Below are 72,089 nucleotides of genomic sequence, written 5' to 3' on the forward strand. Positions count from 1 at the left end.
TAATCTGAAATAAATAATGTAATATTAAAATAGTTTTTTTATTAAAATTTGATAATTTGCTAATGTTAACATTTGCACACACACACACACACACACACAACTTTATAAATTATTTAGTGTTGATTATATAATAATATCAACATATTTAAATTAGGAATATTATTGATTTACTTTTTTATCTAAATTAAAAATAATAAAACCATGCATAGCCTATATTAATACCTAGCCTTTTCACTCAAATAATTTCCATAATTATTATTATAACTGTTTTAATTATTTCAGTTACGTTTTCTTATTGGAGCGAATAGTGGGTGATACAACTTTAAACTGGTATTAGTGTTGAGTCTCTGGAGCTTCTCGGCGCCTGCGGAGAGAAAAATGGTGTTAAGGAGCAATAATGGACTCGTGAGTCGTGACCTCTGCATGGAAGCAATTTGGGGAAAGAGTTGAAAGTGCCGTAAAAGACAAATTAATGCTCGACAGAAACGAGATACATCCTTTAAAAACAACCATTTGGAGGGCTTTGGCCAATCGGTCACTCTTTAATCCGACCAGAGGGATATTAGAGCTGCAGAATCACACACTTCTCTGAGAAGAACTCCCATTCATCTGTGTATTAGCGGGTACAGGTATAATACAGAGATGAGTCCATCAGCGTCTAAACTTTACATCGTAAACCTCCTCGATTCTCTTCAATGAGGCGAAACCAACAGAAATATGAAAATAGGTGTTCTGCAAAGAAAATTACGTTGTTTATTTTCGCCCAGGTTTTTGTTTAATAGTCTGCTTTGTGTCACGCGTCTGTTGTTCGTTATGAGTTCGTTACTTTCGTTTTCAATTAGAGGTGATTGTAACCAGCACGAGCGTTTAATTTAGCGGAACACTGGGAACCATATAGAAATTACAAAAAAAGGAGAAGAAAAGGTATTATTATTTTATTATTATTATTATTAATAATGTTACTATTTTTTTGTTATTACTGGGTAAAATAGACAAATGACTCTTGTTAATCTACTATTTTTTTAATTATTATTTTCACTAACATATAATTATAATATATAATCGTAGTAGTCGTATTGTGTGGGTAAAATAAGCAAATCTCTTGTTAATTTACTATTTTATTTCGTATTATTATTGCTATTGTTATTATTAATAATAGTATTGGTATCGTAGGTCTATAGATTTATAGCTAATTTGGTCGAATTCTAAGGACATTATAATTATTATAACACTGCATTCATTACTTATTATGTTCATTATTTATTTTTACCTGAGTTTCCGTCCTCAGGTCAGTTTCTGATGCCAGACTTTACACCATATTCTTGGCCTTGACGGCTTCTTTTTTAATATATGTTGTCTCACTTATCATCTTCATCATCATCATCATCATCATCATCATCATCATCATACTAGCAGTACAACAGAGAGCTCCTAACACAACCATCATTGTCATGAATAAATTAAAAGCGCTCTGTGGTGTGAAACACCGACGAGAATCCAATCAGGCGGATTGATTTTTGTTCGTTAATTAATCCGATTAAGAAAGGTTCGTTAATTGCCAATGCTTACAAATGACAGCGTAATCGAAATATTTTAGTTTTTAGTTTTATTTCAATGTGTAAGGAGACGGTTTCCTGCAGGTTTCTAGGCAACAACCTCCTGACCTGTTATCTTCACGCGCACCTTCATTTGTCTGATTAACTTCTGTCCCAAATAGATAATTAAAATCATTTGACCAAAAATAATTTGCCTTCAGGAAATTATAACGCCGACAGAGACGCTTGAATTATTCTTATACTTTTCCTCACACATTTAAGGCAATCTAAGGTGCAGACATCTAATTTATTCTGACACTTTCTTTTATAATTTCGTATTTTTTGTGTTTTGTTTTTGTGTTTTTCCTCCAGTGTTTTCTGTCTTCTTTCTGTCTTTTCCTCTTTTTCCACCACACAGCCGCGCTGTTTGCACAAATGACGCCGGGTGCGTTCCTCATTCAAACAGACAGTCTGAACGAAATCGTACAAAAACCGCGTCCCAGCTGCAGGCACGTGACACGCTGAGGAAAAGATGAGCTCGTGCACGATGAATAGAAACGGTTCAAAAGAAGAACATTTCTTTCATTTATTTGGCTTGAATATTTTTATTTTTTTGAAGCGTGTAAATAGAGTTCATGTAAATATCAATCATGCATCTCTTTCTCTTTATACTTTCATGATGTACATTTACTCTTAAAACAACTAAACAATTATTAATGTTTCAGTTTTTTTTTGTTGTTTGATCCAACCCAGATGCATTCTTCTCTAAAATATTCCGCTGACTTGCTTGAATTTTTAAATGAGTGTGGGCCGGAGTTCTGTTTCAAATCACAAAAGCTCACTTTTTATAAATCGGTCAGCTCCCTGGATGTGAAATAAATACGAGTGTGTTATTCTTTTCTTTCTTAAAAAAGGTGGGGGTGATCGGTCACAGCACCGAGCCTACACACACACACACACACACACACACACACACACACACACACACACACACACACACACACACACACACACACACACACACACACTCCCCACTTACCTGTCGCACAAACGTGTTCTCAATAACTGCCCCGCATTTGCTCTGCAATCACAATCATGTTTTGACACAAAGCTTCAGGCACAAATAAAAAAATCCACATCAATTATTCACACCAGTCCTCTCAATTTGTTTCTATTTTAGGGATCAATAATTTAATTGTTCTTCGCGGCATTGTGGTGTGTTTTACTCATTCCTAGACCCCCCCAAGAAATGGGAAAATAGATAAAAAATGTTTATAAGTGATGCAGCGCAGGAGCTCTGCAGGCTTCAATAATTCAGCCTCCGCTGCAGCCGAATGTCGTTGCATGATGATGTGAAACCAAATGCACACCGTGTGTGTGTGTGTGTGTGCGTGTGTGTGTGCGTGCGTGTGTGTGTGTGAACATTTCTTTGAGTAAATATACGGTGCAATGCAATATGACGATGTTCACAACACGCTCTGGTGTTATTGTCCACTTCCTGCAGGACCAAGGTAGCCTTTAAAGTTGACAACATGGGGAAACTTTTCCCTCCTGATCTCAGAGAAAAACGGATTCAATATTTAATCACAGAGGCAAGTGACGAGGCTCCCGTTCACTTCGTGGTGTTTTGGTTGTGACATTTGTTTTGTGTGCACGTAAAGTAATTACATATTAAGCAAACATCAATTTTTCGTTGAGTTCTCACTGCATTTAGGCAGAAATTAATGAAAAATTAAATACATCCATTATGCTCCGAGTTTAATGGGAGCTCGTGGAGCAACAAATAAACGAAATGTTTATGTGAATGCACATCAAGTTTCCAAGCGTCTAATTGATTTAAAGACAATTGCCTAAATAAACTACGGAGGCCGCAGGTCACATGATGTGTCCTTCTCTTTCGACCAAAGTGGCAGCTTGGAGCTGAATGTCCTCTTATTCCAAAAACAACAACCCCGCTGACACTTTGGGTTTAACAGCCCTGCATGGTGAGAAATAAAAACTTTAAAATTGGGTTGCAACGCTCTTATTTTCAACCTCTAATGAGCCCTTGACGATGAAATAAAAATAGCTGCACGAGACTCGTAATGTCACCGAGCTGCCTCGCGACAACCTGCTCATATCACAAGCTTTTGTGTTTTTAGAAGTTGTTTAATACGCTCTTCCTCTGCCGCTATAGGCCTGCCTTTAAAGGAAAAGACAAGCGGAACAGCCTCAACCCCCGCGCGCGCACTGTCATCACCGTCACCATCATTATCATATTTAATAATATTGACGAATGAGCAGCGAGCAGCGGAGTGGCTCTCCGCAGACCGGCTGGTTCCATTTAATTCTCGCGTCGCATCCGCAGTAGAGCTGCCAGGTGTCTGATCCCCGTGCTGCGTTATAGAGGTGAGTCCAAGGTGTTTAAAAAATATATATAGTTTATTACTAATATTTCACTGTAAATGTAAAGTGGTGAAGAGTCAGTCGTTGTCTCTGAAGCAGCTTCTGGTTTAAGTGTAAACTGGTGAGTTGAGTATAAAGGCGTTAGTGATGCTTTGGCGTTGATTATCATAATATGCATTCTATGATATTGATCAAAGAGGAAAACACTCAGAAAAATCATGCAGGCCTCTGAATCGCTCGAGTCTATTTCCTGGAAAGCTCTCCACGCGTACGACTGGCGACGCACGCACGCCCCCCTACACACACCAACTCAAAGCTCCGTGACATCTGCAGCAGGCAGAGGCCACAGTGTTGCAGTTTTGTTGCTCAATTTGGTTGGCAGGCTCTCGTTTAAAAAAAAAAAAAAAAAGAGTGAGCTGCCTGTGTGCGTGCGCGCATGAAAGAAGTCCCTTGTCGCAGTTCGCGTGGCGTGAGGCCGCAGCAGAGACAGTGGCGCATGTAAATCAGAGGAGCCTCGGTGACTCGGCTGAGAGTCGAGGGCGAAATCAGTCAAATATCAAGAGTCGAATATGTTCTGCCGCGTTACAACAATATAAAACTCTCGTACAAGTGTTTCTGTTCACATGTTTGGACCCCCCCCCCCCCCCCCCCCCCCCACACACACACACTTTTTTAATGCAGCAAATCTGCATTTATTAAAACAAAGATTTGTTTTCCCAAAATATTTTCATTAATGAAACTGTTTCATTATAAATATTATGTTTGCACTCAGTAATCACTCCACGTCGTTTGACCCTCGCCGACTTCCTTATGTATTAGACACCGCGTGACATGTCAAGTCACAGGTCAAGGCTATATCGTGTGCGCGTGTTTGTGTGCGCGTGTGTCATACCACCTGTATGAGCACGAAGTATTTCTCTGTATATATTCATGTTCAGTATATACAAACACACGCACACATATGACAGACAATGCTCGTGCGTTTTGTGTGTGGAGGGGGGGGGGGGGGGCGTTGCATTGAGGGCATCTATCAATGTGTGAACGTATTAAAGGGGAGCTGATAAGTTCCTCCATGCTGCGTGAAGCACGAATAGTCTTTCTCCAAGTACCAACACGAGCTCTCTATCTCTGTCAAGGTCTCTCTGGTAGGCAGCTGCGCGCGGCACGCGGCCCAGAGAAGAAGATGTCAGCCAAGATAGGATTTAGAAAAGTATTACGCAACTGTTTGTGTTGAATGGGGAGCTCGTGGAGTCAAGAGTCAATTTACGAAAGCATCCCCGCGTGGGTGCATGCGTCCCCTCCGTGGGTCTGTTCAGACTCGCCTCTAAAAGTAAAATAAATAAAGAAGTTTTGACGGACACTTCTTTATCTCATTATGCGTCCGGACCACAAAATGCTTTCATGGGTCAGATTATTATTATTTTTTTTTTTGACGCCTCCTCTGCTCCCTCCCTCCGTTCCCTTCCCTCGCTCTCTTTGTCTCTCCTCCCTTCTCTCCTCCCTCTATCAGTCAGTGCGCCCGTTGGCACAGGAACGATTGAAAGTGACACACTGATTAGAAACCCGCTCCTTTTGCGCCGATAAATCCCGCTATTGCTGTAAAGTCAGACGCCAGTGTGCTTTTGCGTGTGTGTGTGAGTGTGTGCGTGTGTGTGTGTGTTTTTTTGGGGTTGCTTTCCGGTCAAGTCCGTGTTTTGTCCACCCGCGGCTGCGTTTTTGTTTATTTGTTGTTTTTGTTTGTAGTAGTTACGCTTTTTGTCTTTCTCCGAGGATGAAGCCATGAGTTCAGTGGAGGGCAGACTTGTGACAGAGAGACGCGCTTTGACAAAAGCGTGAAAGGTGAGGACGCGGAGAAAAAAGTCCATCGAAAATATCAAGTTTGTCGCGCGCGCGCTCGGATCCACGGCTCGAGGGCAGACGACAGAAGTCTCTTGTTCGCCTCTCCTTCCCGGCAGACGAGCATCCTCCGCGCACCTCTTTCACTCCGCTGCTTCACGCGCTGTCGTCGTCCCCCGCCTCACCCCTCACCCCCCACCCCCTCATCCTATTCCTTCCCTTCCTCCCCCACCACACCGCCACCAGTGAGTGACTTGTGGATCTCTGGTCCGGTTCTCCCTCCGCCCGAGTCCAGATTGTGCAGCGCGCTCCGCCGTGTGAACCACAGCCCAGCCCTGGATTCAATACTCCTGCTCAATGGACAGAGCCTCCTCAGCGGCCAGCAGCGCTACCGACACGCCGTAAACAGTGAGTAGTTCTGCGGACACTGAAGCTCCATCTGCTCCCCGCCAGGGATTTACAAATATGTGTATGTATATGTGAATTTATGATGACATTTAATATAAATCAGTTATTGAAAAAAATGATTCAGTATTAGTGCCACTGTTCGACTAATATAAAACGTTTGTGTTGCTTGTTAGTGTCCCTTTAGTTAATAATGAATTATTATAATTATTAGGATTTAATATTATTAAGTGCTTTTATTGGATATTATTAGTGTGATATTAACAAAACATCCGCCCAAACCGACTATTTTAATATCACAACAATAATAGTTATTATTAGCCAGTCGTTTCTACAATAACTTTGTTCAAGTGTCATGTTTAAGTATTGAATGTGCACGCGCATGATCAATTTCAGCTTCTTGGTACTGAAGCAAAAACAATTTCCTTTATATTAGTATTATTTTATTTACTAAATATAAGTTGTTTGGTGTTTTTAAATATGCACAAGTTGTGGATACGTCAATAAATTCCGATATAAGTTATTAAAGGACTCAACCAGTTTATGAATATTGAGAGTTAAATATTTATGGAGATGTTTTTCTCCTTTTACTTTTTTAAAAGCTATTTTGGAAGCTTGGCAATGAGTGTTTGGATTGAATACTCATATATGTCTGCGTGCGTGTGTGTGTGTGTGTACGTGTATTGGTTTGATAAGGTGAAAATAAATCGTTCCGGAAAATCAAGAAAAACGTCCCAACATCCCTTTGTGACTTTTTAACTTTTAAGAGAAATAATTAATTAAACGGTTATACTGCGAGAGGTGTTACTGGTTAACACAGAGTTTAAATAACAGCACTAGTTTGGTTTCTAAGTTCTTCTTCTTCTTCTTCTCCTCCTCCTCTTCTTCAAACCGCTTCAAGCTGCCGGTAAACGGGACAGGTGATGAATAAAACATACCGAGGGAGACCGAGAGATGTCGAACACGCTGCGGCTGTTTTTTTTTCTCGGGCCAGCTACACGGGCCTTTTAACCTCTGCAGCACATGGGACATACGGAGCAAAGACACCTTCAGAGGAAAGTGTGTGTGTGTGTGTTTGTATGTGTGTGTGTGTGTGTGTGTGTGTTTGTGTGTGGGTGGGTGGGGGGGTCAGAAACACTGTGAGAAATATGAGCATCACAAAGCTTTAGGGCTGACTCGGAAGTTTGGGCCTCCGGTCTCCTCTGAAACTGAAGCCAAATGAGAAACAGTCCCGCTGCGGAGCGTCACGTCAGAAGCAATCCGTTGTCCGGAGGAACCAAACGCACGGTGTCGTGCGGGCCTGAGCAGGACAGACGAAACTAATTACATTATCTTCTTCTTCTTCTTCTTCTTCTTCTTCTTCTTCTTCTTCTTCTAATTGTTTAAATCTCATTAGCAGCAGCTACTTTTAGCCCCAAAACGATCTCTCTGACCTTTAGAAAAAAGAAAACAGCAGGCTTACTCTTCTCCAAAATACACACACACGCGTGCACACGCACACGCACACAATAACGCACGCCAGGAACCCAAACTGCGTAAATGCTTAGTCTTTTTTTCAATGCGTGTGAAACGTCAACTTCTGAGCAGGTAACGTGCGCGCGGAGAACGTGTGTAATCTAGATTATTAATTTAGAGCAGAAATGCAACGTTTTATTTATTTTTATTTGACGCACATCAGTGATGTGAAATATGAGCGTTTCTCGTCCGTCACGTTCGAGAAATAACACAAAGAAGTGAACCGCGAGGAGAAACGGATTCGTTTCAGCTGCTCTGATGGGAGACTTCGTGCGGCCGCATGCGGGTTCTGGCCTGTCTGGTTAAAGTTCGCTCACATGTTTAAAAAAAGTTGCGCAGACTCTGTCGTGATGCGGAAGAGGAGGAGGGGGGGGGGGGGGGGGAGGGGGGGGGGGGGGGGGGGGGGGGGGATAGTATGGAACCATATTTCCTTTGGCTCTCACTGAGATGCAAAGGCTTCAGTGTGTGAAGCTTTGAGCCTTTTTTGTTTTTATTCTGCTGCAAAGATGTGCACATTGTTTATGGTCTGCAATTTCATGCTTAGGAAGATGCATTTTATTTTTTTATATAGCTGAAATGATTAATTATATTATTTTCTAAATTCGTAAAGGTCAATGCCACTTTATCGTCTGATCATACACAAATAAATAAAAAATAACCCAACGATTAAACAAACCCCAATGAAGATTTCCACCAATAAATAATGAATCTAACTTTAACTCCCTAGTTTTTTTTAGTATTTCCGTCCCCCTCCCTCTCCCTTCTTCCTGTGTGAACTGGACTATCTGTTCACACGTAATATGGGTGTGTCCGCGCTATTAAACTGCAGATTAGATAGTGGAGGAGCTCAGTGGGCGCTAATGATGCTCCTCTCTCCAGCTGTGGGCGTTGCTCGCTGATCTCTGATGTCTCCCCTTCAGCCTGCTGCGGATTTCCTGATGGTCGACGATAAAATAAAGTCTTTTTTTCTTTTTGACTCTGCCAAGTGAACGCGGAGACCTGAGCTCTCTGTTATTCCCACTCTGGTGAGGCTGGTGTGAGCTGTGGTAGATGGGTTTGGCTGTGTGTGTGTGCGCTCACCAGGACCACGTCGTGATGCAACGCAGCTTCAAAGCATCACAAAAGTTGCACTGGACTGAAGCTTATGACGCTATTTTGTCCACACACACACACACACACAAACACACACACACACACACACACACCCCTGTGCTGTATACACGCACATGTGTTTGCTTCACACACTTATTCGTCCCTGCTGTGTGTTTGTATTCTAAGTCAGTGTGTGGTCCCTGTAAGTGTTAAAGCAGAGAGTCTGTGTAGCATGCTGGCTGTGGTTTGTGTGGCTTAGTGTGTGTATGTGTGTGTGTGTGTGTGTGTGTGTGTGTGTGTGTGAATGAGCGTGTTTTAAGCATGCATCCTCTAGCTGGAAGGGCGAGGCTATAAACGCTCCCTGTTAACTCTTCATACCGTATTATCAAATGAGATGTTTACGAGGGAGCCAAACATGTTCGCCAGAAGGCCTTTCGTCTCGCCCCCTTATTTGTGTGTGTGTGTGTGTGTGTGAGAGCCCGAGGACCCCCTCCTCCCCAAGCTACAAAATAGTTGTGACTGCCTGTGTGTTTGTCATAAAGGTCTGTCTTCCCCTCACACCAACTCTCCCCACATCACAGCAACACATCTGATGGCCATAAACGGCAAATTCCACAATAATGTAACCTTCCCAAACAGCAATCATTTCTCATAAACAGCCACATGAAAAAAGAAAAAACCTCTTCCCCATTTTCTTTTTTGAGGCGTTTAAAAAACGTTTTGTTTGTTTGTTTGTGCTTCCTCCAAGTAGCTCTGTCTCCTAACAATGATGTTCCCATCATGCAACAAAGCGGCGTTGTGAATTACGCTTCAAGGGGAAACGTGTTTTGTCTGTGTGAACCAAGTACTTTAGTTGCCTTAACCAAGTATTTAGTTGCATTTATGTTTTGTTGACATTTTAGTCCTTTTAAGCCGAACTATGGTGCTTTTCAACTAAACCTAACTAAGTTTTGTTGCCTAAACAAAATACTTCTGTTCAATTTTTTGGTTTGTTTCAATTAATTTTAAGGTCAAACCATGATTTTTTTATTTAACCAAACCAAGTAGTTTTGTTTCTTAAACCACCTTTTTTTGTTGTGTTTTTGGTTGTTTTAATTCATTTGAAGCCAAATCGCATTTTTTTTTACCGAGCAGGTAGACCTAACTAAGTAGTTTGTTATCATTCTTTTGTTGCCATCTGAGAAAATACGTTCCTCTCCAAACGTAACTGAAAGTGCAGTTGAGCAGTGTGGGAACATCATTTTGCAGGACACCGGTTTGCCACCTCACTGGTCTCCCTGTCTCCTCCCTGTGCATACATACATACATGCGTAGGTTCAGTTTGACAGCAGGGCTTTTAATATCGCTCTCCCCCCTCCCCTCCTCCTCCTCCTCCTGCCTTCTTTTATCTGTGCTGTAGAGCCAAGCATTAACCAATAGCTTGATAACCCTGCTATAAAAGTGTATCATCGTACGGGAAGAAGGTATTTTCCTACAGAGGTGACGCCTCTCCGCCATTCTCCCCCTGCTATCAGAGCTAATAATGCCCTCGTAGGTCTCTCTCTTTCTCTCTCTCGCTCCGTCTGCTTTGCATGTCGAAGGCTCAACCCTTCGTCAGCACACACAGTATCTTAATGGTAAAAGAGACACCAGGACATGCAGCTCTGAGAGGTCAGTTGTGTTTCTTCCTCACACTTTGAGAGACGTTGGTTTCATACGTGCACACGTTGAACATCTTCTCCTGCTGTCTGGGCTGATTGCCTTCGCTAAAAACATCCAAAAATACACATTTAGTTGTTTATTTGACCATATTGTCTATTTGTGTCTGTAGATTTCTCTTAAATTCACCAAAAGTTACCATTAGATAATCATTAAAATATCTCTAATTTAACAAAACATCTCTCTAAAGGCTGTTTTCTCTAACTGAGTTTGTTCTCAGACTCTGATCCAGAAATCTTCACCACAGCATCTCTTTCATTCCTCTCTATATTCTATATATTTTCTACTAAGAACATGTATTTCTTTATGTATGTTGACAGTATTATCTGAATTATGAAGACAGATAAAATAAACTCCCTTTGTAAAAAAACATTGAATCTAATACATCAACAATATGAAACAACAATTTTGAGCCCGGCTTTATCCAACGTTGAGATTCCTGCTCTGAAAGTGTGTTAAAGAATTCGCACATAATGAGAAAATGCCTCATTTGCACATTTAAACATAAACTTGTCATACAAAAAAAAGAACTGCCTCAATGTAACGAATCAATGGGAAAGTTTCATGGTGGTTTCTATGAGTTCCACCTGAGTGTCTCCCTTTTTAAATGACGGATGGGTTGAAGAAAAGCAGCCGTAGTCTCTCCAATGAACACGACTACCAATCAGTCTTGATTTGTGGAGTTTAGACTGGCTTTGAATTACACGTTAGCCTCCGTTTGTGTGTGTTTACATCTTTGAGCCCGACGAGTTGTTTATAGGTGTGTTTGTTGTCGTGTCCCGCTCTTCCATTTTCTCTGGGTGTGTCTGCATTTTTCTTGTCTTTGGCCCCTCGCTGTGTATTTGTTATGTCTGGAACGTGTAATAATGTGGAACTCGATCGCAGAGGTCGTCCCAGTATCGGACTCACAAAGCGGCTCGAACGCAGCGGAGTTGGAGTTTTAGTCTTCTATGAATCTGTCCGCCTCCGAGCGGCAGATACACCAGATAAATTCACTTTATTTGTTATTTTTATTGATTAACAGGGTTTTAAAGGAAGGTGTGGCAGTTGACCGGAGAGGCAATAAATTGGGAAATGTGTCATGAACCCTCTCCTTATCCAAAAGACATTACATTTGTTACCCAGTCTCCATAGCAGATAATCAACAGCTCCCCTTATCGCGGCTTTATTAACAGCCTCAACTATCGCACACCTTATCAAACAATGCGCCTCGGATGGATTTTGGATGAACATGATAACGATCTCGCCGGTTTGAAGGCTGATTCTATTCAACACAACGTGCTACGCGCCGGCGCTGATGCAAGGCTGTTGCTCAACACGCCCGTAATAATTGCATAAAATAGATTAGCGTTTATCAGTCTGTGGGAAAGGCCACGCTATTGTTTACATGATGGGTATGAAAACAGGCAGAAAGAAACAATGAGACAAAGTAATCGGAGGTCAGAGAGTGTGCAGTGGGTTTTCAATCAATGAATCAATCAGAATAAATATAGAATGCTTTATGGACATGATGTTGGTGGATATGACGATATATGTGGTGCAAACGTAGCGCAGTGGGGATATTAACAGTATTTAAACAGGATTTACCTGACACTCTACTTACGATTCATCTGTTTCATATACATTATGTCATTATATACCTTTTACACGGCACAGTATAAACAAATCTGCATACTTAAACTCACAAAACTATACGTCACAGAGGGCTTTACTGCTGAAATGATGAGAAGTAAAAGTACAAATAAATAACAGTCCTGCAGTTAAAATCCAACTTATTATTATCAGCTAAATGTACTTAAAGTATCAAAAGTAAAGTTAGCCAGTGTCTGTTTAGACATTAAATATAACAATATTAGTGGAGCTGCGGTTAATTACTTTCACTATCGATTCATCTGTCAAATATCTATGAAATCTTCAACAATTGTGAAAGAAGGTTTAGAACAAAACAAACCTGAAAGTTATTCAGTTCACTTTGAACAGTTGGAACTGTGAAATATTTGAGTAATGACTTAAATAATAATTATAACTTTTAATTTTACGGACAGTTTTCTGCTCTAATTACGTCGTCGTTCGAGCCGCATGTCGTTGGCGGTTGAGCTAGTTTTCCTTTAAATACAGTTTAGTCCAGTGGTTCCCAACCTGTGGTGTCGGCCCCTTCCAAAAGGTCACCAGATGAATCTGAGGGGTCGTGAGGTGTTTAATGGGAGAGGAAATCTGTATCATGTTTAGAAACCAGTGGTTTCATCTTTAACAATGTGTTGCATTTCATTTGAGTTTCGTCATCTGAAATGTATGTAAATGAAGTAACTAAAGCTCTCAAATATACGTCTTTCTTTCTAAAGTGCAGTGGAGTAGCATTAAATGGAAATACGCAAGTAAAGGTTCAGTATCTCAGAATAACGCATTTTAGGCCTTTTGTCATTTTACGCAGTTGAATGGCCGCAGTTAGGTTTTTGGAAAAACATCATTACTTAAAATAAGTATGTAAATTGTAAACTAAGTCAATTGTAAATTGTAAACTAAGTAACGTAAGTAGAAAAAACACATCACAAACATCTGTAACGTAACTTCTAAATAACTCGACAACAACACTTTGAGACACAAACAACCGTCTCCTGCTTTAAAGTCCTGTGTTTGTACCACATCACGAGCTATGAGTGGAGGATGCAGCCATTGCAGACTACGAGTAAGACGACACACAAAAAGATAGAATGGCCTTGCAACGTTTGCCAGGCAACCACCGAAAGAGTGCCAACGATGAGCGCTAGGAATTCAGCAAAAAACCAAGTCACCACGATGACAAAAAAGCGAGAATAATGTTGGAGTTTAATTTCTTATTTTCACCAGGAGACTTTCAGGGCGCTCGGCAACGCACAACCGCCAAATACAGTAATAACCTAAAAATATGCTTCCTGTTGCCGCACGACGTGGTGGAACTTGTTATTATCTCGAGGGGGTGGCTTCACGTGAGCGAGGGAAGCGCGATTATCATCCTTCCTCTCTTGGGTCAAATACCAAATGAAATGAAATTGAAGCAGGATGTGTTCAGAGATTAAATGCTGCTGGGAAACTGAGCATCTGTTATAAAGTGTGCGTGTGTCCCAGGTTAGATGGTAAGATGTCGGCAAAGGTCTCGATAGGGATCGTCGTGAGTAGCGGGGGAGCTGCAGCAGGTTAGGACCTGCCACTGGTGAAGGCAGATTCTCTCGCAGGATTATTGTTAAATAAGAAATGAATTGTCACTTCCTCTTGAAGTTTCTACAAGGCAGGTAAAGTTCCAAAGCTCGGTTGTCCATTGCTGCCAGAGGACTCCCTTCAGAGTCGTGCGTTACATCCCGTTGTTCTTTATTGTAGCTGCGACATCGTTAGCAGTTAGATTTAATTGCAAAGCCTCCCACTTTCTCAACGAGCCTCACATTGTGAATTATAGCGACCACTGTGCTCGCATTTAAAACCCGTTGCTTTGCAGCTCTTTGAACTTGTTTTCTTTCTTTAAAAAAATAATAAATATATATTATTATGAAACTCTGCCACTTGCATTTCTTTTGGCCTCTTTGCCGCCCGCACTTTTTAATCACGCCAAAGCTAATGTTTTTAATTCATTATTCATTTTGAAAGTTTGCACAAGAGGTTTTTCCCCCTCCGTCTGTGGTGGTGCTGTTGTTGCAGTTGTGGAGAAAGAGTCGGTATAGAAGGTAGAGACGGAGAGACGGCACCACACGAAACATCGTCTTTTGTTCCGAGTTACGACAGCCGCGGCAGTAAAAAGCTGCAGAAAATATTTTAAAAGCGAGAGGGGTGGGAGGGAAATGCAGTTTCTAATCAAGCGCTGTGGAAAATAGCACTCTCAAACAATAACCATGGATTCTCCCTCATTTGTTCTCGTGGATTGCTGGCCAATGTCACTCAGTACAGAACCCTCTGTGTTTTTCCACTCCCAAATCTGCTCGCTAACTTGATTTTCATACTTTCTCTCTTCATCATTTCTGTTTTAATTTTTCCGCGGACAGTTTTCGAATATCTCTCTCTCACTCTCTCTCTCTCTCTCTCCACTGAGGGTCACACATGCTCGCAGATATTGTCCAGGGAACTCGTATGTAAATAAAAGTCGTCCATTTGGCCCGAGCAAGCTGGCCTTCCCCCCCCCCGGCCTGGCAGCGTTTCTAATGGCATTATCCTATAATAGACGTTTTGGCTGGCGCTCATGGATGTGTAGACGTCTTCGTACATATTGAACACAAACGTCTAGTTTACACTCCCAACAAACACTGGAAACGGACTGTCTCTCTCTCTCCATCGTCTTCTTCGGTCTCCATTTGTCTCCGCTTCTATTCTTTAATTAAAGGATGTTATTCTAAACTTCAACAAATTCCATGAAGACCAAAGCCATCGGTGTCTTAGTTCAGTTCTGAATATTTGTTATAACTTTCATGTCTGTGGCTCCAAGTGCGTCACTCGTACAAATTTAAATTAAATAAAAAAGGGTAATTTCTTTCGGAAAACAGCATTATTTTTAGCAAATGATTTCAGCTGTGTTTGAATTAACTTTTACAGTTCATCATTGTTTTGGGGCTTTTCATGGGATTTGTTGACAATAATACAAAATTAAAGAAGAATATCCCCAATTTTGATAGTCTTATCGATTTTAACAATTTCTACCCTTCAATGTTTTGCAGACTCGTTCTCTCTGGCTGGAGCTCCTCTGGGGATCTGGAGGAGGATGGAGCGAGGAGGGGAGAGTCCCATCACCCAGGACAGTCCTGAGCGGAGGGGAGGCAGTCCGGACCTCAGCGGCCTCGCGCCGCCGGGGAAGAAAGGCCGTCTGGAGCTCAATGGGAGCCCCACTGGGCCCCGGATACGCCACAACGGAGCCCCTCTGAGGCCCCTCGGAGGTGAGCAACATGTTCATAAAGAGAGGCTTTGCTTCCATCATGTTTTCTACATGGTTTTCCATCATTTGAGGTTATGGCTGTCACCTCGTTGCACCCTCTTCTTCTGCAACGGTCTCAGGGCTCCCAACTAGGGATGCACAAATCCTACTATTGTAGTCCCGAAAGCGATACCTGGGCTTTGGGCATCGGGCCGATATTGAATACCGATCAGCAGCATTTAATCAATAGGCCGTTTGAGTCACTGTGAAGGAGAGACTGGGATCACTTCTTTTATGAGTCAGGCAACATCGGGCTTGACTTAAACATTGCTTTCATTACTTAATGTACAAAATAAATAAGATGTTAAAGTACGGAATTGTAATTTATTAAAAATAATGGCCTATTGCCAATTAAATTTGATATCCGTATTGGTGCATCTCTACGACAAACTGGAGAACTACCACCAACGATTCCTGATATTCACTTCGCAGCAGTCAAAGAGCTGCATTCACATTTTATTTTGCAGATTCTCTGGAAACTTGGTCAAAATGTGAGCAAATGATAGATTTCAACTTGTTTCATAAAAAGTTAATCGATACCTTCTCCTAAAATGTGGCTTACGACAGAAAAATCTAATATATCAAATGAAAAATCGTGTACCCTTTACAACAAGGATTCACTCTGAGGTTTTTTTCGAGCACCGAACCCAGAGACGTCCTTCGGGCCACGTCTCGCTGCCGCGAGTGGCGTTTGGCTCGGTGCGCTGTGTCGTCGTGTGGCAGAACCCGAGCTGTTTCTGCACCGTTAATCTATAAGCCTGGGGGGACCTGTATAATACCGGCCCACCAAATAAAGCAGATTGCTCCATATAAACAAGATTTATTCAACTCACTCTGGTTTATCGATTCCTGCATTCACTGTGTGTGTGTGTGTGTGTGTGTTTGTGTGTGTGCGTGCGCACACTTAACCCCTCTATCTGGGTGTATAGTTTGAAGACATGTCTTGACATATTCCTTTTAATTTATCTTACATTTCTTTTATAATTTCTACACGGTTTGACAGAATCATAAATATATTTATATAATTGTTCTGACTCGAACATTCAATCATGCACTGATCTGCACCATGACATCAAACGGAAATATTCTAAACATTATATGCAGCGTTTTATATGATTTCGTCCTAAAAAAATCATACTTGAATGCTTCTGCAAAACTCCGGGATCCTTTCTAGACAACGATACATTTCTGTGGGTTGGATGCACATTATGAGTTTGCAAGAGGTTCACAAATCAATGTGGAGCTCAGATTTGACCACAGTACGATGAGGAGGAGGAGAAGCAGCAGCAATGTGTTGACGTGAGAGAATGAATGTTTTAAATGCAAAAAAGAAAACATTTCTGTGTGAGAAAAGTCGAGTAAGGAGGAATGGGGAAGGGGGAAGGAGGAAGGGGGTTCCTGCGCTCAGGGGATGGTTGCTCTGTAATAATGACGGGTTGTCTTTGAAGACAGGAAACTTGACGTGTCTCCTCCAAACCACACTTCTGCCACGAGGAGGGGGCCACACACACACACACGGCTCAGTGTCAAAGACACACACACACACACACACACACCATATGTCCACACTCCCGAACGTCTACGCTGTGACACTCACACCCAGAAAAAGCTGCCAAAACACACACACACACGCACACGCACACACACGCATCTTATTTTAATATCCCCATTCACTCACCCCCATACATATTAGAGGGATTAGAGGTTTTGAGGCAACATCACATCATCCAAACCAGATCACACAGTCAGCGAGCAAATCACAGGACACTGGATTTAAGAGAAGACAGACTGAGTTGGAGAGGGAGGGTCGAGCGAGATAGGGCTGGAGGAGTGGGGGGAGCACTGGTCGGAGGGAGCTGCTCTGTGTTGACAGTTATATTTCCCTGTTGGGGGAAATTCACTTACTTGAATTGGCACAGTGCTCCAGTGTGTAATTCACTCCATGAGAGCCTGGAGGACTGGGAGCAGAGTGATTAATGAGGAGGAAATAGAAATATAGGAATTGACTGATTAAAACAACGGGTGGGATGGATCGGGGGTAAGAAGGGGGGGGGGGGGGGGGGAGGCAGTCACCTCCATGAAGTGTGTGTGTGTGTGTGTGTATGCTCGGTATTGTGTGGCATCCAAGCGGTAAAACACATTGCCGTGCCCTGCATTATTAGTGCTGGGACGCTGCCTAATGCTCTCACTCCATCATTTCTTCAGAGAGCTTTTAATTAATTAGGTGACAGGTGGCCCCAAACCAAGAGCCTTTTAGGAAAAAGGTGCATATTGGAGGGGAAGGATTGATATTGGTACGGGGAGCCAAAAGGACGAGGATGCTGGGAATCGGCTACTTAATGTACTTGTACTGGGCAGGAAGAGCAGGTGCTGGTCTCCATTTGTAAATGTTCAGCGTCTCTATTTTATTTTGGGATGTAGAGCTAATGGGGTTGCTAACAATTACATGGTCAAGAATGCAAGTGATATGTCGTCATACAGGCTGGTCTCATCCAGCATATTTGAACTAAACCAACCAAAAATATCGCACCATCATTCGTAGATATCATGCAAAATGATTTTGGGTGTTATACACGTAATCTTAAAACTTAATTTATTCTTTTTTTCCTGTTTTTCTTCCTGAAACGTCAGAGTATAAGTTTAGTTATTTGTCACATAAGTTTGTCACCTTTGACAGAAAGACGTCATTGAGTAAATTACGTCAAAGAAATCCGCCATTTGCTGCAGTTCTCCTTATATTGATTTAAGATGAAGACTATTTTACTCGCGTTAAGATACAGATTTGAAAAACCTGGACCTTAATTTACATCATGAGCCCAAAATGTTGGCGTCACGTTATGTTGAAAGGCAATCGGCACTCTATCAGGAATAAATAGCACGGTGGTTAAATCTGCTGTTCAGCATTTAAACTTCTGAGCACATTCGCCTGACGAGGAATCGCTTCAGAACCTGGTTGATAGATGAGGTCGTTGAGTTCTTCACATCCGGTCTGTCGTCGGTTTCTTTACATTAGTTTTGTTTCGGCTTAACCAAATGAAAATGTGAGTTGTTTTGAACGACAACAACCCGTTTAGTCATTTAGGGTCAGAGGACCGCATGCAGAGTCCTATTTCAGCTAATAAGCAATACAAACGTTCAAATGTTTTAGACGAGGTGGGTTCAGAGAATCATGCAAATGAAAAGGGTGTCGAGGTGTGTATGTGTGTGTGTGTGTGTGTGTGTGTGCGCGAGAGCTTCATGCAAATTGTCTTCTGGAGAATCTGGTTTGGTTTTCACCGGGCCCGAACCTGCATCTTTGAGGAGGCCTCGCAGTCTGACGTTGACTCGTGTACCTTTTATTTACATTTACATTTATTTACCACAAATAACGTTCACAACTTGCACGGCTTTTGCTTTAAATGGCTGTTAAAGTGTTGTTTTGACCTGTTATTAACACATAATGAAAAGAGCAGTTGGTGTCAGTGCAGGTCTTTTGTGTAATGTTTTGCATATCTGTTCGGGGGCCTTTATCTCGACCGCCTATCTAATAGGCCGTTAGATGAAATGCCTTGAAATGTCCGGTAGACAGTGAACAGCACTGTTTAAAGTCGAAGCGTGTAATTATCTTTCCATCCCTGGTTGGTCGGAGCGCATTGAGAACTTCTGGTGTTGCATTATTCAACAGTGTGAAACCAAAATGGAGGAAGCGATTACAAGCTTGAACCACGATAGAGGCGATCCACACGTCAGCCGTCCAAAGCAGGATAAACTGTGTTGTGATCACACACAATAAAAAAAACACACGCATTTAAAGAATCTTCTTGGTTTTTCCCCTTTTTGTTGGTCCTCCTCCCCTCCAGGTCTGATGATTCCAGTCTTCTGTGTGGTGGAGCAGTCGGATGGAGGGATTCAGACGGACGGATGCGACGGAAGAGAGGAGCATGCAGAGTTTGTGCTGGTCAGGAAGGATATCCTCTTCTCCCAGCTGGTGGAGACGGCTCTGCTGGCCCTCGGTTACTCCCACAGCTCGGCGGCCCAAGCCCACGGTCAGTTACAGAGAGAGATGCGCCGCAAGCACCACAACACCAGCGCCGTCACACCTGTGCCTTCTTCCTGTAGTCTGAAAAGAAGCTTCTAATCCACTGAATATTCACACAGTTATTCGTCAAAAATCTGTCCCCGCATCCCTCAAGGAACAGTTGGGGAAATACATTTTGGGAAATTATGCAATGTGCTTGCTTGCTGAGAGTTTGATGAGAATATTTGAAACCACAATCTCATGTCTCTACAAAAAGCTATAGCCAGGATCCGGTTAGCTTAGCATCAAGACTGGAAACGGCAGTTAATCTAATGCGCATTAATTAACGTGCTATATCTCATATTTCAGAAAGCTACTGCTCTAAGGTGCTAATTTGTGATCATTTAGATGAGCTGGTAGAGTTAGTTTCCTTCAGCGAGAGCAGGGCTAGCTGTTTCCCTCTGCTTCTAGTCTTTATGCTAAGCTAATGTAGCCGGCTGCAGCTTCATATTTACCTCACGTTGTTGATGTTCTCATTTAACTCTCAGTAACTTTTCCTCTCAATATGTTCTTGCACACTCTTCTTATGTTGCAGGAACGATTACGTCTGGAATTTGTTTTTTGTGCTTGATCATTAGCTTTGTCGTTAATAAAACACAAACATTGGGCGAAGAAGCAGCTCATGAAAGCAGATGAAATACTTTTTTTTCCTTGGGGGGGGGGGGGGGGGGGGGGCGTAATCCCCAAATGTTTTGTCTACTTGAGAGTTAATAAAAAAGACACTTACATGTTTACAACAACAATGCACACGTCACACACAGTTAAAAAGAACATCAAGGAGTCACAGCATTTATATCCTTGGGAGAAAAAAACATCAATATACAGACACATTGAGCAATATTGTGACAACAGGCGAAGGAAAGCACTTCCTTTTCTACTAAAACTGGTCCGTCTTCACCGGGTTACACGTTCTCTAAAGCCAGTGTTTCAATTTTACCTGTGTTTGTAGTCTGTTTAATGCTGTCAGGAAGATAATTCCCAATCGTGGGCGCCCGAGTATCTGACAGAACTTCTTTAAAACCGAGAACTTGAAAACATCTTAGAATAACTGTATTTTTATAAACCTGTTACTGTACTATAATTTAAACGGCTAACTATCTGAGGTCAAGCTGCCTCCTTTTGTTAGTATGAAGAGCATCAGGACCATTATTAATAGCCATGATTTTCCAACCTCCAAGTGTCTCTCACTGTGTACACTATGGTGCCACTGACTCAGAATTAAATACCGTGCAGCTTTGGGGTCAAGACGAGAATGATCCTTGAGAGGAGACGCTGCCTCTAATCAGCGGCCCGAGAAGAAAAACTAGATGTGAGGTCGTCTATTTAGAGCAGACACTGTAATGTTACACTCGGCAATAAGCACAAGAATGTTTCCAAAACACAACTAAGACACAGACAGCCTGTAAAACTCATTAAAGACACAACAAAGAGCTGGACAGGAATGTCTCCGCGAGACAAAAATACATTGTGTGTGTGTGTGTGTGTGTGTACAGTATGTGTGAGAATGGTTATGAAGCGGAGTAAAAGAAAAACTACTTTTCTCAAGTATGCGGAAAATGCCATCTGGGGAAGTTGCCTCACATCGGTATATAAAAATGGTAACAACAAAGCGACAGTGAGTATTACAAGCGCTATCGCAATACACTGCGAATGGTGGGAGATCCCCATCTGTTTGACATCTCGCTCCTGTGTGTGTGTGTGTGTGTGTGTGTCACCTTCACCAGGTCTCGTTCGGATGAAGTCTTTAGACCCATGAGAGTGCAGACACGTTTCTAATGTGTCAGTGTGTTCTCCCCGTCTCGTAAACGCACCGCTGCAGGTAATCCCTTTACTGCCCGAGGGCAAACAGCTCTTATCAGGCCTGCAGCCCACCTGAACCAGGCCGTGTACTCTCGACCTTAGTTAGGGATCGGAGATCTGGAAGTCTGACTTCAGTTACTCAGATTAATTAAATATACTTATCCCCACTGCACTATATGTAGGTCCTGCACCTCTATGGAAACGGCACAACCGTGGCTAGAAGCAAAGAGAACTTAAACATGTCTTTTGTGCAGAATAACATGGTTGCAATACCATAAATCATAAAAAAAAAGTTGAATTTCTTTGAAAACAGGATATATCAACATTGTTCTAAGTGCCCTCAGTCGAAGTTTCACAATTTTGTTTGTCACGTGACTGTTGGTCTCAGACGAGTCAATCACGGCTTCCCAATTGCGCTGAAACACAGAATTTAATGTTTTTTTACAGAATATGGTTACTTCAAATGGTTTATTCGATGTGAGAGACATGTAGAATAAATTGTTTTTGATGAAATACTATTTCTGAAAAACAGTTTCTGGGTTTCTTTCTGATTGCAGCGTTTGTCACACGTGATGTGTTCACTGACCGTCGGCAAGATGAAAATCTGACGATTCTGAAATGTTTTACAGCGTGAAGAATATACAAGCGTCTCTGCACTCACTGTCCGGGGCCGCGAGTATTATTTAAGAAAGTGAACATTAACCAACGGGATCATATTAGCCGACACCTACACTCTGACTTTTACACACCTGATAAGAGAAACCAAGCGTTCGTAGTAAAAAGAAACTTGGGGTGTGTAAATCTTTGTATGTCCATAACTTCAGTGAAGAAAAAGTTGCTAGTATTGGCACCATCTGCCCAAAAAAGAGGAAGGCGGGCTTAACTGAGGTATACATCTACATCTCTCCAGTAGTTAAGCATATTAGAGAGTAACATAAAACTGTTTTTTTTGCTGCAGTCTATGGCTGAAAGTTTCACGCCCCTTGCACCTCTAACCACACCCAACTGTGATGTCACAGGGCCCTGACACGCCCTGGAGTACACATGCGCATCACTGCAGCAAGATGAGATGTTAAACAACCATCTTTAATGGATGTTAAGTTACTCTTTATAAAAAGTTTCACTATTTCCGGTCCTTAAACTGAAACCCAGAAACTATGTTCTTGTCCGCTGCTAATGTTGCTGATTTATTTTAGTAAACTTCAGAACTGCAACCGACAGCCGAGACAAATAAACAACACACAGATGCACATTATCCCAGAGTGATGGGGCACATTACCTTCCAAACTGTGCTGCAAGTGTGTTTGTTACGGTTTGCAGATGAATGCCATTAGTAGCACATTTAGCCTCAGTGTGTTTGCCAAGCACCAGGCGAGGTCTCTCTCTGTCTGTCAGTGTGTACCAAAACGGCGAGCCGCATTGGTCCCCGTGTCCACATCAATGCACCGTACCGGGGGCCTCAAAGGCAAGACCGAACGGGACGTCACAACTCGACACAAACAAAGCTCTGAGCATTGTTCACCGCCTGCAGCGAACACACACTCGTGAGCTGTTGGTCAACCCATGCAAGGATGCAAAAAAATTATGAATTCACGAGCGCTCTTGTACGGAATATACCGTGTATTCATGCAGTATCGTTGACCAAACAGACATGCACTTCCTCCCCCAACTTCTCTCAAATGAATAGTTTTTGTTTTTTAAAACAAGCGTTTATGTTAAATGAATAATTTCTGGCTTAAATTATACATTTTTCCCCTTGCGGTCCACAACCAAAATTACACAGAGTTCCAGCTATTTTCTCCCTGTTTGAATTGTGTCCTGCATTTTTGTGTCCCAACGGTGTATTTAAAGTCCCTGCCGAGGACCACGGCCTTTCTTTAATTAGCTTAGCCCAGTAATTAACTGGGAGATATTGTTTATTTCAATTATAAGGCCCTGAAGGCTTTTATAGAATGCATGGGGGCAGACCTGTACTTTACGGCTTCAGCCAATGAACAGTTAACAGTGGTCAGCGGGACAGAGCATTGTTGCAGTGCCACGTCTAACAGGCCACAAAGGGTCACTGCTGCAGATCAGGTCCGTAATTCACTGGACATCTGAGTTCTAGTTTTGATTCTAGCAGCGTGCCGTCACATTTGACTGAAACGGCAGTCTTATTTAGCCAAGGCATACTCTTACTTTTGTATTTATTAATTGTTAATACATTTGCAAATCAATAATTGACCATTATTAAGAACATCTTTTGTGTTTCCAGGTTTGGTTGCTGTGTATATGCTTTTCATGCATGAGCTATTTTTGTTCTCTTCAGGTCCCTTTTTAGTTTATCTTAAGGGATAATTCTCAAAACATGGGCTTTATTTGTGTTGTTTTTGCCATCAAACGGGTTCATTTCTGACATTTGAGAGTGCGGCGACTTTGAGGTTTCAGAGGGCTGAACACACAAGCTGTCCGATGATCATGACGACTTTTAAAGGGGTACTCCAGGAATGTAATGGTTTAAATCAATGCTGCAGCGGTCGAGAAGTCCCGCCTTTAATCCCCCAGTAAAGGTCAAGATCCCAACTTGGCCCCGGCATCTTTAACACCACAATAGGTCACACACCACCAACCAGTGATCAATGCTTGCGCCCAAACCTACTTCCCCGCAAAGCCGAGCTGAGCAGTAAGTGCCTGTAACTTACCAGCAAGTGTAACTGTAGATGTTGAAGCTACTTGAGCCCTGCAGCAAACACGTCTGTTATTTTGGCACATTTGTCGGCATCCCCCTATAGATTTGTTTCTTTTCTTATTATTACCCCTTTTCCCACCAATATTAGCGCTTATGTGCAGGTTCAATAAACAAGAGAAAACCTGCTGAAAAATAGGCGAATTGCTTCTTTTCCATTGCCAGTACACGTGTGCTTTTTGAAATATTACAAAGGTTACCTATTTTTTTTATACGTGTAACTTATCCAGTCTCTTTTTCAAACTCTCAAACCAGAGTTGGTGATGGATGGAACAGAAACACTAACAAAGACGGTGTTGATGAGTTTTATTTTGTTGATCGACATTGATACTCGTAGAGTCGTAGAGCAATGAAGGGTTAAAGCCGACCAAAGGGGTGTGTTCCCTGTCTTTGAGTAATTTTAGATCATCTATTGGCTTTTATTTTTTATTTGTTCTGTTGTAGTGATGTCTCCGTGTTCCCAGAACTCAGCAACGGGCCACCAGTTCCCCATTTTAAAACAAACATGGCATAGTTATAAACGTTCCAAAGTAATCTATCAAAAGTTATCCTAACATAATTCATCAAGTCTGAACTTTGATGCTCTGCGGCATCAACAAGAAAAAAGGGATGAGCTAAAAAGACAAATCTGGGGATACAAATGAGCCAAATAGATTTTTCCAATCATAGGCAACTCAAAATGTGTTTTTATTTTACTGACTCGCCTTTCTAAAAATGACTTATAAACCATTCGCATACACAACCCCTTTATAAAGTAGGCCTTATTAGAAAGTTGCAGACATGTTTTTAAGTGTTTTTCGGATCAAGTTGCACCGTCATGAGCCGAAAACATTGTCCACCTTGTGCAAAGATGAGCATTTTTAGCAGCGATTCATCGGAGTGGATCACTCCCTTTTTAAAAATACCCCCCCCCCCCCCAAAAAAAAAAAACATGATTTGTTATAAAGAGGAGCTCCTCAGGGTTGAGTGAGGTGTACAGGGTTTCCCTCAGCATGTGCCAGAGGTGGAAGCTTGAGCCGGTTTGGAAGAAGCCCTGCATGCGTCTGCAGCGGCCATTACGACTTATTCCAGCATGGGACAATGGGATCACTGTGTGTGTGTGTGTGTGTGTGTGTGTGTGTGTGTGTGTGTGTGCATGCAGGCATCCATGCGTGCAGGCCTGCGCGAGTGTCGTTGAAAGGAGTCTGAGACATCAGTGTGCGTTTGTGTGCATTTGTGTGATGGGCACACTCAGACATGAGCCAAGCCACCAGCTCGCCACATAAAAGCATGTCTCTGGGAGGTGGAATTTTAATGTGGAAATGGGAACAATGATTTCTACTTTTAAATGTGGACAAGAAGCAGAGCCCATTGAACATCAGACCAAAAGAATAAAATGATGGATCAATTATTAATGCATTTGCCATCACACTGTGAGTGTGTGTGTGGGTTGTGCGTGCTTGCATGCCAGCGGATACATGTACATGTCCACCTCGCTGTCATGTGTCCTCTGTGAGTTTGTGTTTGCCTGCTTATTCACCCGTTTGCTTCCACCCAACTTGCCATTAGCGAAATTGTTACGGCGTATTTTCAGATGCTGAAGATGAAAACAGAATCTCTTTGTGTGTGTGTATTTTTGTGTGTGCGTGTGTGTGTGTGTGAAAGAGGACGAGGCATAACAAATAAGAAAAACAAAGAGAGGAGGGTGTGCTCAGTGTTTTCTTCTTTTTCATAAAATGAGTATTTTCTTCCATCTCTTTAAAATGCATTTCATTACGTCCGTGAAAAAAGACACACAAACCAAACTCTCTCACGTGTTTTATTCCAGATGATGATTTCACACACTCAAACATACACATATATTATATATAACATATTGTTTTAAATGTCATATTTCAAGTGAAACTGATGTTTTTACATCAAATTTAATGTGTAAAATTGTTTTCCTGTGCCATGTGAGCTTATTAAAACGTGTAATGTCTGAATACCACATTTGTATATCCATTTTTCACATGTGAAATAATACTCTCCATGTGTGATTAATATGTAAAAGATACCTTTATCACATACAGATATGACGTTTGTGTGCTTAGAACACTTTGTAAACACCCTTAAAAAAGGTGCTGTATAAATACAGTGTTACCTCATTACTCCCTTTTAAGTTGCTTATATATGTTTATAGACAGAAAATAAGCTTTGTGAATAATAAAAAAAGACGATTTTCATGGCGTCACGGTGGTCTCAGGTTCCCCCCCCCGCCCTGAAGGGTTCAAGTCCGTTCAGCTCATGGTGGATTAAATGATGCTCCCTCTTGTTCGAGCAGATAATTAAGAACACAGCTCGGCCTGACGGGGAATCAAAGATACGACTGAGGTATAAACACAGTTGAAGAGGACAAAAAAAATGAGAGCGAGAGAGATCAGAGGGGGGAAGAGACGTCTGTCAAGGGGAGGAAAAGGAGGGGAAGATATGAGGGAGAGAGAGAGAGAGAGAGCGCGAGAGAGAGAGAGGCTCCTCAGGACCCGTCTGGATCTCATTTAGAGGAGAGTAATGCGATTAGCTTTGTTTAGTTTTCACAGCTCCAGCCAGTCCCCATGAAAAACCTCTGTGCATGTGTGTGTGTGGAGCACATCTTGTGTTTCCTGAGCTTTATTTTGTACTCCTTATATTCTTCTTAAAGAAATTCAACTAGAGATATTTACATGTGACGACACTGCAGCAGTCAAACACCTGCTAATCCTTAAAAACCAACATGATTAGACATGAAAAGCTCTTTTTTGGATGATTTCTTGGTGGCTGACATGGATCCCAGCCAAAGAGAGCATTTGGTCCAGAATATGTTTGTGATATTGTGTCCAATAGTCCCAATGAATAACAATGTGGAGGTCAGTTATTCAGGACTTTGTTTTAGTAAAAAGGAAAGATAAAAAAATGTCGAAGCTTTGCGTGGAGGCAAAAGTCCAACAGGAGGATTATAAGTATCTCAAAACTACGTATAACAATGCATATGGTTAGATGCAAAGACACTCTTTTATTTTTCAAACTTACCTTTTCAGAATTAGATGCAGTAAAGTTGATTAAAACACCACCAGGATGGTTTATCAGAAGTGTTTCATGCTAACACTATTTACAAAAACAACACAGAAACACCCCGACTAGAATATGTGAAAACCAGAGCTTATGAATGTAAAGGAATCATGAAAGTGTGATTACGGAAGATTTACGAGGACGTAATCTCAAATGTTGGCTTCAAGGGAGGCAAGATTGATGGATATTAATTTACACCCAACAACATAAATGCGGGCTCATTTCTACACGTTCTGCTTGAAAATCAGAATCCACACAAAAGTGTCTGCTCGCGGAGAAAGCTCTCTTACTGAACCTGAAGCTCACACTGAAGCTGAAGCTCACACTGAAGCTGAAGCTCACACTGAAGCTGAAGCTCACACTGAAGCTCTCACTAAAGCTCTCACTGAAGCTCTCACTGAAGCTCTCACTGAAGCTCTCACTAAAGCTCTCACTGAAGCTCTCACTGAAGCTAACACTAAAGCTCTCACTGAAGCTCTCACTAAAGCTCTCACTAAAGCTCTCACTAAAGCTCTCACTGAAGCTCTCACTGAAGCTCTCACTAAAGCTCTCACTAAAGCTCTCACTAAAGCTCTCACTGAAGCTCTCACTGAAGCTAACACTAAAGCTCTCACTGAAGCTCTCACTAAAGCTCTCACTAAAGCTCTCACTGAAGCTGAAGCTCTCACTGAAGCTCTCACTGAAGCTAACACTGAAGCTCTCACTAAAGCTCTCACTAAAGCTCTCACTGAAGCTCTCACTGAAGCTCTCACTAAAGCTCTCACTAAAGCTCTCACTGAAGCTCTCACTAAAGCTCTCACTAAAGCTCTCACTAAAGCTCTCACTAAAGCTCTCACTGAAGCTCTCACTAAAGCTCTCACTAAAGCTCTCACTGAAGCTCTCACTAAAGCTCTCACTAAAGCTCTCACTAAAGCTCTCACTAAAGCTCTCACTGAAGCTCTCACTAAAGCTCTCACTGAAGCTCTCACTGAAGCTCTCACTGAAGCTCTCACTAAAGCTCTCACTAAAGCTCTCACTAAAGCTCTCACTGAAGCTCTCACTGAAGCTCTCACTGAAGCTAACACTAAAGCTCTCACTGAAGCTCTCACTAAAGCTCTCACTAAAGCTCTCACTGAAGCTGAAGCTCTCACTGAAGCTCTCACTGAAGCTCTCACTAAAGCTCTCACTAAAGCTCTCACTAAAGCTCTCACTGAAGCTGAAGCTCTCACGGCTGAAGCAGAGTTTGGGTAACTGGGCGAGCACAAAAAGACCAACTCCCGATAAAATCTGGTATACTTTGACAGTCTGCCATACGTACACCTTGCAGACGTTATGAGGTCCTAGTTAACATACATATTCTTTTTGACTTCCTTTTGTTGTTTATGTATCATTTTTATTTAATTGTGTTTTTCTCCGTCTTTTTATAATCCTTTCTTTTATTTTGCTATGTTACAATTGTGCCATTTGCACTGTAAAGCTGGGCGATGTGTCGTTTTTATGTTCTTAAAAACAAACTGTCAAACAACAATAAGAAGTTCTTAGCTTTCGCCCAACGTCACATATTAAAGGAGAAAAAACAGATGCCTCAACTTGTATTAGCGCGTGTTGCCATGTTGATGATTTACCTTTCATGAGCTCGAGTTAAAGTGAACGATTTTCAGCTCTGCTGTGTTGCGTAATATCAAAACTAAATGTTCAAACGGGTGAGGCCTTGAAATGAGGAATCTCTCTCTTGTCTCCGTCCAGGCATCATCAAGGTGGGACGGTGGAACCCGCTGCCCGTCCACTTCCTGACGGACGCACCGGAAGCCACAGTGGCCGACATGCTGATGGAGGTCTACCACATGGTCACGCTACGCATCCAGCTGCACAGGTCCGACTGAGCCTCGATCTTCCCGACACGCGTTACGACCTCCAATAATTCAGAGGACATTTCAGAGGGAAAAGGAAAACGACTGCACGGCCACGTTTTATGCACACGGGAAGGATTTTAAACCCAGTGGCGTTCCACGGAATCAGACGCTCGGTTCCGCTGACGTCATGGCGGCTGATTGCAGTTCAAGAATTTGCTGTATCTAGCAAATTTTAAAGCGGCAACATCGAAACACTAAACAAACCCGGTGGGGATTTATCTATTATCTGTCTCCGTCCGCGTGCCAGGAAACCTCGATGCACAGATAAAAACAAGATCAACTTCAGATGACACGCTTATTATTATTGTTGTCTTGGAACATACCAGCCAGGTTTTGTGTAAGTGTTTACGCGCGTATCCACGGTGACGGCAGAGCTCTGGCCACACTTTAATTTGAGGTTAAAATAAAATTTGAGGTTAAAATAAAAAGGTAAAAGATTGCTGAACCGTACGGAGAGCAGTGGGTTTGGGGTTGAGGTTAATACAGGAAGTGTGAGGGCTTAATTTTGCGGTGGAAACGTTAGCTGAGAAGTTTGATATCACTCCTATGTCTGGGTGCTAAACGGGAACCTGCAGCTCTTTAGCTTAGCACAAAGACTGCAAACGGGGGGAAACGGCTAGCGTAGCCCTTCGAAGGCAACACAATGTGTCCACCGCCACCTTGAAAGCTCAGCACGTGTAGAAATGAGTTACAACTAAAATTTGGGTTTTGCAATGTAGTTGCATGTTGGACTATTTTCTGGCTTGGAGGAGTTGCCAGGCAACCAGAGGACACTCCAGGAAATCACAACTCCCGGCCAAACATTATTTATTATATATTTGTTTGCTTTCTTGGGATGTAACATTTTGTTTTTACACTTCTGGGGTGGGAGATGTTTTTTATTACATCTGGATAAACTGACAAGGCTAGCTGTTTCCCTCCGTTTCCAGTCTTTATGCTAAGCTAAGCTGTAAAGACACGTGAGCCGCATCAACCTTCTTATCTAACACTGCAAGATTTCTTCTGAAATGTCAAAAATCGTCCTTTAACTGTCTCCGTTTAGCGTTTAGTCCTTTCTTTTTTGTGTGAAACAGTTTTTTTTGTCTCGTCATAGTTTTTCAAAGCTGGAGGATCTGCCCTGTGAACAGTGGAACCACGCGACCGTCAGGAACGCTCTCAAAGAGCTGCTGAAGGAGATGAACCAAAGCACTCTGGCTAAAGAGTGTCCTCTGTCACAGGTAACAATAACAACAACAACAACAACAACAACAACAACAAAGAACTGCTTGTTCCTTGACTGAAACAATTGCCCATCAATTTAATAATCCTTGATATCAAGTGTCTCTTTCACTGATTTTCACATCACATGATCCTATATTATTGCTCCCCAGCTGCATCATTAGACCCTCCATCATGTGTGTGTGTGTATGTGTGTGTGTGCGTGCGTGTGCGTGCGTGTGCATGCGTGTGTGTGTGTGCATACTGCATTTTAATTCAGCTCTGGTGGGGGTGTCGATTGCTGCATCAATTGCAAGCATATGTGTGTGTGGCTTGAGATTCGCTCTCTCTGCGCTGCACCGGCTGGAGTTTCCATGGGTGGCTTCCAATCATGATTAATGTTCCTCTATTTCTATTGTGTGTTTATGTGAGCGTGCCACGTTGTTGCGTGAGTGCAAGCATTTTATATCATGTTGGTTATTAATGTATCTTTCGCCTCTCTCTCTCTCTCAGAGTATGATTTCCTCCATCGTGAACAGTTCATACTATGCCAACGTCTCCACTGCTAAATGCCAGGAGTTCGGTCGTTGGTACAAGAAATATAAGAAAATCAAAGGTGAGTTTTCTGTTGCTGTTCTTTGATTTTCTTATATCTGGGAGATGAGATATGATGGGACTTCATTCATGTCGAGGGAAATTATTGAATAAGGTGCAAATCTAAAAAAACACAATGCCAAGATAATTTTTAGTGGGTTAATGGAATGAAAAGTTAGTTTTTTAGTTATTTAGCAACTTTCCCAGTAAACCATTATGACTGTTTGGTATCGACGGTTTCATTGAAATCTCAAGATTTAGATTTAATTCTTGTTTTTATAAAAAATGGGATTTGATCTTCAGAAAGTAAGTCTTGGAGTAAAAAATGGGAGGTGGGGTGTCTCAAAATGTAAACTAATAGATTGTACCAATAGAGAGGTATGGAGGCCAGCAGCTTTTGTATAGGGCCCAGAATGTTGTTATTGATTGTAATCCACAAGAGACAGTAATCCAAGGGTCGCAGTGTGATTCCTTTTTTGGGACTTCTCTCTGATATTTTAGAAATATTGTACAAATTTACCTCTAAAAAAAACACCTTTCTACTGAACCGAAAACAACGTGTAACCACGTAGCTGCACTTTAGGTGATTTGCACCGTCTCACAAAACATCTCTGAACTTCAGGATTATTACATTGACGGCCGAGATATCACAATCTGAGATTGGTCAACTTGAGTTGCTCGTGTTTTCTCCCACAAGCTCATGATGTCGGTGGAGATTGTTGAAGATCTCCCTCTCTCCCAGTGAATGAATGAACATAAACACATGTTCGTTCCCTCCCCACCCGGCTCTTGTTCAGTAAAAGCGGCAAGCCGGTGCGCACGCAGTCGCTCTATATCATAACGTAAATAAAAGAATGTAAACACATTTAGCTATATAATTCATCCGCGGTGGCATGAGCACAACCGCTGCTGGGGTTTCTTCCAATGGGTGAAATCCAACACTGGATCGTAAATCAAGACCAATGCTGGTGACTCTTTGCTTCAAGTATAAATCCAGCTTCAGACATGCAACCTGTGGTGAAGTGGAGAACCATGAATCTTTCATCGACGTAAAAAATGGTCTTTTAAATTGACGAACATCACATGTGTAAATTCATGGCTCATTTCAAATGGGATGAAAAAAACATTATTCTTCCGTACATATTAGTTCACCTCTCAATAAAGCTCACTGCTCTCTGATTGGCTGTTACACCTGTCCCTCAGAGCTGGAGGCAAAGGGGGCCAAGCTGAGGTTATTATTTCCTATCTTCAAAGAGTATTCTTTACTCAAAAACATCTGTAGCTTCCTCCTCTGACTGGCTTTCTGCGTGTGTTTTGTTGAGCAGTAGATTACCTGGAGAAGATGTGGTCCGGACGAGACGCTGCCGACATCAAAAGTAAGTCATCAGATCTTTCTGTGCTCATGCAGCGGTGTTTGTCCGACCACTCCTCACCGTCCCGTCTCCTCTGCAGTAGAGAGAGACAACATGGCGGATTTCTGCGTGCTAGGCCAAAGGCCTCCTCCTCACCTGGCCGGCCTGGCCCAGCTCAGTCACCTGGGAGCCGGCGGCCCTCTCCTCAAGGCGGGCTCCGGGGATCTGCAGGCGCCCTCCCAGCCGTCTCAACAGCCTCCTCCGTCCCAGCAGCAGCAGCAGCAGCCCTCGCTACACGGCCCCCACCACCACAGCCCTCCTCTCCGCACGGGCCAGGTGCCTCATCCGCCGCCCCCGCCCGGCTCCTTGCAGCCCCTGCTGGGGCCAGGTGGACTGCTCTCCCCTCAGCTCTCCCCGCAGCTGGTACGCCAACAGCTCGCCATGGCCCACCTCATCAACCAGCAGCTAGCCGTTAGCCGCCTGCTGGCCCATCAGCACCCACAGGCCATCAGCCAGCAGTTCCTCAACCACCCGCCCATCCATCGGGGTTCGTCCAAAGTCGGCGGCGACCATCCCGGGAGCAACCCCTCGGCCACCGAGGTCTCCTGCGAAATCTACCAGCAGGTCAGAGACGAGCTGAAGAGAGCTAGTGTCTCCCAGGCCGTGTTCGCCCGTGTGGCTTTCAACCGCACACAGGTAGGAAAACAGGACAGACTGTGGTCAAGAAAAGGTTAGGAGGCAGTCTGGAAAGTGTAAATGATCAGAGAGAGAGGAGAGGCAAGGAGGCGCGTCCAGGATGAGAGAGGGTAGCTTCAGGTGGCATTACCAGGGATGGAGATAATCTGAATATTAATATTTATCGGCAGACTTCTCAGTCCCCAAAAGATCTCAGGTGAGGAGACAGTTTCCGTATTCGCTAGAAGTAAATAGAAGCTGACGTCACTGATGGGACTATAATTCTTTTTTCACCCACCTCGCGGTATTTTCGGTGGGATTAGCGGAAGCGTGGCAGGGTAGCTCGCCGGGTCATTGAGTCTCCCTCCCCGCCCTCACAGCAGCACAAACACCTGATGCACTCAGGCTGCGCTGAACTGGTTACCACACGCCCCATTAGATCAATGTAATGGAGGCGGCTCATAGACCTGTTGGTGTAGAGGCCAGGTGTGTTTTTAAGTGCGTGTGTATAATTGTGTGTGTGTGTTTGTGTGAGCATCCAACCCATGTGCTAATACTGTTTATATAAGGTTCATCGTTTTCAGTTTTTACCAACTGCTGAACAATAGAAAGGACCTTTACTTACCTAACATGTTATGTTTTGCTTTGTACTGTTCCACTACAATTTAAAAGGATTTATTGCACTTTTTTATTGATATTGGACAGTTTAAATTACAGGTTAAAATATATGCTTACGAGACAGAGAAAGCTCATGAAATATGTTCAGTTATGAATTAAAACGAGCCAAGTTTGTACAACAACAGCTGAAACAATCAATCGATAAAGTCGATTTCCTTGATAATATTGTCATTATTTTGTATGTGTTTTGTTATAATGTTGATGTTTGGACTGTTGGTTGGACAAAACAAAACATTGTGAAGTTGTCACTATATTTCACAATTTGTCTGAATTTTTACAAACCAATCAATCGATTAAGGAGAAAATTATCAGCAGATTAATCTTAATTATTAATCTCTTAATAGTACAAAATAAGCCCCACCTCATCCAACCAACAGTAAAAACCTGCTTTTACATTAATGCAATAATAAACTAATGATATAATATATGATAGTATTAAAATGTTTCTAGTACTTGTACTTTACCTGTTTAACATATTTTTTTACTTAAATACTTTACATACATTATCTTGATTAACTGTCTGTAAAGGACTTTTATTGTAATGATGTGAATACGCATCTAATGGGAAAGTGAAAATAAGCAAGTAATGGAATATATTTATCACATTGAACAGCTGAAAACAACATTTATGTCCAGTCAGGTGAAGAAAACACGGTTTAAGTTGTTAGCCTGTGAATCAGGAATGGAGTTGTTGTTAGTGATGAGGAAGAGAGAAGTTCGGAGTGTAAATGTGTCTCCATGTGTGTCTGTCTTCACTGTCCAGGGTTTGCTGTCGGAGATCCTGCGGAAGGAGGAGGACCCTCGCACGGCCTCGCAGTCTCTGCTGGTCAACCTGAAAGCGATGCAGAACTTCCTCAACCTGGCGGAGAGCGAGAGAGACCGGATCTACCAGGAGGAGAGGGAGCGCACCATGAACCCCACAGTCGGCCTCCCCGCCTCCAACTCCTCCAACCCCGGCCCGCCACGCCTCCCGCAGGTTGGTGCACCATGAAAGTCAGGGTTGAGTGTGTGGAGTTCAAAGGTCACTGTGACCTCTCAAAACAAATATTCGGCCATAACTCGAGAATTCATATGCTAATTGTGACACTTTCGCACACATGTGGATAAAAGGATGTTTTGGACATTTTGGACAAACATGGAGGTCAAACTACAACATGACGGATTGGCAGAGGCATAAACTGGAGAGGCATTGATACAAAAAAACCTGATCTGAACTTTTAGATTACTTCAAAATCAAACTAAAATATTAGTAAAATGCAACATTCTAGAAAAATATTATCTTTTTTCTCTTAAAACATAAAATCAAAGTCAAATGCATTTGGCATATTAAGCATTTATAGTTAATTTACAGTCAAATCAACAAATGTCAATAAAAAGGAATAAAAACTCCATTATACATCATCATAAAAAAACCCACCTTTAACAAAACTGACAACCTGAGAGGAGTTACTTTGATATACAACAGAACGTATTCGGGCTTAATCCATGAAAATGTAACTAACGTGATTATTTTTTTAAAAGAAAAGTTATCTGAGTTGATTACGGTCATTTATTGTTTGTAATCTGATTAATCCTGATGACATGTTATCCTTTATGACCCGACCCTGCATGTAGTCGGCGGTGCTTTGAGTGTATAGCTGAGATGGATGTGTAATCCTTGTGATCAGATTATAACGCTGTGTGTGTGTGTGTGTGTGTGTGTGTGTGTGTGTGAATAGAAAGTGTGGGAGAGGGGCATGGAGGACCAGATAACCCCCGATACCTGGGCCTCCATCTGGAAGAACAAGACTAAAATCTCCAACTCGGTGAGTAATCTAGATCTTTAACTCGACTGCAGCGCTCCGTCCGGAAAACCTCGAACCACTTCCATTCATAATGTAAAAAGAAGCTTCAAAGCCTTCGTGGTGCATATTGTAAACATAAAGGACATTATGGAGCATTTGGACGTTTCTGTCGCGTGTGCACATAACAAATCAGCGATAAGACGGTTCCCTCTGATGTCAGGGGAGATGCCCATTCATGGCTGTGGGTGAATCTGCGCTCTTTTCTTATTATGACTATGTAAAATAATCTCTGCATCGTTTACACTGAGGGAATGTAAGCTGGCTGGTCCGTACACGTCCCCGACTTCAAACACTGTGTACACAAGCCCTCCGAGAGCCAATGCATGTTCGTTCAAACAGAAACAACAAAGAAAGACAAAAGAGGAGGACTTAATGACTTTGATCTGTAAACAGAATTCATGTGGGGACGTGCGCTGCAGATGTGCAGCCCGATGCTCGTGCGTGGAACACGGCACGTCTGTTCTCGGAGCAGCTCGGTCCGATCGTCGCCCGATAACCTTTCGTCATATGTTTACACACCGTGTAACTCCGTAGTTTTACACACACACACACACACACACAAGTCCTTATTGCGTTTCCTGTCATCCGAACTTATCTGATCTCCTTGTTAACGTCAACCATTCAAACCCCCCTTTTTGATGGGGAGAGGGGGGTGGACACAATGTGAATCACATCATCACGTGGATGCTCTCTTTCCAGCCAAAGCCGCCGGGCCCGGCCTGCGACCTCCCTCTGAAGCTGGAGTCGTTGGTCAACATCACGTCGGGAATCTACGACGAAATCCAGCAGGAGATGAAGAGAGCCAAAGTGTCTCAAGCGCTGTTCGCGAAGGTGGCCGCCAACAAGAGCCAGGTGAGGAACGTCGGAGCATTTTTACCCCCAAACAGCAGCTCGAAACGGTTAAATATCGATATCAAAACAGCTTTGAAAAGCTCGTGAAAACCACAAAACCCGCCGCGTCCAGAGCCAAAGCACTCGCCTGCAGAGGAGCTGGAGCGCTGCCATGTTGTGCGCGGTCAGTCATCAGCTGTACCGGCCGTCACTCGGCTCGTGATGAACAGCTCGGAATTGGTTTGTTTTCTCAGAGCTCTGAAAACATGATGTACTGCTGGAGTACATTTAATGAATACTTTTTCCTAATTTCTCAAGAATTTATATGAACTGCACTTCATTTTCTTGTTGTTTATTCAAAGACTTTTTACATTTATCATTTCCCTGCTAGTAAATATTTATTTTATTTTGTTAGCTCCATAATATCCATTTACAGTCCCCTCCCTACCCGATAGGTTGATTAATTGATTGATTGGCTAATTTATGATTTGATTCGTCTTTTTAATACATTTCCAGAAAAATAAGAGGGAATTCAAATGATATAAAAGTATGAGAACCTACATGATCCTCAGAGACATTTCTGGTTTTTACTTCTCCAAATGTGTATTAGTGGAGAGGTTCGATTCCCCAGCTCCAACATTCTGCATGTCCTTCGGCAAGGTACTGAACCCCAAAATAGCTCCTGAAACTTCACAGCCCTTTTAATATATTAGCAATGGCTCCACGCTGACTAATTCCTGAAGCACATGCCAATCCCACACGCTCCCTAAATGTGCACGTTGTTTACTCTCTTCAGGCCAAAGGAGAAGGTTGGCTGTGACAGGAAACCAGGACTCAATTAGAGAAGAAACCCCTATTCTCCTCATTTATGGATGTGGTCCATTGGAACATGTGGCTTTGTTTCACCAGGTGTTAGCGTGAGAAAGGTCATGTGTGGAGACATATATGCATCATGTATACAGTACTCGCATGCTTGTTTGTGTGCAGTCGGCGAGGTCCCCCAACCTGGGGGTGGCTGAGGGTCACGGCTCAGTGCACCCATCTGCTGCAGCTGGCTGCAAGGACAGAGAGGGAGGGAGAGGGAGATGATCAGGCTATTAGCGGTGCATGCTGCCCGAGGTGGCTGGTTGAACACAACAGCTGGTGTCACAAACTGAACCAGTCTAGCAGATATAATTGAATCTTCTCCATCCCCTCCCTCCCCCCCACCATCTTCCCCTCCTACACTTACCTCTGCACATTTCCAACTTCTTACAACTCTTTTTTTCTCTCCCTACATGCTCACATTTTTTCTGCGTTTGTTGTTTCCCCTTCCTGTATATCTTTATATTTTAACTTTCTCTCCTTCATCATTATCATCATCATCATCCTCCTCCTCCTTCTTCTTCACCCAGTGTCAATGCTAGCAGGTGAGAGTTGTTGATTCTTGGGCTCCACAGCTGGGGAACGCCAATTAAATGGGTCGTAAAAACAGGACGTACAAGGATGGTCCACTGCGATAATCTGTCAGGGGGAACAGAACCCCCCTAGCATAAAGACGAGGCAGCAACCTCTGGTTATGAAGAGAGAAGCCAATGCAGAAGTGTCCACTTTGAAGAAGACTGTTTGTATAGAAGTCTACGAGAAAATTACTCTACTTCTCTCTTGATTTATTCTCTCAGTAAACATTGTAAACATGAGTTTATAGTCTCAATCTCTTGTTTCAATTAAATTCATGCTTTAGGGCGGGGCTACCTTGTGATTCGTATACAGCATCTATACCACAGCGTCAGTCCTCAACAGTCCAAACATGGTTACTTCTGTTCTCTGGTTGCAAAGAAAATCAAGATGTCGACGGTCAAAATGCCAAACTTGAGGCTTCAAAATCGCTTGACTACATCCTCTACATCCTCTTCATATATATTTCAGTTGAAATCTGCTATATTTATTAGTGAGGTGCACCTTTGGACAGACCCAGGCTAGCTGTTTCCCTCTGTTTCCAGTCTTTATGCTAAGCTAAGCTAGCTGTCTGTCACCTTATACTTACTGTCATGAGAGACAGAAAATTGAAGTATTCCTCCAACTGATGGTCTCTGGTTAACCCCCACCTTCTTTCTCCAGGGCTGGCTGTGTGAGCTGCTCCGGTGGAAGGAGAACCCCAGCCCGGAGAACCGCACCCTGTGGGAGAACCTGTGCACCATCCGGAGGTTTCTGGCGCTGCCACAGACCGACAGAGACCTGGCATACGAGGAGGAGTCCAGACACCATCACTCGGAGAGGATGCACACCGTCCTCCACCTGCCGCAGGACACACAGGTAAGAACCACATATGTTTACAGCTGGCGTCCACATGCACCTCATATCTCCGTGTCCAGATGTTTGTAACACCTGGCATCAAGACGCACCTCTGGTTCACACATTGAAAACAGATTTCCTGCACGTCACCTCATCTCACAATATTTACATACTTATTTTTACCAGATTTCCTCGGACCCTGTTTTCATTTTGGGTCAGTGTGCAAAACAAAATCTGTACAAAACCTGAAGCAAAATCACACAGACAGGCTAGTTGTTTCCCTATATTTCCAGTCTTTGTGCTAAGCTAAGCTAACCATCTGTTGTTTGCAGCCTTTTATTTAAAAATATATGTTAAACGAGTCCTTTTATAATAAGACTATTCTCCCCCCACCCACAAACATAAGCATATACAGTACAACAACAACTAGTATTAGTATAAAAATAGATTAAAATTACAAAAAGTAGATGTACTAATGATGCATTAATATTCAACTGTCGTGGAGTAAAAGTATAAAGTAGCAAAAGTAAAGTACCTAAAAATTATACATTAGTACATAGTACATTTAATCAAGTACTGAACTTATTTCCAACACGACCCATGACAGCAACGGATATAAGTCCGAAAAAGCCAGGAAACTGTGTGTGTGTGTGCGTGTGTGTGTGTGTGTGTGTTTGTGCGTGAGTGTGTGCATGTGTAAACAGTGTTGCTGGGTGGTGTGGCACTGGAGGAAATGCCCCATTAGTTTGTGAGGAGGGAGGCAGAGATCGATGCAGGAAACACAGTGACATGTTGTCTTCTGTTGTTACTGTGACCCTCCCACTCTGAGACACACACACACACACTGAACCCTGTCTATCCGTCTGTTTGTACGTCTCTCAGGCTGTATAGATTGTACCTTATCTGCTATTGATTTTAAGTAGCAGTATATCACCGTAAGACAACACAAAGAAAACATATTTTCTTGTAGACGTTTTATATACACAGACAGACACACACACGCACACTCACACACACACACAAACAGTCCATTGTAGGGATCAAACTATGTTGTCGATTCAACAACTCTGACTTCAGCAGACACAGATCCTGACTTACACTTATTTAAGCCTTGAACATAGCCACCTTTGCTAAGACTTTTTATAGCGAACTATACAAGGATTTTTTTTACGACATTTATAATAAACATTTTATGACATACTGTACTATGCCAAACTCTGTCTTCTGATGTATGTGATGATACACATAAAATGAACAGCAACGGATTTGACCTTGAGCAGAGACCTTGGCTCCCAGCCAGGAAACAGTCCAGCGTATACTACAAATGTGATGTAACACATTTAACTAGTGAGCAGGTGAATTTACAGTATTTAGCTTAAGAGTTGTATTGAACTTCTCATCATTTGCAAGAAAGCAAACAGACATACCCCCCCCCCCACACACACACACACACAAAAAGTAAAACTATTCCGTCAAGTCCAAAACACAAACAGCTGAAAATGACAAGGTCAAAGGTCAGGGTCTGCCGCCTAAACTGAATGCACTGGTTGCTCACAAACACCCCCCAGGTCCTCTGTTTGAGAGATCGTCTGTCTAACCACCAGCCCCCCTGTCCCCCTCTCAATGCACAGCTATTATATCCCACTAATAACACATATGCCATAAATCAAAAACATGCCTCTCATTTAGCATCTCAACACAAGATGCTATGGTGCCGTTGAGCGGGGGCTCCGCCCACCTCCAACTCCACCACCAAGCAAATCTTTCTCTCTCTTTCCATCCGGAGCTCTGTGTTTAAAAGAAAAGGAGGGGGCTGATAGGAAGCGGTGGTGGCACCGATAACACATTCCTCTGCTCCTCTCCCACTCTCAGCAACGACTAAATATATTGTATTCCCATATAACGCACATGTTGTAACCCCCCCCCCAAACACTGCTCCCCCACCCAGACTCTGGGAGATGAACTGTGGTGAAACATTGGTGATTTATTAATGGGATATGAGGTGTGTTGCTGTCTTCAGACCCCCCCCCCCCTACCAAACCAAACCACAGGCTCCAGCCAGCCTGCCACCACAGACCACACGTGTGTCCCATCTGCCACACATTGCCTCTCGCAATGATGGTCCGTACCGTGAGCCCCCCCCCCACCTCTGTGTCGTGGACAACCAGAGACGTCGCATGAAAAATTAATGCGTTGCTGAAGCCGTAACTGGATGTACAGTAGCGTGAGCCATTCCCCTGCATCTCGGGAGATCTCTGACCCTGTGTCTATTAAGTCTGCAGGTGTGTGTGTGTGTGTGTGTGTGTGCGTGTGCGTGCGTAACTTCAGCAGCATCACATTTCTCCGTGACTGACACGGTCCTGGTGCTCTGCTCCACAGCTCTTATTCATACGGCTTCAGCAGTTAAGTGCATCCCACAGCTAATTTGGCAGAGTCTGCCCTTATAAATAATTTCTTTATTGTTTTTGCTAAATTGATTTCTGCCGCAAGTCAAGGGGTTGTTTATGCGTGTGTGTGTGTGTGTGTGTGTGTGTGTGTGTATGACCGCTCACCGAGGCTGAGACCCCATGAGTGGTGGACTAGAACAAGACATAACAACCACTGCACCCCTCCTCCTCCTCCTCCTCCTCCTCCTCCTCCTCCTCCCTCCTTTGTGTCTCACAAGGTGCTTTACTGACATCACAAACAGAAGGTCTGTCTTTTTAGGTGATCAGCAAGCGCAAGTCATTTAGTGTGCCGAGTTTTCTGACCATTTAGTTTTTTGGGCAATAAACTTGACTAAATACTAAATGATGTTTAAAGGAAATCTTTTCACAGCAATACCAAATTATTATTAGAGGGAATAATTAGTCTCTCTTTTCCACTTTAGGAAAAGAGAGACTATCGGGTTGCATTATGGGGAATTTCGCAGGTTTTTGAGTAGGGCTGGCCAGTGTGGGAAAAGAGAGACTCCACTCTGTGATTTTGTGATGCAGACTTTCTGTTAAAAAGCCCCAAACATGACGTCATCAGGTATGACTTTGCGAAGTCAAGAGTAATTTCACTATATTGTGAGACTGTTTTAACCAGCGGAGAAGTGCTTCCCATGAAGAGTAAATTAATTTGGCCCCTTTTATGAATTAGGAATGATGGCTTCATTACATTTAGCTTCCTTAATTTCTGGGCAGCGACACACACACACACACACACACACACACACACACACACACACACACACACACACACACACACACTATTGAGTAATAGGAAGTAGAGGAGGGGTGCAGTGGTTGTTATGTCTTCTGAGTAATATACACACACACACACACACACACAGACACAGACACAGACACACACACACACACACACACACAGACACAGACACACACACACACACACACACACACACACACACAAACACACACAAACCCCAAATTGCTCCCGATGTACATATGCTATGTGTACTGTATGTACATATACTATGTGTACTGTGTACTTTATGGGGGGGAAACGCACAAGTCAATACTCGTTTGATGCCTTCAGGAGCCAGTGAGTTGGTTTTGGTCTTTTTTGTTTGGATTTGTTAATAATGAGAAACATTTATATTTTGGCAAGCCTTTGAAGGTTACGTCATTACAAATGTGATCCAAAACAGAGCAACGCTGCGCTGATTAACTAAAGAGAACATTACCGAAACACACTTCATGTTCTTTTGTCGTAAACAAACAACAGTCGGGCCATAACAACATTACAAACTGGATCAGACCGTTTTTATGCTGGAATCAAAGATGCAACGTGGCTCAACCGTCGTATCAAATCATGAATTATCAATTTGAAAATGAATTGGAGGTCATAAAACGTGAAGTTCGCCCTCTCTGTCAGATGTTTGGGGAGTTTGTCGATGCTTCAACTATTTGTTAGTATTCGTCCACTCACTTCGAGAGGAAGTAGCCGCCTGTCTCTCTCTCTTTTTCTGTCTGTCTCTCTCCCCCTGCGGTCTTCAGTTCATCCCGGTGGACTCTCGTTCACTGTTGCAGGGTGGAGTTTGGGCAATTAAGTTAATTGTTTAATTGCAGATAAGTAGAATGAATACCACACACAGTTTGAATGACTTTTTTTTTTTTTTAAAAGCATGCATGCATATATACGACATATATGACGACACACACACACACACACACACACACACACACACAGTGCTATTAATACAGCCACAGCTAGCCTCAATAACATTACATGAATACAGTTTCTCATCAAAGAAACATTATTTTACAAAAATGGAAATGTGCAGTGACTCGTCTACTTCCTGAGCCTGGATCCAGTCCTCATGGATCGCAACCACAAACACACTTATTCAAATACAAGAGTGAGACACAGAGACACACTTATTCAAATACAAGAGTGAGAGACAGACACACACTTATTCAAATAGAAGAGTGAGAGACAGAGACACTCTTATTCAAATAGAAGAGTGAGAGACAGAGACACTCTTATTCAAATACAAGAGTGAGAGACAGACACACACTTATTCAAATACAAGAGTGAGACACAGACACACACTTATTCAAATACAAGAGTGAGAGACAGACACACACTTATTCAAATAGAAGAGTGAGAGACAGAGACACTCTTATTCAAATACAAGAGTGAGAGACAGACACACACTTATTCAAATACAAGAGTGAGACACAGACACACACTTATTCAAATACAAGAGTGAGAGACAGACACACACTTATTCAAATAGAAGAGTGAGAGACAGAGACACTCTTCAAATACAAGAGTGGGAGACAGACACACACTTATTCAAATAGAAGAGTGAGAGACAGAGACACTCTTATTCAAATACAAGAGTGAGAGACAGACACACACTTATTCAAATACAAGAGTGAGAGACAGAGACACTCTTATTCAAATACAAGAGTGAGAGACAGACACACACTTATTCAAATACAAGAGTGAGAGACAGAGACACTCTTATTCAAATACAAGAGTGAGAGACTGACAGACACACTTATTCAAATACAAGAGTGAGAGACAGAGACACTCTTATTCAAATACAAGAGTGAGAGACAGACACACTCTTATTCAAATACAAGAGTGAGAGACAGAGACACTCTTATTCAAATACAAGAGTGAGAGACAGAGACACTCTTATTCAAATACAAGAGTGAGAGACAGACAAACACTTATTCAAATACAAGAGTGACAGACAGACAGACAGACACTTGCTTGAACACAAGAGTGAGAGAAAGAGAAAATAAGAAAAACACAGATTAACAGGAAAGGTGAAGTCATGCACAAAACTAACAGAAAAGTGATTTTTTTTCCCCTTCATTACATATTTATCTCTGTGTTAATGGTGTCTCTGGTGGTCATACACTGCTCCCCCCCTCCAACACAGAGAGAGTGAGTTAGGGGCCCTGGAGGACCAGAGCTCATTAAGGAGAAGATGAATATTTCATGTTCTATAATTCTTTCATAGTTCTGAGCCGTAATTTGCCTTGATTTACGTTTAAAAAGAAAACTTTTTTTTCTTAATTTCACTGCAGTGCACTCACAGCGCTGCCAGGAGAGAGAGAGCGCGAGGGAGAGAGAAAGAGAGAGAGGAAGGGAAAGAGTGAGACGGCGAGAAGGAAAATAGGTTTTTCAGGAATATTGAATCCTGCCATGAGAAGAGCTGCTCAGTGCTCGTGGTTCTGGGAGAGCGGTGCTGTATTGTGTTGCCACCAAGTGACATGTTGTCTCTCAAAGTGTAACGGTCAGAGATGGGAGGAGGAAAGAGGGAGAGAGGGAGGAAGGGAGGGACAAATATACTGCAAGCTTTTATCGATGCTTATACTGATTATTTCTGCTACTTGAAAGAGTGTAATTACAATCCTCAGTGTGATTAGTCATTTTAAACACCAGTGGTACAAAAAGATAATCTGTTACTTTACTTATAGTTAAGTACTACCACGACTAAAAGTCCTGCGTTAAAAGTATTATCAGCTAAATATACTTAAAAGTATTAATATTATATTATTGTATGAATATAACTGATGTATTAATTTATGTGAAGATAATTATTACCATTTAATATATTAGATGAATTAATTTTGTCAATAACATTTTTATGTTAAGTCTTTAACAGCAAAGTAACTATAACTGTCAAATAAATGTAGTTTGATTACAAATAAGCAACTTTTACTCAGAGACCGCCCTCATCGGGAGAATGGCGGTGTTGGTTTTCCTTCGCCGTGGTTACGGCGCCTCTCGTGTGACTCGTAACATTTGTCAAAGCGAAGGAGGAAGCTGCTCCACGCTGTCGTAGTTCTGGGTTTGTTCGTGGGTCGACTTCTGGAGACCTTTTGCTCTCATGTTGTCCTTCAACTATGACCGCGACCTTTCCCTGACCTTTACCGAGAGGTTGTTAAACCCAAACCGACATCTTTCCTGAGCTGCAACCAAGTCGTTTTTTAATCCCCAAACCTTCGGGGTTGACGTGCTGATGGTCTTGTGGGTCATTTTGCACGGCAGTGACTAACAACCTTTTTATTTGTTGTATTATTTAGTCTGGAGGAGGCGGTTGGGTCAGTTACATTTCTGTGTAATTGTAAGTCTAACCTCCACGACATATGACTAAGACTCACTGGTTTTCATTTTCTTTTGAAAATCATATTTACAGAAAGGAGCAGATCAGTATAGTTTCAGGATTTTGTGCTCCACAAAGTTAAACAAGAAGGAGACGCTGATCACGCTCGAGTCCTCTTGCAACACCGAGTGCTCAAAAGGTTCTTCCAGTAAGAGAAATCAAATTATCAGATATTTATGCACCAGGGTGCATTATTAGTTTAGTTTATTACACATTAATGCGCCCAAATCCACTGAAATATTGATTTTCTAAAATCTCATTTTTGCCCATTTTCATATTTTTTTTTATATAAACAGAAAATAATAAGTCTCACTTTAACTAATGTCTGTTTAGAAGTCTGTCAATCAGTACGCAACAGATATGGTTTGTTACAGACGGAGGTCAAAGAGCACGGGGCAAATAGACACAGGAGGTGGAGGCAGCTGTGACTGAAGGTGTAGAAGGTTTGGGAGCTTCAATTGGAGGGAGGTGAGAAGGAGGAGAGGTGGAGGATGTGGGAGCTCCTGTCATCCACCAGTTCAGGGCTAATTTGGATGTGGAGTCATGTTGGCTTGGCAGAGGCCCACTTCATTAGTGTCCTGATGCATTAGACCTGAGCAGAGAGAAGGGGGGAGGAAGGAGGGAGGAGAAAGCACAGAAGAAGAGAAGGAAAAGACACTAAAGGGAGGAAGAAACAAAAAAAAAAAAAGGTAGCAAAAGAGTGCATGGAAAGAGGAGACAAAGAAGAGACGTACCCTGAAGGAGCCGACCGGCCTCGTGTGTTTGGCTCTGCTCGCTAACATCATCATTAGTGCATGAGGGAGACCAGACTCCACATTGTGTGTGTGTGTGCGCGTGCATGTGTGTGTGTGTGTGGCGATTGATCCAAGAGTCCCTGCTGTCGGCCCAAATAAGCATAGAAACGATGAAGGTCTGTGGGCGAAGCCGGGGAGACAGTTTTTCCCAATCCCCTCCATTATTTACCCGCAATTTAGTCATTAAGTGTCTCGGTACGTTGCATGGGGCAGACTTGTGGCTGTGTGGTCCTCATTAGGACAAAGGGTACATATCTATCTTTCTTTCTTTTCTTTCTGTATCTCTCGCACTCTTTGTTCTCAGTCTCCTCTCAGTCTTGTCTCAATATCTGAAAACTTTGTGTGGAAGAAACAGAAGATTTTGGGGGAGGGAGGGAGAGCGAAGAAATGACAAAGAAAAACTGGAAAAACGTACTGAATTCCTGTAAATTGGTCATTCCCCCCCTCCTCCTGAAGCGAATGAAATCGCAGCAATTTCATGGTCTGGCCTGCCCTGCAGTATTATTGAAGTAATACCCTGTTATTATTGAAGAGGAGGGAGAGAAAAGCGAATGACTATTATCTTTATGTGGGTCCTTTAATTTTAATGCACCACAGATTTATAGCTGGGCATTCCAGTGGGGAGGCCCCTCCCTGCTGTTAAAGCGAGCGGGCGGGACACGACCGCAACGCTCACAACAGCCAATATACTACCTCTTGACGAACAACAAGAGTCCTCACTTTCCCTCCCAACACTTCATCCTCTTTTTCGTCTGTTCTCGAACCACAGCCGAGGTTACAGACATAATCTTTGCACTAATCCCAAACTCCCCCTCTACTCTCTGCCCCGCTGAGGTGTTGAGTGGGCTGGTTGAATAGTTATTAAATGAGAGACTTCCTGGCATACGGGTGGTTTACTCGCACTACTCTTCCACTCATCAGGTCAAAGGTATAACTGGACACAAGGCAGTTTGAATGCCAGCGCTGGTTATTAGACCGTGGCGCTCTGTGAGCTGTGAAACACTTGTTCTCACTGTGAAGCAGCCCTGGCTACTGTGTGATGGAGTGGGGGGAGGTTACTGGTGGAGTGTTGCATCATACACGCTTAAGGCCAGCTACAGGTTATATAGTTCTGTATCACAGTTGCTTTTCAATGAGTTATTGCTGCAGTCTTGATCAGGGGTCACTGTACCCCGTTAATCAGCTGTTTTGTCTTTCTCGTCAGGCACACCACAGGCCACCCCCGACCCCGATGAAGGAGCACCGGCTGTCTCCGATGCGCGAGGAGCAGTCGTCGTCCGCCCCGGTGAACGACGACGGGTCACAGAACGTGGGGCCGGGAGCCGGCGGTCCACTCGGCACCGGCTGCGGGGGCAACAAGAAGCCCCGATCGCGCACTAAGGTACAACATGTTCGACTCGCTCTCGTCATCAGGACCCACAACGGGATTATTCAGCAGGTTTCTCACATTCTCCCTCTGTGTGTTCTAGATTTCCCTGGAGGCCTTGGGCATCCTGCAGAGCTTCATCCAGGATGTGGGCCTGTACCCGGACCAGGAGGCCATCCACACCTTGTCAGCGCAGCTCGATCTGCCCAAGCACACCATCATCAAGTTTTTCCAGAACCAGCGCTACCACGTCAAGCACCACGGTCGCCTCAAGGAGCTGGGCGAGGGGGCCGCCGCCAGCGGAGGTGTGGACGTCAGCGAGTACAGAGAGGAGGAGCTGCTCTCGGGCTCGGAGGACCCGGAGTCCAGCGAGGACGGAGCCGAGGAGCTCTACCAGTCCGCGGAGGGGAATGGCGTGAGCGCCAACCAGCCTCCGGCCTCCTGCGGCTCCAACTCAAGCCAGTCGTCCTCAGGGAGCAACAATGCTCCGGAGGAAGGCAAGGACAAAGGGCACGGCCGGCCCGGTGGCCCTCTGGGGCCCGGAAGCTCCTCCTCCAGTCCCAGAGAGCAGGCCGACTACCAGAGGTAGAGACCGACACACAAGGAGGAGAGGAACGGGAGAAAGAGAGAGGGGGAGAAAACAAGATAAAGAAAGGGATCAAATGAAGCGAGGAACTGGTCACGACTCGACGAACGTCGCCGAAAAACAACCGGACTCTTATAGAGTGACAGACATCTGTGAACATCTAATGTGTGGAGTGAAAATACCTCAGCAAGACAGAGGGTCGTGTAACTGTGAAAGAAAGCCCCCGACCCCCAAAAAAACACATTTAAATAATGAATTCAATAAATGAACAGGTAATCTATTGCTGCTCATGCCTCCCAATTTACAAACCCCACACAAAATCTCCAAGTGTCGACCAACGGACTTTTCTCCCAATCAGCCAATCGCCGGAAGACAGGCGGGATTTCACCGGAGTCCCGCCCAAATCCGTCTCACGTGAGCCGTTCTCACCTGAGCCGTTCTCACCTGAGCCACAACCTGCCCTCGCCTCACCGTCACACTCCAGAATCACTACCAGTCCAATCAAGCACTTACTGTTCACACTGATATTTTGTGGATGTGACGTACCCTTGCCTCCTTCCCTCGCGCCCTCCTCTCGAGGCAGACTAAAGCGACGTGAGGTTTTTCCTGGCGTACGCGTGGCGGGAGAAATGTCAAGGAAGGGAAGGACAGAGCGGAGATTCAGCCACCAAACAATCAGTCACTTTATGTGCGGTAGTCCACCCCTCTTCCACTCGTCCTCTCCTCTCTCCGCCTCACTCTCTCCCCCCTTTTCCGCTCTCTAATTGGTGCCCACAGTCTTGTGTTTCACCACACCTACCCGCACTTAAACTTCACCAACCCTATTTATTGCTATCTTTATCCATGATTATTATTATCATTATTGTTATTATTGTTGTTATTATGGTTAGAATTGCTGTCATCGCGTGCTATTTTTAGTTTTTATTTCCATGGGGTTTTCAGAACCGGGCGGTGGTTTGGGAAACAAGAGACATTAAGAGCGCTCTGCCCTAAAAGAAGAAGAAGAAAAGGAGCGGAGGGTGAAAGAAAATTTAAAAAAAAGAAGCAGTTACTGAGTGTTATTTGGTAAAGAAAAAAAGAAAAAAGTCCCTTCATGTTGTATTATGCCATTTTTATAGGTTTCCCAAAAAAATAGGTAAATGAGAGAAATAGTTAAGTGAGAAAGCAAAACTCAGTTTATGACAATCTACTTTTTTGAGCCATTAAAGAAATGTGGCCGGTTTCTTCACTTTTGATGTCTGTAAATACCCGACACACGGGACAAATTGTTATTGATATACTTTTATTTTTTGCGGAGTGACTTTAAAGTGTTTGAGCCAGTTTGGACTCGGTGAAATCAGTTCATTTCATTGTGCCGGGCAGATTCAATTACAGGAGTATTTAAAGAATTCAGTTTTTTTGGGGGGGGGTGGGGGGGGGGGGGGGGGGGGTTGTTTTTGCTTGGTGTCAGTTGTGTACAAGTATACAGTATGTTGATTAGAAAATAAATGATATCGGAGAACGGATAGTGTCCATGTTGTTTGACTATCCAGATCGGCTGCTACACTCTTACTGACGGCTCCAATCTATACGTACAATGCTTTTGTGCTTTTCTGTATGACAGGAATCAGGGTCGGACACAAATGCAGTTCCAATGAAATATTAGTTCATCCAGTGTTGAAGTGAATTAAAATTTGTGAATTCAAAAAAAAAGTTGTTGTTTTTATTTCAATAATTTCTTTTTTTCCCTCTCTCGTGAATCCTCACGCATGAAGACACAAACACACACACACAGTATATAAATAAATAAATATATTCACATATATATACTGTATATATATATATATATATATATATACTGTATATAACAGATGGGCACTGTAGTATTTAGCAAAGGTTACTCAAACAGGAGGAATTCTGCATTTTGGTGGGGACTATTTCCAGCTGCAGATTTAACAAGTCAGTATTTACAGCCTGTGGGATCCATTTTAAAATAAACCAGTGTTTGATTGTGTTTGTGTGTTCATCGTTGTAATGAATGAATGACTGAACTTGTCACGCAACATCGTAGCTCATTTATGTGACTTTTACCGTTTCTGGACAACAAGGGAGCTCTATAGCAGAGAGAGGTAAATACCAGTTGGTGGAATCGTTTTGGTCCTTTCAGTGGATTCACTAACGAGAAAAGAAAAATATTAAATATCACCGGATGTGTTCTTTGAAATAAGAAAACAAAGCTACGGTTTAAAGCAGCAAACCATTTCAGTTTACAGGGCAAACCTGTTCCGGCTGAGCCTCCACTAGCCACAAAGTGGCTTTTTATTTCCTCCGTTTTTAAGTCATCGATTAATGGAACACATTAGATAATTTAACTAACAGCCTAATTTAACCAACAGAACTAAGAGGCGTCTCAATCCAGTTTAATACGTTGAATATTTGGTGAAACCTGCTCTCCACAGTGTGGTTCCCGTAAAGATGGACTTTGACTGTTACCTGCTGTGTGGGTAAATAATAACTTTTCAAATGTCCAAACATGACCATGACTGATATCGCAGTCGCTCGCTCCACCATTCACGTTCTCTTCATTTGGCATGAACACCGTTATTCGTTCAGAGACACATCGGGATCACATGATAAGTCAGTATATTGTTGTGTCTCTCACTCAGGTTGAGGAGAAAACATTTTATTTCTGCCGTTTACCTCGCAAAAGCAGATAAATAAGCCTTTATCCCTATTATTCAAACTGGATCAGATTTCATGCAACCTTCAGCGGTTCTGCTGAGGGAAGCCGATGAGGAAGTGTCTTAAAACATGCATTCTCTATAGAAAATGACTCTACTTCTCTCTTGATGTATTCCCTCAGTAAACATTGTAAACATGAGTTTATGGTCTCAATCTCTAGTTTCAAGTCTTCTCCAATACAGTATGTTCATTTTGTAGATTATGGTCCATTTAGAGTCAAACAGACCATAAAGCAGGGTATACTTTAGGGCAGGGCTACAAGGTGATTGACAAGTTGCTATCAGAGACGTATCCGGCACCGCTACATCACTCCTCCCCCAGTCGCATTAATGCAGCCTTAAGACCACTCATGTTACAGCATCTTTGGCTGCAGACACGGAGTTCACCAGGAGCCATGGGACTTCCCTAAAATCAAGGCAAATAAAATAGCTCATGTGACAGGCTTCAAAAAGGCAATTTCCTCTCTAAAGAGTTTCGACTCTGATGAGGTGAGGCTGGGCAGAACAATCTCAGTGTTTAACCTGCCACTAGGGGTTGGGTCAAACACTGTGTGTGTGTGTGTGTGTGTGTGTGTGTGTGTGTGTGCGTGTGTGTGTGTGTCTCCTTCAGTAAACAATAGAGCCTAAGTGTTGGTGATGAGCTGGAGGGTCGAGTTCTTTTCCTGAAGAGCCGTTTTCCACTCAGCTTCTCTCCTCTGACTGAAGACAATCAGCTCACGCTGCGACTCCACCACGGTGGGATAATTATACCTGCTGAGAAACACTGATGTCTCTTCATAACCCCCCCGCCCCCTCGTCTCCCTGCATGAGTCACACTCCTCTCTGAGAGTTTGCGACCTCGGAGCGACTCGTTTCACGACGTCCAAAAGGCTCCCAGGCTATTTCAGAGCGCCTCGTCTCTTTGAACAATGTTGTGCATTGTGTATAAACTTGAAGAGGGCTTGGCTTGAGGGAGTGGGGGTGGGGCCACAGGAACCAAATATTGCTTCATTTGTACATGTATGCAATCAAAGAAAAAAAACAGGGATGGAAAGAAATACTGCCCGAGAGGCCGTCTTGGGTGGAATTTACTGGAAATTGTGGATGACAATGCAGCCTCCTGTGTTTATATAGTGAACTAATACATTTTAAAAGCACTATTATCAAAGACGGATGCAACTGGAAAAACTTTGACAAGGCATTGCATGAGCCTGAGTTCTCCAACTAATCATGCCTCAGACTGAGTAAAGGGGGAATATTATGCAAGATGACGCTAATAAGTGGCCTACAACTCACTCTGAATGGTAATTCTATTCAAACCTGCCGATTCCTCTGCAAGCGAACTGGAGGCTAAATTGTGTTACTAAGGCGGCCTCCACGGATGCTCCGGGAAATAGAAAAACAACAACGTCAAACTGATAAACGCCTAGATGCACATTTTCCTTCCAATGGTCCCAACTCATCAGTTTAAAACCCGCCAACACATTTTATGAAAAAGAAGGCTTTTTAAACGGACAACAATTCAATCTGAATGTAAATGTTGCTCTGAGCCGCATAAATCTTTTGCCAGCAACCAGAACTGAGAGTTCTGATGAGGACGTTATTTCCTCACGGTGATGACATTTGTTCTCCTGATAACATTTCGGTCTCCGTCTCACGGCGGCAACTAAAATGAGCATTACTTCTATAAATGTGTCCGTGAGAGAGATAACTGCAATATCAGTGTTGACAAATGATGGAATTTGTGGCTTTTAAAAAAATCAGTAGTGGTACCAACGAGTAGACAGGTGACAGGTGTGTTTCTAATGCAACTTCATGTCTCTATTCCATGTTTCTATTTAACACAATTATTACTCATTCATGCTTGTTGCACGTCTTCATAGTACTTGACAATGAAGTATTAATGTCCTGTATGATTTTTCTACTTAAATTAATATCCTCTCTTCTTTTATTGTCTCTGTATGCATGTAAAGAGTAAATCATGCATAACTTTAGGGTGACTTTATAACATCAAAATAGCCTCTTGGCCGACTTTACAGGAATGTTTTAATAATGTGCACCGTCCCTAACAAATAAACCAATAAAATAAAATGTAAAATATACAAAACTAAATGGAATAGTCCGATTCAGAATAAATAAAAATATGACTTGAATTATGATTAATTATGCATTAAAGTGTTCATCCGTATAATATTGATGAAGTATGTCAGTGACTAAGACTCTTTAAAGTAATCAGTTTGATTTATTTTATGTTGTTTCACTTTGTGCAAAAGGGGAGAATTAAACTAAAAAGTATAAAAACACTAAAATAGGATATATTTTTGATTGAGACGTACATGGATAAAAACAGAAAAGGGATTCTTTTTTTTTTATCAGACTGCTTTCTGCCGTGGCATTCTTCTTTCTCACCGCCGCCCAGCTGTAGCCTCCTCTCTCTCCCCCCTCCTCCTCCCCCATTACACCCGGACACACAGCCGCTCTGCAGCTTTGTGGTCACCACCTCTGGTTTTCATTCAGCACCACCCGTCTCCTTCTCCTTCCACCTCATCCCTAAATCTCCTAATTCAACTCATTATTCGCTCAATTGCTGGGCTTTAACCCCTCCCGCCTCGGGTCCTTTAGAGCTGGTAGTCATTAGCAGGCAGGATTTGTGATGGGGGGGGGGTAGCAGGCCCTAAAACTCCATCTCTCTCTCAAACACACACACACACGTACACACACACACACATACACATGCGTGGTGCCATAAAGAGCCTGCGGGATGTCGCTGCAGTTGAACACACATCAGGTGTTAGACAGCACGTCCGTCAGAAGTTGGATGGGAGTCAGGTCTGCTTGGTGGGATGCGGCAAAGACCACCCAGAGGGTCTGTGGTCGTCATGGGACGCTCCCAGCAGCCTGTGTGCGCCGGGCTGATGCGCGCCGATCATCCGTCTGGGCCACGATGGCTTCTGGGAAGTCTGTGGGGACCGCTAATTTGACCGTCCTTTGAAATGATTTATTATTTCAAAAAGGCGAGTGAAGCTCGTCGCCGGCTGTGGATAGACAACAAAAACCGCAGCGGCCCTGGAGGCTCCACTAGTTCATCTTCTGGAGTTCACACATCTCTTCATGAGATCCACATCAAATGACTAGTTATTGCCCTCCAGAATGACACATGTTGCACATATAAACATATATATACAGATATATGTATGTGGTTATAACACATGTTATCCCATTTTAAGGCATACTACACTGGGATATTTCTCTGACATATATTATACCATTACTTTTGTATCACTTTTTTCTGACATACTATATACTATATCCTTTATGGAGATAATACACTATGAGATTATGATATATTATACTATGACAGTATAGTAGTCATTAAATGTCATTTTCATGGCACCCTATACTTTCACTTATTTATGACATAACATTTGAAAATCCTTGAAGCGACGTATGATTAAACTATTTCATGGAACCTGTCGGGTCGTGTGCTCTCACGTTCGCAACAGGAAGCCCAACGCGGGCGGAGAGCAACTTTTGTAGCAATGAAATGTGACGCCATTTGTTTTTGTTTCCATGGTTACGCGTAGCCTTTGGTGTGGAGGACGGACTCAACTGATGTCGGCTTGATAGGAGGCGTCTGGAAGTGGGATGTCGGAGCGCTGCGTTTTCCTCCCGAGAATGAAATCAAACTGTAAATTATTTTGGCCGACGCTTCTGTTTGTGTGTTGGTTTGTTTGAGGGAGAGAGAGAGAGAGAGAGAGAGAGAGAGAGAAAGATTGACAGGTGTCTCGATACCCACGGCCCCTCAGACAGCTGTGAGGGCACCACTGCAGGGCATTAGGCCTGATAGATGGATGATTAGAGAACATTAGAGGTGAAGGGGGCAGCTGTCGCTGCTAACTATTATTACCCACAATGCAGCATTGGAGGGGAGGCTCTGTGCCCGAGAGGGACCACACACAACTGTGGCCTCCTGCCGCGGGAACACACTCTCAGAGAGTGTGTACGGGTCAAGAACGTACAAATTACCGGATATTCAGGCATGATGCAGGCCAGCAATCAAACCGCCGGGTTTTCTGGTGTCAACGTTTCGATTTCTCCGCATTCACCCCACGAAACGATTCGTCGGAGTTCACCGCACGTGACCCCGATAATGACAACGTTAGCCGGAATGAGCGACCGAGGAAAGAGGTGCGAGCGTGATAAAAGAGGGGAGAGTTTTTGAGTAGAGCGATGTCCCGGTGCAGCTCCGTCCGTGGAGTACGTCAATGCAAATACGCCGAAAAAAACAGAGGTCGTCACTCGGGGGCCAACGAGGAAACTAACATTAAACAACAGCAGACATTCAATTAGCCAAATGTTACGGCGAGATTAACAACTGCTTGTCAGGACGAAGCCTTTCATCGGCTCCGCTGCGATCACAGGTTGTGGCGTTTGGAGTCGATTCAGATATCGCTCTGGGAGACGGAGCGGCTGGAAAAAGTGCAGTTGCCTGGGTTTGCACGGGGTCAGATTTGTCTCATCCAATCTGGGTCTTTGTCAGGCGAGATCTCCAATACGAGAAGGCAAACAGCTGCTGTGATTAAAAATAAATCGCACTCAGCATTTCTCTAAACCCTGGAATAACTAATTTGGACTGGGACATGAAATATACATGAGGGCAAATGTAATGATTTCATCCATCAAAGGATTTACTCAAACACTTTAAAAAAAAAAAAAAGTCTTGAATACACACACACACACACACACACAGACACACACACACACACATAGAGAGAGGATTGTTCCACCATCCAAGCAATGATGAAGATAATATTAGATTAAGGAGTCACCTGGGGAAGAAGTCACTGAGTTGGTTTGTGGCTGTTGGTTCTTTACAAACGTAAATAAACCCAATCTAAGTCAATCATATCCTACATGCGGCTGCATAATGGAGGTAGCTGAACTACATGCATGCATTTATTAAATCCAGGTGCTTCATTGTCTAAACATTTTCCATATGAAAAGGCTCCGGAAGAGACGCCACCATCTAATGATGAGGCTTCCACAAGCGGATCTCTGAAGGTCCCGAGCAACACGTCAGACCCCTAATGAAGGTGGTCTGCTTCAAGTAAAATGAAAATGCACCTTTGAAAAGGTCAATGAACAAACAAACGATTCACCTCGTTGCCGGCTGGTCTCGGTGTGGCGGCGTCACATCACGCAGCGGTAAACCGATCGGATGGTTCGGTTGAGACTGAGGAACATCGGGGGGCCATAAGATCGGCCTCCGGTTCCCGCGGGGCACCGGGCGGAGCCGAGGCACGTGTGTGTCGGACGGAGAGGCCCGGGGCCGTCCCTGTGGGCGCCGGCCGCAGGGCACCTTGGCCCTGCACTGATGCTTCCTGACAGAGAACCGCTGGAGAACCGCTGGAAAGGCGAAAGAATAAATATCCATACTGCGTTGACAGCTGGTTCCTGCTGCCCATAGGTGGTCAAAAATGAAAGAAAAAGTAAATAAATGTAGTTTTATTTCTTGTGTTCAGATTATTTAGTTTATTCTTTTTCCCCCTTTTCTCTGCACCGCAAACCAATTAACCCATTTAACAAGAAGGGGATAATCAGAATGAAGTGAGACAAACAAAAAGGTTCTATAAAAATTGAATTCAATAAATGAATGAAAATGAGATAAAACACCACATAGCTGTCACGGCGCTGTATTTGATTTCCTGTTGACTTTGTGTCACGTTTGTCAGCACGTGTGTCCCCCGGCAGACGCTTTGGCTCGTCGCGGTAATAACAATGTAATCTCATACCTGTCCTCATAATTCCAAGTCTTTACATTAAAGGGCCCAGAGCAGTGACGGGCAGCGGTGAGCTGTCAGTCAGTAACTTCCCAACTTCCCGTTGGTGGCAAATTCTCAATTAGGCATTAACCGCATCAGTGGCCTATTGAGCAGCGTGTCCCGGTTGAATGGACATCTGTCACTCATTCTCCCTCGTCTGTTTGTCTTATTACATCCAAACGATCGGTCCGTAGATCGGCAGAACGTCGGTGACCCTGCGCCTCTGGTTTACCCGCTATTCATTCAGAACAAAGACAAACAAGAGCCATTCAAATATTTACTACTGTGAAAATAAGTCTGGCGCGCAGCAGCGTGTGCGCTAATGTGTGTGTGTGTGTGTGTGTGTGTGAACCCAGTTAATAAACTAAAATGAAAATGAGATTGCAGCGTATACGGCACATTGCATGCATTTTCCTCCTCAAGAAATAATCACGAGATCTTATGACATGTTTTGCAGAGACAACACACACACACACACACACACACACACACACACACACACACACACACACACACACAACACAGTTCTTCTGATACATGCAACGAGAAGTCAACTGAGCCGTCGAGAGAGCACGACAACAGCTGATTGACAAATATCAGGAATATAGGATATACACTAGAATGAGGGTCAAAGGGTCATCGAGAGAAGTAGCATGACGCAGTCGTATGCATACTGCATGCAACAGAACTTCCTGACTATAGCTGCGGTACGTACTGCAGGTAAAACGACAAAGTTTAGCTGAGGCATCATACAATTCAATGATTGGAAACCCAAAGACAAGGCCAATAGTTGTTGAGATATTTTAATAAATACCAACAAAAAGAAAACAAAGTCGTTAGATATTTCCCTAAATAAGGGAGAACTTTGACCTGCTGGTGGCGCAAGAGGAAAAGTCAGAGAATCACCTTAAGAGAATATATCCTCCTGGGAACATGAATGTCTGCAATCCATCAGACAGGCCAACGCTGGCTTGTTTCTCACTTCAGTCGCAGTAGAGCCCCGTAAGGAAACGTTCCTTTGGCCCTCTGCGTCAACAGGAGGTGCTGCAGGTTCGGTTTGGTGTACGTGTTCTCCCTCAGGTCTCACCTGAGTGTGAGGACGGTGTATTAGCTCACCTGCTCAGCAACAATACCAGCCATCGCCACGGTCACGCTAAATTAGCCTTCATTGGGCGCGTACGCACATACACACACATACACACATGCACACGCATGCACAGACGATACCAGTGATTGGGTGATGACGACGGCGATATGACTGCACCCTCGTCTGCTGGTGTCTGTTGATGCCAGTGCGGATAACATTCACAGTTCTACACGCACCCAAACACAAACACACCCACACACACACACACACTAGACAGATGTTTTACAATGTTAACCTTTATCTAACTTTACTGGGATCACTGGGATGATTACAGACCCAGAAATAAGACCAAGGGCCAGGGAGAACTGAGAAGCTTCCAAAAAAGCCCCCCCTCCCCACCCAGACCCCCATATTTGACTTTTTAGCAGCGCACTGTGCATATGTGAGTGAGTCATTGTGTCACAAAGCAGGCTTGTTTGAGTGGGCCGCCCCACAGGAGATCTGGAAAGGACTGTGGAAGGCCGGATGACATCATGACGTGTTGTGATCGGTGACTGCTGGAGCTCAGCCACATGTGACACTGGATACGACCTGAAGTTGAAGGGGTGAAATAAATGAGGACTGACGAAGAGAACTAGAGTACCGATGTTTTTATTATTCCCCAAATTCTGGCCTGGTTTTATGCCGGCACACTGCTGCCATCACCTCGTTACCAAGTACACCTACAAGGACCATTGTGTGCTATTTGACTCTTTCTACTACTTTATGCTTCTGCTTTGTCACATTTACGAAACCTTGCACGTTTCCTACTCCTGCTTTTCTGAATTTCTTTGGGTTTTCGGATAAAGACATTTAGAATAATTTGATTATTTTATCAAATGCAATTGCATTGTCATTCTTCAGATGTTTATACAATGTTTTACATACACAGACTCCTCAAATGGTTTACTTTATTGTTATTATGATCAATTTAATAATACAAATACTTCTACTACTACTACTACTACTAATAATAATAATAATAATCATAATAATAAAGAGAAACAGCTATGAAATTAATATTAATTTGTATCACAATTCTTTGTTGATTTATCCCCAGATGTTACTCTTTAGATGGAGCCTGACCCCTCGTCTGGGTATCATACGACTACACTACCTTACTAAATAGAATAAGTAGATAAAAACTAGTAACACCTCAACCAGCTACAACAAATATATAATATTCCACTGGCAGGAAACACTTTTCTCTGGAATAAGTACTTTCACTTTTCACACTTTGAGTAACTTTTGCTGATAATACTGTTGTACTTTTAATTAAGTAAAGGGTTCTGAGTACTTCTCCCACCACCGCTCACCAGGTCACCGGGTCACTGCAGGTCAGCCATTTTGGTCCCTAATGGGTGAGTTTGAAGGCTGCCGAGTAAATCAACGAGGAAGTCCTAATCGCACCTCCACTCTTACTTCTTACCTTTTTTTTCTTCCTTTACCTGCTCTGCTCTCTCCTTCATTCTTTTCCCTCTCCTCTTTTCCCTCTCCTTGCTTTGCTCCTCCCTCCTTCCCTCCCTCCCTCCTTTAACTAGGCCGTGCCAGTCAGTGGGATCAGGCCCGGGCCTCCTAGCCTCGCCTCCCAGACAACTGCAAACAATTAGGGAAATTAGTGGCTCCAGCATCACCATCAGGAGGCCTGCTTGTTTATAATTTAATCGGGGCGCATGTCAAAACAGTCAGAGCTTGAGAGAAACAAGATGCGTCGGCGAGATGAAATTCAAACTGCCAGCCAGCTCAAAATATTAGGACTGTTTGTTTAATAGCGTGCGACCAACTGGGTAAGGGCAAAATGCAGAGGGCAGCAAGAGGAGGGAGGAGGGAGGAGAGAGGGAGAGAGGGAGGGAAGGAAAATACTAATGAAGAAATGAGGAAATAAAACCGCACAGAAAAAAAACGAAGATGCATTAATTTGTTTTTTAATCCATTCCACATTTTGTGAGTTCATGCATTTTGTTTTTTTCGACTTTTCTTTCTCTCTCTGCTCTCTGCCCCCCGCCCCACCAACACACACACTTCCCCTCCCCACCCTCTCCTCTCTGTCTTTCACTTAGCAGTGCTCTGGGAATTTCCAATGCTTGGATCTGTGCCGCCTTTCAAATTCATTATAAAAGCTTTTTGCTAACTAAATAGAGAGAGAGAGAGAAAAAAACCTGCCACATTCATCTCTTAGCCCCTGTGCTCCCTCCCTGCTGCCCCCAGACAATATATAAATAAACTAGAGTGACCTGATTGAGAAGTAAAAGGCAGGGAGTTAGCACTGGGACCCATACATTACTTCCCAACATTAACAGTAGTCTACTCAGCCGACACATGGTGGTGGGAGTATGGCCCCTGGGCAAATGGTGAGGTTAGAACTAATGCCCCCTCCCCCCCACCTCCCTCCTGTAACCGCTCGCCTGTGCCCACACCCTTGGAAAGTATGGGCCTACGGTTGGCAGTGCGATGATGCTGCCACAAAACTGACATATTTCATATGGACGCTTCCCGGGGATCGTGGTATCCGGTAATGTAAAGTTATCATATTCAGACCGCCGGTCTCGCCTTCAAACCCAGAAAAGAAACAGAAAATCAACGCTCTTGGCGCAGAGCCAAAGTTAGAAATATAAAAAGTATGTCAAAAGAAAGCGGAGCGTTAAGTGCAGTAAACCGTGCACCGCGATTGGAAACTCGAGGCTCCGTATTCTTTGACAGGGATGTAAAAAACACCGCCTCTAAACGGCCCCAAAAGAGCAGAAGAACGTAAAGCGTACGATAAACAAACGACGTCATTCACTCTCGAAGAAAAAACCCTACAGTGACGAGCGGAGTATAGGTGGAGGGTGGAGGCTGACGGCGGCAGTCTCAGCGGAGCATCATTAAGCTGATGAGAATCGCAGCAAGGCAGTAATTGGCGATAAGCTGATGTATGGTGAAAGCGATCCAGAGCCAGGGATCATGATAGCACAAACACACACACACACACACACACCTACACTTATACACACACACACAAGGACGGAGGCTGGCAGACGACGCGGGGTCCTGGTCAAAGAGCATTATTTAGAGTACATGACTGCATGCAGCGCGGCTCCAAGCGGCTTTCATTACAGCCGGTCTGCTAGCCAGCTAATGCCCGTTCCCCCCCACCAGCTACCTAGGCCGACCAGTCAGACAGACAGACAGACAGACAGACAGACAGACAGACAGACAGACCCTGACCATCAGCCGCCAGTCCACGCAATCAGCCGCCTGCTATCAACTCTCTAATTGGATCAGTGGCACGAATGTGATTACAGCAGGCGTATTTATTTACATAATAATTATTACCACGCTCCCCAGAGGAGCCAGGGGAGAACGCCAGGGTCTGGGGAGAGATGAAGGGTGGGATAAATAGTAAGGGGAGGGGGGGTGGATGAAGAAGCTTACTGTTGAGAAAAGACAAGAGGAGCAGATTCAGAGATACAAACATGTGTACAAACGTCACTGAAGGTGAAGAGATCCGAGTGGCTAAAGACATGAATCTGTATTTTTAGCCTTAAACTATAACTATAAAGAAAAAGACGCTCTAAAAACCAAATGCATTATACCAGAGAACTTAAATATTAGTTTGGAGCCATCCTGAAAACACTTGGGTATTTTAATTATTATTTTTTGATTTTTATTATTAATAATAATAATAATAATAATCCAGCAGTGAGGACAGTGTTGGATGGCTTATAATGTAATAAACCCACAGTTCCAGATTTTTATTTTCAGTTTGGATTAAATATCTAAATCATTATTGTTGTTGTGTTTTCATGTCTTCGGTAAAATAATACGTGATATTGTGTGATTATGGATGTTTTTTCTCCATAAACGAATGGTGTGAAATATAAAAATACACTCTCCCTGCTAACTGAAACATGAAAAAAGGACAGATCATCCATTCTTTAATTTGCATCACAATAATGTTAAATGAACAGTATCTTTGCCGGGAAATGCATATTTAAAGGGTCTCGTGAAACCTTAAAAAGTTCATGCCAGAGACAACATTTTCAACCAACCCATGAAGGCTAGCTCATGAAGCTCATTTAGCTCATGTAGCTTATGTAGCTCATTTAGGTCATGTAGCTCATGTACCTTATGTAGCTAATTTAGCTCATGTAGCTTATGTAGCTCATTTAGGTCATGTAGCTCATGTACCTTATGTAGCTAATTTAGCTCATGTTACTTATGTAGCTCATGTAGCTCATTTAGCTCATGTTGCTCATGTAGCTCATTTAGCTCATGTAGCTCATGTATCTTATGTAGCTCATGTATCTTATGTAGATAAGTACTTATCTAATCTAATCTATATAATCTAATCTATCTAATCTAATCCAGTTTATGTAGCTCATTTAGCTCATGAAGCTCATTCAGCTATAGCTGAAAAAAAATTGAAGGCGACGGTAAAATCTCTGGTCTTTGGCTGTTCAATCAAGTACCCATCGTTTAAAAAATAGTCGTTAAAATACGCTGCTATCGTAAACTATTTGTAGAATGGAGTAACTAAGGGCTCAGCAAACATTTAATTGTTGTTTTATTACCAAAAGAACTCCTTTGTATCTAAGCGTGTGGTTTTAAAGCTAACGAGATTAGCATGCAGGTAAGGAGAAAGGGCCTTCAGTTACTCCCTTCGCTACATGGATTTCCCATTTTGCCAATGGCTAGTGACGTGATATGACTTTGATATGAGATAAATGTTGCCCCCCCCCCCCATCCCACCCTGGGAATCCTTGTGCAAACTCAATATAAATACAACTCTCTATTTCAATAACAGAGGCGAGCAGACAGACGGACGGAGAGGGATGGAGGGACTCTGGGGACACGGTTGCGTTTATGTTTGCTGCCATTGAAGTCATCCAAAGCCTGGCTTTGCTTGCCGCTTAATGGCGCTTAATCACAGAGCTCCTAAAATAGGCCATTATATCAGCGCTGGGCTCTAGAATTACACGGAGCCCTCGGGGCCCGAACAACAGAGCTTTTGTTAATAAGCGGCCATTAATCAGATCCATTACGGAAGCCACTGGTACAGCGGGCGACACCGCGGTTGATAAATACCTCAAGAATAGAAAACAATTTACTCACCTAGTCTAAACCGCATGTTTGTGTGTATGTGTGTGTTCGTGTGTGTGTGAGTGTGTTCGTGTGTTCACACAGAGGCTGGGTGGGACAGGAACCACGCAGGCTGACTAAAGACACCCAGAGGACTGGTAGCGGAGCCGCTGTGGTGTAAATATTCCTCGGTGAGTTGAAGAGAGAGAGATTAATACTGCTCGCTGATTATTACTGTGTGTGAGTGTTGACGTCGTCGCCACTCAGTGACGGACACACACACACACATCGGTTATGGCCGCACAATTGTATTAAATCAGGAACACAATATGAGCTCTCCACAATTAAATAAACATGATCGGGCAAAATGCAATGCTGGATATCTAAACTAACAGCCAGCCACTAGGGGGCGATGGAGATGCCCTCACTTTTTGAGGGCTGTCATGCTACTGTCTGTGGCTAAGCCAATCATTTATTTTAACCAGGCAGCAACCTCCAGTTTTGAAAATGAAAGCCAATATTGAACTCCTTTAAACTTGCATTAATTTTAATGGCCATCAGCGGGCGACTCTTCCTGCAAAAAGAAGTCTGGTTGTATAGAAGTCTATGAGAAAATGACTCACTTCTCTCTTGATTTATTCCCCCAGTAAACATTGTAAACATGAGTTTCTGGTCTGAATCTCTAGTTTCAAGTCTTCTTCAATACAGCATGACCATAAAGCGGAGGATGCTTTAGGGCGGGGCAACAAGGTGATTGACAGTCGTACACGGCAAATATGGTCACTTCTGCTCAACGGCAAACTCAAGACTTCAAAAAGCCAAACCAATGGGTCCCTACAACTATACGTACATTTCTTCTATGCAGTCTATGGGCTGGAGCGAGGGCCTGGAGGCGGAGTGCGCTTGCTGTTCGATCAGTCAATCGAATATCTGGCAACCCTTCTCACTAACGGCCGCTGAGACCACAAGTTATTGATCTGCACTTTTCGATGCTTGCAATTAACTTACCGCAAACACAACCGCGATATTGACGGACCATTAAAGCAGCCGATTGACCTGCGCGCTACAACGCTGAAGGACACGCAATCTCTCACGCCGTTGCAGTTCTTAGTCCTCAAACTTTTTACCAATCGTTACCTACGTGGCTAACTCGAGGCATCGTGTGCATATGCACTTCCTCTCAGGTCTCTATACTCATTACTGCCACTCTTGTTAATCAGTTGTGTCTCTCCCATCAATCTCACCCTCCTTGCAGCCCCCTCCCCTCCTCTCCGTCTCTCTCCAGTCGGCCAGAGACAGACGCAGGGCTCTTCATAGCAGATAAAGCCGCTAATTTCATTAATTATGAACCAATATGTTACAGCGTATGTGTGCGTGTTTGCGTCTGGAGCAATGGAAGGGGGGTGGGATTTGAGGGTCCCTTGAACTGGCATCTGGTCCACTCTGGCATCCAGGGAACAAGGGAATAGAAAAGAAAAAAGAAGGGAGAGACGGCGGTAGAAGGAGAGAAAATGAGAGAGAGAGAGAGAGAGAGTGATGAAGGACAAAAGTGAGAGGAAACTGCACTCCAAGAGGAGAAGGATCAGGCCGATCTGAAGGGGCCTGTAGAGAAGGACAGAAGTGAGAAAAAGTGACTTGCATGTACAGCGCTGCATGTTTGTCAGTGTGGTGCGACTGTCCTCGTCCACTTCTTCAGTTTTTATGAGACGTCGTTGTTGTAACGGCTGCTGTACGAAGACGTCCGCATACTCGGGCAAGAGGTGCTAGCAGCGACTTCAGGGTTAAACACAGACATTAAAATACAAATGATATTAAGTTTGAAGGGAGGAGAGGTGGCGGGCAACGCGTGGGTATGGATCTCCACGGCTGTCTTTTGTTGTATGTAGAAAAATTATGAATACGTATTTAAAAAAAACGATTCATCCCGTTGTGATTCACAGTTTCGGTTCAAAACAAAGAAAATGTAGTCACTTTTTTTATGAGCACTGTTTTATCAATGATTGCACACATAAGTAAAATATTTCAACACAAACAACTTGAGACTATATAATCAGACTTTCGTGCTTGATCTAAAAAAGTGTTTTGTCTGCATGTTGATTGTGTGTTTCGTCAGCCCAAAAACATCCACACGCTCACGTCACAGTATAAAGCTCACTGTGACGCTCGAGTAACACGCAGCCTTTTGTTTATGTTGTTAGCTACAGCTGCGCGTCACCAAAGCACGCGGGAAAAATGCTAAATCCAGACAAGCCACAGTTCAATAATTTCTGAAGAGCGGCGCCATCGCTCATCCAGCTAGCGGGCAGCTAGCAGCTAACGGCGCTAACGAGTTGCTGTATGTAGTCTCTGCCGTCTAACAAGGCCATTTCTCCATCCTACTGTTATCGAAGCCACAGAGTGAAGAAAATATATTGAAATATCAGAGAACCAGGAGTCTTTTTTCAACTGTAAAGCCACATAAGAGGATGTGAAGGGGTTAGAAGGGGTTTCCTAAAGTAACACCAACACTACTGCGTTCATAAACAGATCCAAAAGAGAAATGACGACTTTGATGACTGACTTGTCACTTTGGTTCGTGAGACTGACCCTTTGACCCTCACACTCACACCCTGCTTGCAGGGTCACTAAATACTCGCACACAGGCAAGGCGATAACCTTGCCTGTGAACGTCCGTGTCTATGTGTGTGTGTGTGTGTGTGTGTGTGTGTGTGTGTCCCTAACAGGTGTGTCCCTCACGCTAGACTGCCTCCTGCCTCTCAGCTCCGTCTTTCTCCCTCAAACATACAAGGAAACGCACAGCAGCCTAATCAGTCGCGCTTCACGTCCAAGAGATGGCACCGTGTGAGCCGGATAAATAGCGGAGGCGCATGTGTCTTTGGTATTAATAGTAATTGTGTGTGTAAGTTGTTTCACATCAACCCACTCTATTACAACAGCTGCCCTGCAAATCACCACAGGCTGTGGCAGCTGAGGACTCCTGTGTGTGTGTGTTTGTGTGTGTATGCATCCATAAACACATCCACATCGTTAAACAAAAGGCGTATGGATTCATGTGACACACCCGTAAGGTTTTAGTTGACAAAAGGTGACCAAGTGCGCTTCTATTATTGCCATTTCATTGGTTGATAAACAGTCTGTATATTGGAACGGAAGCGACTGCATTGGACGGATGTGTGGTGTGACTTATACACAAAAAGCACGGCCCACGGGTTGTTAAATTGTACTCATAAGCCAGCAGTTAAATGTTGGTTAATGATGCGCCCAGAAACACAGAGACAGACAGCAACGCAACCTTTGGACTCTGCAGAGTGTCCTCAGGTTAATCTCTGGTCATAAATATCGCCCTATGCACGTCACATCCATGCACGCTATAAAGCAACTCCACGCACACACACACACACACACACACACACACAGAGGTCCTGTGGTCCATAAGGGTCAGTGGTGGTTGTTACAGTCGTCCCCGGCCACAGACGCCTCGCCGTGCCTCGTGATTAGCGTCGCCTGCTTCCGTGCTTTTGTTTTTCTGCTTTTTTTTGTTTTGTTTGTTTGCCACCGTGCAGAAATATTTCTGTGGAATCTGGCATGATTGCACCGTAGGCCAGCGACACCCATCCATTACAGCAGAGGAGAGCCTTGTATTTAGAGAGCCTCCGCGGCGACTATATTTATGGGCGCTTGCCCAGAAGCAGGCCCACGGTGCTGCTCGTCTTTTACTGCCCCCCCCCACGCACATTCCTGCAGCCGTCACGATATGAGGCCTAAAACGGGCTCGGAGATGAACGCCAGAGCGTGTGTGTGTTGTGAGTCATTGCATCTGCAGGAGAGTGACGTTTTGAGGTTCTTGAGTCTTTCACTTTCTTTTGTGCACGACTACTTTTTCAACACACAAAAAAGCATTTGATGAATTAAAATGAGGCTATAATTTGTTTTAAAATCACATGACCTGGATAAAAGTACTACTTATGATGAGCTTGAATTCAAAGTTAATATCATTTAATATCCTCTCCTCACAGAGTGCTGAGCGATGATCAAATCATATTTTTAAAAAAGGCACAAAACCACCATCCCGATGAAAAAAGGATGTCGGTCTCATCGATCGCGACGCTCTTTCGCCGGGAAAATATTCCATAAATATCTCACACACACATATTCGCCCTTGCTGCTCGCTGTCCAGAGATAATTACAACAGTCCAAACCAATGACAATAATGTTTTTTGTATTGCATTTGCAAATCAAATCGATTGTTCGCACCGGAGATAAATCAGACAAGTAGACCACACCAATTCTCACATACTGTAAAGCAACTTTCACATAATCTGAATCGTTCCACGGTTTGTCTTTGTGTATGTGTTTGTTAACAGATGGGTAAACACAACAACCCAGTGTGCAGCAGCATGTACAGTAAATCGGTGTGTGTGTGAAGTTATCAAGTTTGATCTCATGACAGTTGAGGGAGGGGAAAGAAGAAAACAGACTTTGGGGCGGTTTTGGTTGCTAAAGAGCGCCCGTGTTGCTGCGTGGTTACTGCGAGGTTACCGTGCCCGACCCATTTACCGCCTCACACAGCCCAACAAACACACTCCTGTTTATCATGTTTGCAGGCGCTGATTCCCTAAATAATGCAGGATAAGAGGGGAGTGAGGGAAGGCCGCATACGTGTGTGTGTGTGTGTGCAAATGCATTTGTGTGAGTTTTCTCTGCTCTGACTACGGTGCAGGCCTAAATACATGTGCATGGTGTCCACGTGTATGTATGACTGCATGTGTGTGTGTGTGGCAACAGGAAGCTAAAAACTGAGCAAAGATTTTTTTTTTTTAAAAAGCACAAAAAAAGCGAGACGGTCAAAGAGGGACGGGGTGGGGGGTAGGGGTGGGGTGGGGGGAGAAGCAGAGGTGGATCAAGCAAATCATCACGTTGACTTAAAAACGCACTCATTATGTGCAGTCATAAATAATTTTGTACCAAAAACACTAATTTTGCATTAGACTTACAGTACACTGATTCGGCAGCTCAGGAATATTCATACACTCGTGGGGATTTATTTTTATTTTTCCATCTTCTGCCCGCCACTGTGTCTTTTGCCCATTTAGTGACGCTTTCCTGGCACAGAGAAAATAGGTCATATAGATATGCACGCGGCGGGCTCACCGGTGGCACTAAGGATGGCGCTGCAGGTCTCCAGGCGACAGCACCAAGGGAGTCCCCTCTGCAGCGGCTTTGCTTGTGTGTGTGTGTACACACACACACACACACACACACACACACACACACACACACACACACACACACACACACACACACACACACACACACACACACACACACACACACACACACACACACACACACTCACAGTGCTATTAATACAGCCACAGCCATTTTAATATTTAATTGCGTTGATGGACTGCATCTGTGCTGCTCTGTGATGCAAACATTATTATACATACTAAGTGGCTTAATTGTAATTAGAGCTGAAAATTTAATTAAACTCAACAATATAACGAGATCGCAGCATTTGGTTCTTCCACCGAGTGGACCATTTCTTCCCCCTCGCTGCTTTTTAACTCCTTCCGTGCTGCAGAGCCGCTCTTGTCCAGATGCCTCGGCTCGGTCGGTCGGTTTCATTACGGACCAGGGTGTAAAATATGAAACGTGTTTTTATACATATATATTGAATTTGGAAAATATGTCTTTAACTGTGGCATAACAGTTTGTCCTTGAAAAGCTTGACAAACACTCGTCTCGCTTCCATTCTGTTATCAAGCAAATTATAATGAAAATACCCAAAATGCAATTTTTCATCAACTGGTTTAGAGCGATTAAACTTGGCTTCAGCGTATAGTTTGGTCAGAAGTTGTCAGTTTTTGGGCTGTAATCCGCTCGGTAGAAGAGTAGAAGGCCCATCTCACCATCCGGAAGAGAAAAACAGTACTTTGTTTCAATTGTTCTTTCCTGATATTGGCCATTTTTCATGCTGCCCGGGAGACAAAGACATTATAAATATGTATGGGAGAAACAGCTGATCATAATTCCATAATCCACTGAGCATGTAAATGACAATCAAGCGTAAAAACGTACTTTCTTAATTGAGGACGTTTTATATAGATTTTAAGGTTGAGAGCAGCTTCTGTTTTAAGACCCCTTTGAAGGAATAGTTTGACATTTTGGGGAATTTGCTTTCTTGCCCAGAGACAGATGTAAAGATCAACACTTAAAATCACATCTGTCTGTTAAATATGAAACTGTGACTTAAACAAACAAGCTGGGCAAGCTGTCCCATTACAGCTTATGACCCCTTAAATTTATTTTGGGACCCTTTAGGGGTCCCGGAGCCCCAGATTGGGACCCGCTGATCTAGGGCACTGTTGAACACTCGTCAGGCATTTTCCTTCTTAATACATCACAATAGCTCAGATTTCAAGCAATATATCAAATTAAAACACAAACACGCTCACATACACGCGTTGGCCGTCTGGCGGTGTGTATTATTCATCAGGAGCGAGGCGTGACGGTGCGGAGCGTTTGCGGCCTGGTGTGTAAACAGCTGTGTGTTGCTTGACATGCTTTTGCACTCTCGGCTCAGCCGTGTCTGTTGGTACCGATCAGACCGGAGCGGAGACGACAGGACCGCCTGGCAAACAACAACAACACAGCAGCAGCCGCCATGGGCCTGGCCCCGCCCCCAACCATGTCCACTCACACACACATACACACACACTTATTCTGTCACATCAACTGACGGACCCTCACATATGGATACATATGAAACACAGACACAAACTCAGGATCAGCTTCACAGTAAAACATGAATAAATGATCCGGTCTCGGGTTTTGTTTCAAGGTCACGTGACTTTCCTCAAGCTGCCGGCTTCTTGTCTGGAGATGATAATGGAGACCAGAGGAGGTTTCCTCAATACGCTCAGGACAAAGACACACGAGAGGACTTCTGCTTCCTCGCCTTCAACTTCTATATCTTCTTCTTCTATATCTTCTTCTTCTTCTCCGTCTTCTTTATCATCTTCATCTTCTTCTCCATCTTTGCCTTCTTCTTCATCTTCTCCATCTTCTTTATCTTCGCCTTCTTCTTCATCTTCTCCATCTTCTTCTTTATCTTCGCCTTCTTCTTCATCTTCTCCATCTTCTTCTTTAACTTCGCCTTCTTCATCTTTGCCTTCTTCTTTATCATCTTCATCTTCTTCTCCATCTTTGCCTTCTTCTTCATCTTCTCCATCTTCGCCTTCTTATTTATCTTCTCCATCTTCATCATCTTCACCTTCTTCTTTCTTCTTCACCAGATTGTCACCAGGCCAGTAGATGCCGTCATCCTTTCTGCAGGATAAAAACGTGCGCGTGGCAAACATTCAGTCCATTTGCACCACTTGTACAAAATATTACCGCAATTAGGCCGAGCAGGCAATCAGCATGGACACCATCAAACAGCTAGGACCCCCAGGTGGGAACGGCTGTTTACATGAAGGTCAGCTCATCATAAGTAACCTGACCCGCCAGATGGTTTGTTACACAGAGCCATCGGAGTAGCAGTCATTGGAAACAGGTGATTGGATGAACCATCTGTCAATCAAACTCTGGAGAAGAGCGAAAACACATTTCCCATCAAGAAAAAGCCTTCAGTGACGTTCTTTGCTCTCCTTTCAATGAAGAAACTCAGAGCCGATACAACTGACGCTAAAAAAAAAGGGAATAAAAAGGGAAGTAAAATAGAGAAACACAGCGTTAAGGAGGAAACAGAGTGGAGAGGCAGTGTTTGGAAGCAACGGTTCAAATCGATGCAGCGACTAATGCATTCAATGCCCTCTCTGTTTACAGAGCAAGCAGCAGGCCTGATGATATCCAGACTTTTGGCCACGATCGAATGAAAGCCTTCCACCGACTGCTTCCAATGCTCGTGTCTGAGCGGTTTCGGGCTCTGCAGACGTTTCAGGGACGGAGCGGGAATCACTTTCTAGAACCAGGTAGAAGTCAATTAATAGATTAATGGAGGATAATGACATTGATGCATATGATGCATGTATCTAAATGATCAAACTGCAGTAAAAAGGCATATTTGGCTAAAGAGCTTTGAGGTTTTTGTGGAACCAAAACAAAGGTTCTGGAGGTTCAACGCTTTGGACCGAGGGGGAAAACAAAGACTTTTTAAAGTAAGCTACGTTTAGCTGACGAGTTGGTAGCAGCTACCGGGGGAAGGAGAGCTACTTAATCGTGGTGTGACATCGAGAGACTCGGGGGAAATAAAAAAGAAGAAAAGAGAGCTTGGCAAGAGGTCATTCACTTTCTGCACTTTGCGAGAATGACTCGAGGCAAAAAAATTCACTTTGCTTTCTGTTTGCTCATTTCCGCATATTGTTTGGCTGAACGTTGCACTGTTCTCGACATTCGTGCGGGGAGTCAATTAAATGTTTCTTTATGTGTGCAACGCAAACCTAAATATAATATTTCTCTCTTTTAACCTCGTCTGTTGTGAAACACACTCTTTCCTGTTAAAGTAACACTTCACCCATCCAAGAGCCCGTTTCAATATCAATAACTCACCCATGTGTTACTTTAAAAACTCTTTTTTTCAGAAAACTTTTCTCGGAAAAAACTGAATCCAAAAGCGGTCCTGATGAATTGAAGCGAATGTTAACAACTATATAAAAACATCTGTTCACGAACTCTCACACAACTCACACTCACTCGTTCACTGCTACCAACATAATTGATCATTATATGTCATGTGACCTGAAAAGGACACTAAAAAAGTGCACCATTTCCTAAACAGGAAGTGATTTCTTTACACAGTTCTACATCTCCTCCATTGTTTTATTCTGTCCGGACTCTGCGGTGCATTATTGATTATAAACAGGTAGAATAAGAAAATATTTTAAAAGGGAAAACTGAAGAAGATAAAACAAAATAAGATAAAGCAACATCCATTCAAAGGTGTGTCCACCATCTAAAGTCCAGTAATCCGAATGGATCCAGGAAGTACCTTTCAGCATCATTAGCTAATTGAATCCAGTATTGATTCCATATCAGTAATAAGTGATTTATGGGGCTCATATTAGTTATATTAGGTTAAATAGGCAGCCATAAGGTCATGTGCATGAGACATTTTGTATTCAGCCATAAATTAATCCGCCATGTTTTATTAGAGTGGTGTGTAGCAGCGGCTGTGGAAATGTAATAAAAGCTCAGTGTGGTTGATGCAGTGCAGCAGGTAGTGAAGGCATTTTTATTTTTTTATTACAATAAATAAAGATATATTTTCCGTTGGTCTTTCTGATTTATGTAATATATATTTTTGTAAAGCATGTTTCTAAAGACGGGAAACAAAATGTCTGTTTTTTTGTCTCGCAGAACAACTCAAACTGTGCGAAACAGGAAAAACTGATAAAAGAAAAAACTAATTGAAAATGTCATCTGTAGGTTTTGGAAACTGTGTAGTCTAACAACATAAATTGGAGGCATCATCATGGACATTTTTCAACAGTTTATAAATTAAACAATTGGTTAACGAAATAATCAGATCATTCGATGATGAAAATTATGGTTGCTGTCTATTTATTGTATCTCTGCCGTGTGATTTGAGTTGTTTTTGAAGAATCTGCTGAGGACACATTGTCCAATTCTTTTAAAGA

The 72,089-nt window shown here is 43.3% G+C and overlaps 1 protein-coding gene across 3 annotated transcripts; it reads left to right on the top strand.

Annotated features, from left to right (window-relative positions):
- Window positions 1-5,455: 5,455 nt before the first annotated feature.
- Window positions 5,456-48,482, top strand: satb2 (SATB homeobox 2). Of its 3 annotated transcripts, none has more exons than XM_034562210.1 (14): window positions 5,456-6,164; window positions 15,143-15,358; window positions 19,236-19,421; window positions 28,770-28,896; window positions 30,030-30,153; window positions 30,647-30,749; window positions 32,053-32,103; window positions 32,180-32,775; window positions 34,196-34,408; window positions 35,151-35,237; window positions 35,976-36,128; window positions 38,208-38,402; window positions 46,972-47,169; window positions 47,258-48,482. In XM_034562210.1, exons 2-14 carry the CDS (start codon window positions 15,187-15,189, stop codon window positions 47,741-47,743), a joined length of 2,691 nt encoding a protein of 896 aa, XP_034418101.1. In that variant the 5' UTR covers window positions 5,456-6,164; window positions 15,143-15,186; the 3' UTR covers window positions 47,744-48,482. The 3 variants fall into 3 exon arrangements, with proteins under 3 accessions (XP_034418101.1, XP_034418103.1, XP_034418104.1); XM_034562212.1 differs by having other exon boundaries at window positions 46,993-47,169; XM_034562213.1 differs by having other exon boundaries at window positions 32,180-32,703.
- The last annotated feature ends 23,607 nt before the right edge of the window (window positions 48,483-72,089 follow it).

This window comes from Cyclopterus lumpus, chromosome 21 (assembly GCF_009769545.1).
Source record: "Cyclopterus lumpus isolate fCycLum1 chromosome 21, fCycLum1.pri, whole genome shotgun sequence".
Lineage (NCBI taxonomy): Eukaryota > Metazoa > Chordata > Actinopteri > Perciformes > Cyclopteridae > Cyclopterus > Cyclopterus lumpus.

Bases quoted from the DNA above. Each gene is read 5' to 3' on its own strand.
- satb2 (XM_034562210.1), top strand. From the start codon at position 15,187: ATGGAGCGAGGAGGGGAGAGTCCCATCACCCAGGACAGTCCTGAGCGG. The intron at 28,897-30,029 runs GTCCGACTGAGC...GTCTCGTCATAG, and splicing joins CTACGCATCCAGCTGCACAG to TTTTTCAAAGCTGGAGGATC. The intron at 32,776-34,195 runs GTAGGAAAACAG...TTCACTGTCCAG, and splicing joins TGGCTTTCAACCGCACACAG to GGTTTGCTGTCGGAGATCCT.